Source organism: Apium graveolens, chromosome 11 (assembly GCF_009905375.1).
Source record: "Apium graveolens cultivar Ventura chromosome 11, ASM990537v1, whole genome shotgun sequence".
Lineage (NCBI taxonomy): Eukaryota > Viridiplantae > Streptophyta > Magnoliopsida > Apiales > Apiaceae > Apium > Apium graveolens.
The window spans coordinates 197,106,509-197,178,597 of NC_133657.1; the positions used below are offsets into that span (position 1 = coordinate 197,106,509).

At 35.5% G+C, this 72,089-nt stretch overlaps 1 protein-coding gene, 2 long non-coding RNA genes and 1 pseudogene across 3 annotated transcripts; 2 read left to right on the top strand and 2 right to left on the bottom strand.

Annotated features, from left to right (window-relative positions):
- Positions 1 to 10,789: 10,789 nt before the first annotated feature.
- Positions 10,790 to 21,134, top strand: LOC141698171 (oligopeptide transporter 7-like). Its single transcript, XM_074502805.1, has 7 exons — positions 10,790 to 10,903; positions 10,983 to 11,461; positions 11,561 to 11,658; positions 19,024 to 19,593; positions 19,681 to 19,936; positions 20,101 to 20,283; positions 20,391 to 21,134. The coding sequence occupies exons 1-7, from the start codon at positions 10,858 to 10,860 to the stop codon at positions 21,000 to 21,002; spliced, it is 2,244 nt and encodes a 747-aa protein (XP_074358906.1). The 5' UTR covers positions 10,790 to 10,857; the 3' UTR covers positions 21,003 to 21,134.
- Positions 21,135 to 21,781: 647 nt separating this feature from the next.
- LOC141697790 (uncharacterized) lies at positions 21,782 to 22,222 on the bottom strand. The gene is made up of 2 exons (XR_012564849.1): positions 22,051 to 22,222; positions 21,782 to 21,941 (listed from the first exon to the last, which is right to left on the bottom strand). It is a non-coding gene; the product is annotated as an uncharacterized LOC141697790 (long non-coding RNA).
- A 30,152-nt stretch (positions 22,223 to 52,374) lies between these two features.
- On the top strand, positions 52,375 to 63,194 carry LOC141698385 (oligopeptide transporter 7-like; annotated as a pseudogene).
- A 647-nt stretch (positions 63,195 to 63,841) lies between these two features.
- On the bottom strand, positions 63,842 to 64,282 carry LOC141697788 (uncharacterized). The gene is made up of 2 exons (XR_012564848.1): positions 64,111 to 64,282; positions 63,842 to 64,001 (listed from the first exon to the last, which is right to left on the bottom strand). It is a non-coding gene; the product is annotated as an uncharacterized LOC141697788 (long non-coding RNA).
- Between the last annotated feature and the right edge of the window lie 7,807 nt (positions 64,283 to 72,089).

Here is a 72,089-nt window from a genome sequence, read left to right on the forward strand (position 1 = left end):
GGATCGTTTATATATCTACACAACCCTAAAGAGGGGGTTATTATTATGGATCGTTTATATATCTACACAACCCTAAAGAGGGAAGGCGAGGGAAGGTGCATGCATTTTCGTATTAATTAATATGATTATTTTTTGCATGTAGTAAGCAATAGACAAAATCAAATTCATTATTTTAAATGAAATCATCTCTATAACCTCATACTAATTATACATCATAATCTCAGAAAACATTATTTTATAATGCTATCATACACAATCAGATTTAAATCAGAATTTTTTACCTCTTACAATAGCTTTCTGGTCACCGGAAGTCTCAACTCACCCTTGCCCTATTATCCATAACGCTCTCCAAGCTCCTTTGGATATTCTTTGGCTGGATGCAGGAGTCCTCACACGGTCTCTTCCATATCGCTATTCTTCAAGATATTATTTTTCTGAACCAATTTTGATTGTGTATGATAGCATTATAAAATAATGTTTTCTGAGATTATGATGTATAATTAGTATGAGGTTATAGAGATGATTTCATTTAAAATAATGAATTTGATTTTGTCTATTGCTTACTACATGCAAAAAATAACCATATTAATTAATACGAAAATGCATGCACCTTCCCTCGCCTTCCCTCTTTAGGGTTGTGTAGATATATAAACGATCCATAATAATAACCCCCAGAAGTTGGTATCAGAGCTAGTAATAGGCGGGAAATGAACAGTAAAACACTGTAGCAAAAGTAGCCGTGAATAGTAAACAGTGAATAGTAACTAATGAATAGTAAAAGGTACATGAATAGTAAAAAGGAAATAAAATTTGATGGTTAAATGAGACCTCCGACAAGAATAAATAGAGGAAGGAATAAAAGATATAAATCTAAAATAATAGCAACTCTATTAATTTTATTTATAGTAGAAAACAAAGTAACACAACAGATGTGTAAGAAAATTTTATACAGACAATTAATCTGACTTATGGAAGATTTAAGGATACGATCAATTCAGTATATAGCTGATAAAGAACCAACATATAATAGGCTAATAAATCAACATATTGAAAGTTGTAAGATAAGCATGCAAATAATAAATGAAAAATTAGATATTATAGCTATATTACAAACAATGTTGGAAGAAAGAGATGAAAAAATTAGGAGACTAGAGGAAGAAAAACTTTTATTAAAACGAGAAAAATTTATTAAAGAAACTAATTTAGAAATCGAAATAAAAGACTTAAAAGAAGTATTAACTGAACAATATAGATTAATAGACGATTTAAAACAAAAAATTAAAAAATGAATTGGACAGATCCAAATGCAATAACTAGAAATAATAGAAAACTAAAGCAATTAATAAAAAATCAAGAAAAATTAGAAATAAATCTAGAAAAATTACTAGAAAGAAAAAATAAAATAACATGGACAAGAGAGAATAACGAAGAAATTATGAGAATTTACCAACAACTTGAAAATATGATAATAACATTTAGAAATGATAAACTAAGAATACAAGGACTTAAAAGAATAATTTTAACAAATAATATAACTGGATAAAATATAGATGGATAAAATGTCATTAGAAGAAATAAGTGAAAAACAAGATATGTATTATCAAATGGATGAATACGAAGGAGGAACATCACAAACCCTAAGTTTTAAACCAGATATATATAATCAAATTCAAAGTGAAACAGAAGAATTAACAATAAAAAAGATATTCAAGACATCATATTTTGAAAGAAATAAGAAAGTTAGGTATATAGCCCAAAAACATGAGAATGTAATAGATATAGATACAATAAATGGAAAAACAAGAATAAATTTAATAACAGATGGATTAATAAAAAGAGAATTATCCAAATTAAAATAAAAGGAAGCAAATAAACTAAAAAACATATATTTTGGAGCAATAGAATTTACAATAAAAGCATATTTTCAGAAAAATATCGATACTCCTATACAGATATATGTATTGGATGATAGAATAATAGGAAATATACAAGATTCATTAATAGCAGTAATAAAAGGAAACTTGATATATCAGAAATTAAAATTTATAATACAACCCGATTCAGTATATCACTAAGGGATGAAAATAAAGAAAGATCTTTAACATTATACTATAAGTTAGATGGAATAAAAATGCAAAAAGGAAGTAAAGTTATTAGTATAGAAACCAAAATGGTTTATGCTATGACTGGAAACCATCACGTAAAGAAACAAACGGAATTAGGAATAATAGTACCAAAGTTATATAATGATATATTAGAAAAAATTGAACATAAAGAAGAATCTCAAATAACAATCCCAGAAGAAATTACAATAGATTTTAGTAATAGACAAATGATTCCAAGGCAAAGAATTAAACCAATATTAGAAGGATCTAGATTAAGTTTTAATAAAGAACAAAATCCTATAAGATTAATTAGATCAATGAGTATGACGAGTAGAAAGATAGATTTAATAAAAATAGATACTGATAGTTTGAAAATAAAAATAATAATATTTGACGAAACAATAACAAGAGACTGTATAGCAGAAATTAATACAGGAGCTACCAAAAGTTTTATTCATATAAGCAAGGTAAATGAAGAAAATTGTAAGTGGATAGAACCTCAGACTTACAGATATGCAGAAAATGATAGAGAAATATTTATTACTAAATGTACTAATTTAAAGTTTAAAATATTAGACTTGGAATATAATATAAATATAGGAGTAATAGAATATGATAGTTCGAGTGAATTATTATTAGGAAGCGACTTCTTAAAAATGATAAATTATAAAATTAATAATAATGGAATAAAGATAGTAGATCAAGGAAAAGAAAGATTTATAGAAAAACTATGAATATACAAGAAAAATTAAGGAATAAGAAAGAAAAGTTAAAGAAAATACAGAGTATGTTAGAAAGCGAAATAGATTCACAAATAAAATATTTAGAATATAAGGAAAGACAAACAAAGTTAGAAAATGATATTAAGAAATTAAAAGAACAGAGTAAAAATACTAGTAAATATTGGATAGATGTTGGAAATGGTTGGAAGAAGCGAATCAACAAATAATAAAATGTCAGACTCAGAATTTATAAAAAATTTATGGGAAGAAATAATAGTTAAGGAAAAACTAAATGCAATAATGAGATTGGTAGAAAAACAAGATAATCAAGAAAATTTGAGACAAATAATAAGAGAAGAGTTAACAAGCTTATGGAATAATTCTGAAATACCTACTTTAAAAATGATACTAGACAAGTTAATAAAATTAGAAGAAGGAAAACAAAAAATTATACCAGAAAAAGAAATTACAAATAAGCCAGCACTAAAAGCCATAAATGCATGGAGAAGAGTTAATGAGCCAATGATGATAGATATAAGTAAAATGAAACCTAATATATCTGAACCAATAGGAAAGGTATTAGATAATTTGGGACAACTTAGTAAAAAAGGAAAGTTCTAATGGAAACTAAAGAACAAAAAGAATATAACGTGATAACATTTTTAAAGAATCATGGAAAAGAAATTTTAGAAAGAGAAAAATATAAGTATGAACCATTAAAAAAGGAAACAACTAGTGAAAGCAAAGCTGAGTTTAAGATTGATACAACTGTGATAGAATATTTAAAGTTAAAATTAGAACAACAAAAGGAAGAAATAGAAGAAATAAGGACGGAGAATAAAAAATTACGATTAAATACTAATGAAGAATGGTTAGAAAAATATAAAAAATATAAAAATAAATATAAAGAAACTAAAAAGGAACTAAAAGATGTAAAAAGAGATTTAAGACAAACAAAAAAGGAATTAAATGAAAAAACAGAAGAAAATAAAAAAGAAATAGAAATATTGAAAAGGCAATTAAATAAGTTAAAAGGAAAAAAAAAAGATACAAGTGAAGTTTTTAGTACTGTATCTACAAATAATAATACAAGTACTAGTGAATTGGAACAAGATAATTTAGGAAAAACGGTGAATATAATAGAAGAATATAACAGTAGTTATGAGGAAAATTCTGAAATGGAAATAGAAAATAAAAATATAATAGAAGCTTTAGAAAGAATGAAAAATGTAAATGCAGTAATAAAACAAGAATCGAATAGTGACCAAGAAGATAAAAATAATTATACTGATATAGAAACTGAAGGAATAAAAAATGAGGAGATGGATAACTACCCAGAAGAAGAAGTAACCGACCATTATATGGAAGTTATAACAAGATATAGGAACACGATACCAAAACACATACCAATAGGACAACATAATGAATTTAAAGAATTTATAGGATCAATGTCACAAGGCGTAAACTTGAATGGATACTTTTTAGACTTAGATAATGTATATGAAGAACAAGAAATTAGCAGGAGAATTACTGATTGGAATTTAGGAATGTATATAGCATTAATGAATTCTACTCATACAGATGAGTTAGAATATACTTATAACTTGATCTCAAAAACGTTAATTGGAAAGGTAGCATATTTGATAGAATCCATAGAATATCAGTTAAAAACTGAAGTACTAAGGTATGCAACGGATTGGAAATCAATGTTACAAATATTTGATATGATATTAAAAAGAGAATTCTTAGGAGAACCTTGGATAGTAGCTAGAGACCAAGTTTTAATAGAAAGAAAAATAGAAATAATAATGAATCTAAATAACATGAAATGCTGTAAAATTAACAAGTTACCAGAATATACTATAAGTTTTACTAAATTCTTTTATGAAGCTAGATTCTTACCCGAAGAAGGACATATATATCAACAATTATATTATGATCATTTACCAGATACTTATAATACTGAGATAACTAAGGAATATAATAAGTTAGAACCTCGTGAGAACACTCTGGGTGAAAGAATAAGAGTACTAAGAGGATATCTAATGAGAAAATGTGAAGAATATAGGGTACAACAAAAGGTTAAAAAGGATAAAAAACTAGGATTAAGAGAAATATGTGGATTCACTGAAAGAAGATTAGTATTTGGATGTGAAGATAAAAAACCCTATAAGAACTATAAGAAGAGGTATAATAAGAAAAAATCATATGATAAGTACAGAAGCAAACAAAATAGAAATAATTATCCTTATAAATACAACAGATATAAGAGAAAAAGATTTAGGAAATTTAGAAATACACCAGAAAATAGGAGAAGATATAAAAATAAGAGAAAGTTTAGAAAAAAACCTTTTAAAAAGAAAGATATAAGTGAATGTAAATGTTGGAATTGTAATGAAAAAGGACATTATGTTAATAAATGTCCTAAACTGAAAGAAAAGAAAGTAAAATATATAAATACATCACAATTCATAATGGAAATAGAACAAATTAAAGAAGATGACAATAGATGGTATGAATATGAAGAATTTTATATTAGTGAAACTGATAATGAAATAAACTTTATAAATTATGAATCATCTAGTGAAAGCAATTGGGAGGAATGGTAGCAATATACATAGAAGCAGATGTAGAATATAAAAAATATAAATTCCTAAAACAAAAAATATTTATAGATAGTGGAGCAGATCTATGTCTAGTAAAAAAGGAAGTTTTAGCTTCATATAGATGGGAAAAATCTAATGCACATAGAACTAGGGTATCAGGATTTAATGAACAAAAGAAGGAATTAGATGTAATAGCAAAAAACATGAGAATAAAGCTAAATAAAACATTATTCAGTTTACCTATTGTATATCAGAATAAGATGAAGCAATCTATATTATTAGGAAATAACTTTTTAGATTATTTTAAAACACATATAGTAACTTCAAATACCCTATCATTACAAACTCCGTGTAATAAGTGGATAGTATTAAAAAGAATTATGACAATAAGTACTATAAATACTATAAGAATAAACAATCTAAAAATAGAAAGAAATAATAATCTACAAGAATTAACTGAAAAATATAATAATTTATTAAAATCCAACTTCGGAGAAAATCCTATGAGGTTATGGGATAAGGAAAAGATATATGCTGAAATAAAATTATTAAACCCTAATGATATAATAAGATCTAAACCTATAAGGTATAGCCCTTCAGACCAAAAAGAATTTGATAATCAAATCAATGAATTATTAAAACTAAAATTAATACAAGAAAGTAAAAGTCCACATAGTAGCCCGGCTTTCCTTGTAAGAAAACATAATGAACAGAAAAAGGGAAAAGCCTGTATGGTAATAGACTATAGAGAATTAAATAAGAAAACTATATTTGATGGATATTTCTTACCATACAAAAGAAATCTTATAAATAGACTAGGAAATAAGAAATGGTTTAGTAAATTTGATTGTAAAAGTGGATTTTGGCAAATAAAATTAACCAAAGAATCAAGGCCTTTAACAGCCTTTAGTGCTCCGCAAGGACATTATGAATGGATAGTATTACCCTTTGGATTAAAAAATGCGCCACAAATATTTCAACGAAGAATGGACCAAATCTTTAGGAAATTAAAAGATTTCTGTATAGTATATGTAGACGATATATTAATATATAGTGAAACTCTAGAAGAGCATATAAAACATTTAGAGCAATTTATAAAAACAATAGACCAGCATGGAATATTACTGTCTGAAAAGAAATCTGAAAAATTTTCTGAAGTTCAATTCTCTCTCTCTCTGAATATGTCTGGCTAAACTTCTTCACTCTCTATAAACTCTACTAGGAATATATCATAATAATAGAAACAGATTATTTTATAAGTATTATATACAATCAGAATTGGTTCAGAAAAATAATATCTTGAAGAATAGCGATATGGAAGAGACCGTGTGAGGACTCCTGCATCCAGCCAAAGAATATCCAAAGGAGCTTGGAGAGCGTTATGGATAATAGGGCAAGGGTGAGTTGAGACTTCCGGTGACCAGAAAGCTATTGTAAGAGGTAAAAATTCTGATTTAAATCTGATTGTGTATGATAGCATTATAAAATAATGTTTTCTGAGATTATGATGTATAATTAGTATGAGGTTATAGAGATGATTTCATTTAAAATAATGAATTTGATTTTGTCTATTGCTTACTACATGCAAAAAATAACCATATTAATTAATACGAAAATGCATGCACCTTCCCTCGCCTTCCCTCTTTAGGGTTGTGTAGATATATAAACGATCCATAATAATAACCCCCAGAAGTTGATATCTGAGCTTATATTTATACATTGTCCACTAAATTATGAACAGACATAAGTTGAAAGTGTAATATTAGTTTTAATTAAAAAGGAAATATTAGTTTCAATTAATCAAGAAAATGTTAAATTCAAAGGAAATTTTTTATTTTCATAACAAAATTAAGCTAAAAGACCAAACTAACCTCCCATAAAGTGTTGGTTAGGGGCTGAAATACGTGTTTACATGGACAGTTTTATCTTTTCGCTTTCAATTTGATTTGAAAACTAAAAATCAACTTTGGATTTTAACATTTTTCTTAATCAAATATATGTTAAACATCATCTATACTATACTATTATCAGCGAAACATGATTTCGTTTAGTCTTTTGGTTAACACATTTCTAAAAAAACTACTAACATCTTTTAAAATAAAGTTTAAACAAATATTATTTATTTAAAAAATTAAATCATGTATTTAACATAACTACAAATATCATAAATTATTATCCAACTTAATTTGTAATTGCACTCAACTTCTATCATTTTTTTTATAGGAACCAAACACTTCCAAAAAACAATATTAAAAAAATACCAAAGCATTGAGGGTGTTGGCTCCAAATGTGGGGTAAAATGGTCCTTAATGTCATTTTGGGAAAATATGACCCCAAATGTCAATTCAAAACGGGATCTCGGGGTCCATTTTTCTATAAACCAAAAATGTAATTTCACGTTTGGTTTTTATTATTTTTTATTTTTCAATATGCAAAATGTATATTCATGCTACGTTTTTCAATTTTTTTTTTGTTTTTTATGCTAAAACGGAGTCTGATCTTTTGTTTTTGTAGAAAAACCCAAGTTGAAGTTACGGCACCAATCCCTCGAATCCGGTACCAACGGGTTTTTACCCAAAATATTGGATAATGTCATGTTTTTTAGCTTAACACGTTATTTTAAGGGATGTTTAATTCGTGTTTTATTGATATCTATAAATATTTAATATTTTTAAAACCCATTCGAGAATTGGTGAAACTTAATATATTAAAAACAATTAATAACTACGGTTCGGTTCCTAGAGTTTAGGGCCCCGTAGATTAAATTAGGGTCTAGGGCCTAAAGACCCTAAATCCTAAACCCTAAATCGGTGTATGTTTTATTAATTTAATTTTTTAATATTTCTAAAACTCAAAAGGAGATTGGTGAAACCTAAAATGTTAAGAATGTTAAATTAGGACCCACTTTTTAATATTTTTAGTTTCACTAATTCTCAGTTTAAGATTTAAAAATATTGAAATATTTATATATATGAATAAAATATGAATAAAATACCCCTTAAAGTAGCGTTTTAAGCTTGAAAACATAACGTTATTTAGCATTTTGGGTAAAAAAACAAAAAAATATATGAAAACGTTGATCCATTTAATGTTATCCCTGAAAAGTGTTGAGTTTTGGTATAAAAACGTAAGATGAAGTTACTTTTAAGTGTTAAGAAAAGAAAAAAAATAAGAAAAATAGAAAACGAATTACCATTTTTGGATTAAAATGAAAACGTTAAACGAAATTATGTTAAAGAGTGATATTTGAGGCCAATAATTTAGAAAGTTACATTGAAGGATATTTAACGCCAAATAATGATATTTGGGGACTTTTTTTGCTATTCAAGACTCCGATTTCTACATGCTCTACAAGCGTTCAACAAAGCGATTTATAGGCCGTAGGAGGATGACTTTTAAGATTTTAACTAATTAAATTTTGAATCATTCAATAATATAATACATATATTTTAACTTTATTAATCTCAATAATATATAGTTATTGTTTTTTATAATTTATTTTTATATAATAATAAAATAATAAAAGTATAAATGTTATAATCAGTTCGTACATCACACGTAATATGATTATATATATATATATATATATATACACGAACAGGCCTTTACTTATGAGATTTATATATATGGTTCCTTCCCCAACCAACCATGGCCGGAGTTTATTTCACACCCAACAAATCAATGAATCATTGCTGAAGTACTCAAGACGAGAACTGATAAATCTTATTTTCTATAATTAATAGAGTAGTTTGTATTCGATTAAAACACAAAAATAGGTATAATCGAGACAATTTCAAGAGATTAAGGCGATAACAGAAGCAATTTCTTGTTCTTCTACTTCCACAAGTAAATTTATATTATTTTCAATTTTTATGATTTTTAAAGTAATTAAATTTAAAATTTTGAATTAAGTAATAAAAAAGGAACACACGAATTCCAAAAAAATTCCTCTCCTTCCGTATGAATCATATACAATGATTTTTTTCTTTTTTTTAAAACAATTTTTTTGTGTCACAAAAAAAATTAAAAAATTTAAAATAAATAAGCCATTTTCAAAATGGATTTCTTATGTTCACATTTATATTTTTTGAAAAGTATTTTATAAATTTAGTAAATTAAATATCATTAAATAATAAAATAATATTTTTTATTAAATATTACTCATTTAATTATTATTATTTGATTATTTCGAGAAATGGGTATCCGGGATAGTTTTGATTCATAATCTCATGGTGTCATAAGTTTAGGAATCAAAAACATTCCTGGATACATATTTCTCGAAATAATCTAATTATAATAAATATAAAATGAGTAATATTATAATTAAATTATTTAATAATACATATTTTAAAAAGGATCTCATTTGAACACTTGGCGTATATATACAAACAATAGGTGAATCATGAACGTAACAGGCAAAACAAAAGTAGACCAGCAAGAATGTTACCTAACTAATTTGTTAGGACCATATTCCGTCGTTGTATGAATTAAAGCTAGCAACTCCTTTCAATTCGGTGGTTGGAATCTTTGCAGATTCTTACTTATGCACGTCATTAATTTATTACTCCTTCAAAATGGATCTTTGCGGTATTAAATTATTTTCTTTACTTTTTTACACGTTATAAAAATTACTTTTTATATGCAAATCTCTAAAATCAAAATACATACAACTGAAAACTGAAAACTGAAAATAGAAAAATGAATATTGCTCCCTTGCCTAAATAAATAAATTAATGTTACTGCAATGAATTTACACGTTTACAAGAATCATGAGTTTTATTATTACCGGGTTTTCTAAGGGTATAAAATATGCACTAACCTCAAATCATAAATATTGATAGACCCCTATATTTACAACAATTCCACCAATAAAAATACACCAAACTTATAAATTTAGTACTTGTTGTGTGTACTGACACACATAAGAAAAACCGTATTATTTTATCCGGCATGCTATCATGATAATGGTCCTCTCTCGTTTGAAATCAAACAGGAAAATAATTTAGTACTCCTCCGTCCCAGCTATTTGTATACAAATGGTTTGGGTACGGATGACAAAAAATATAATAAAATAATATTAGTTTTGTTAAGATAGTGGGACGAGAGAAAAAGAAAAAGTGTAATTTAATGAAAAAAAGTATAAAGTTGGTTAAAGTGGTGGGACCATTTTAATGAATAAAGTGAGTGTAGTGGAAGAAAGTAGTGGATGTGATTGATTTTTAAATTATTAAAATTTTAAATTATTAAATTTTTACTATTTTTAATAAGTTTGAAATATATAGAATTGAATGGGACATCCAAAAAGGAAAGTGTATAGAAATGAATAGGTTAAGAAATAGAATAAAATAAAGAATAATTTATGAAGACAAACTAAATATATAGATAAGCTAGCTTGCTGCCTTCTAATTTTGAGAAGAAAGATCCATGGAGGAACGATCATCATTCTCACACGAAATTCAAACTCCTCTACGTAAGTACAAATTTATCCTTCAAATTCACTATTGCTTTGTAAAAATTATTGACTGACGACTGGTAACATATTTTACCAGTACCAAATCTTCCGTTGAGTTCAGCTGTGCATCAAGAAGATGAGTGTGATGATCAGTCTCCGATCAGGCAAGTTGCGCTCACCGTCCCGACAACCGACGACGAAACCCTACCGGTACTCACTTTCCGAATGTGGGTCTTAGGAACACTCTCATGCGTAGTGTTATCATTTCTCAACCAATTTTTTTGGTACCGAACCGAACCGTTGACTATCACGGCGATCTCAGCGCAGATAGCCGTGGTGCCATTAGGTCAACTAATGGCAGCTAAAATAACAGACAGAATATTTTTCCGCGGAACCAGATTCGAGTTTACGATGAATCCAGGGCCATTTAACGTGAAAGAACACGTACTTATCACGATTTTCGCAAACTCCGGTGCGGGTTCGGTGTACGCAATTCATGTTGTAACCGGTGTGAAGATTTTTTATGCGCGTCACATCACGTTCTTTGTCTCGTTGCTTGTTGTTCTAACAACTCAGGTATCGTTTTCAGTTTGAATTTGTTTTTATTTTAGATTTTTATTTGAAAATGTTGTGGTAGATAGAGAGTGAAAATGAAATGGTTGTGTTGAATGGTAGATACTGGGGTTCGGGTGGGCTGGAATATTCAGAAGATATTTAGTGGAGCCAGCTGCTATGTGGTGGCCTGCTAATCTCGTTCAAGTCTCCTTGTTCAGGTACTTTCAACAACTTAAACCTAATTAATTTGGACAGTAATTTAATTCTTTAAAATATGCATTTGAGTTTTCACTTTTTACGAATCTTTTGTGGCATGAAGATAAATATTACTCTCTCTGTTTTAATATATTTGTCGTTTGACTTATTTACACACATCTCAAGATGTTGTGACCGGCGGATAAAAATAATTATTTTTAAAATTTTATTTTTTCAATAAAAATATATAACGTATACTAAAGTTCAAAAAGAACTTTTTAAAAATAATTATTTTAACTACACGGTCAAACCACTTTAAATTACGTGCACAAAAATCAAATAACAAACATATAAAAACAGAGGGAGTATCAATTATATCCGTTTTATTGAATTGTTAATATTATTTTAATTATACGAGATATAATTTGAATAATTATTACTTTGACTTGTAGCCACAGTGACCAGTATTTGTCGACCCAACCCAAGTTATGAGTGAAATTTATAACTTATAAACTGATAAGTTGTTAGTAACGTTGTTTTTTCTCGACTTATTTTTATTTTCCACTTTTTTATTAACTTTAAAATATAATATATATATATATATAAATGTTAATCTAATTTAAATTTTACTAATTAAGATAATCAAATTTTTTTAATATAATTTAAAATTATATTCTCCTAGCTAAATTTTTTGACAGTTATCATTCTGCTGATATTTTTGGTCATCTTCTTGTCAACAAATATGAAAAAGAGAGACTTGAATTCATTAAACGGTCCAGAAAGTCATTGAATGCCATGCGTATCATAGACAATTTTAGAACTCCCGCGGTCCCGCCATTAAATTATGAAAATACTTTATTACAAAATTCAAAACATGTCTCCGAAATAATCATTAAGATCAAATAATTTTATCAATTCTTCCAAAGTTAAAGTTTCGTAGAATAAAAATACAAATAAATCGGCCAACTATTTTATTGATTCAAATTCTTACTAGCTACACTAAAAAATTAGAAATTATGTCAAACTGAAGCTTAAATTATACATCACTGTATGTATTATAAAAAAATGACATGTACAATATTAAAATTTGCAGCTAATCATTCAGAATTGTGTATTAAGACATAAATTATTACAAGTAATCACTACTTGCAACACTAATAGTATTGATTGTCGGCTAAGGACATGCATGTTGACGTGACTCAACTGGATGTATATGTAACATGTTTATTCGGTACTGATGCTGGATGTAAATGTCATGGGTTATATTGAACTGGAACGTTACAAAAATGTGATTTGGACGGTGGGAATTATTTAAATGAATGAGTAGAATGTATTGAGGATCCTATATGTCTTCATGCATTCTGTTATGTTGTCTAGTTGATGACTAAATCAGATCATTACTCTTTTTTGTCTATTCTGAGTTTATCCTCTTATTTTGTATGGCTGAGATTGAGTCTACTGCTGTGACAGTGTGTTCAGACTTTTTTTATTCTGTCTTATGTTTACTTTGTCTATTTCCTTTTTAGTGTCTGTTATATGGGATCATGCATTTAGTTTCTATCTTTTGAGTTTGGAATGATAATGAACATTACCTTCTCCCAATTTATATGAATATCTTGCATTCTCAAATACATTTATATTAATCTTTATGGTATCAGAGCAAGGTTGCTCAAAAACAAACCTACCCCTGAAAAGTCAAACCCATCTCTCATAATCCTTCTACACCTTCTTTCTTTGTTAAAAATGACTACCAGTGGATCTACAAGTTCTGCCAACTCAGGAAGGGTCACATACCAAGAAATGTTGAACCCTCTATTCCTTCACCCATCTGATAGTGCAAGTTCGATTCAAGTGGAAACACTTCAAGGGTCATCTGACTACAGATCTTGGTGCCGATCTATGGAAATAAATCTGGCTTCAAAAAGAAAGTTCGGATTTGTAACTGGAACAATAAGCAGATCAAAATATGATGATACAAAACGAGACATGTGGGACACCTGCAATAACATGGTAATTGCTTGGCTCACTCATAATCTATCTCCAACTATTAGAAAATCTGTGATGTATATGACAAATGCTAGTGATATTTGGAAAAATCTTGAAAAACGTTTTGCTTTAACAAATGGTTCAAGGAAATATAAACTGAACAAGCAAGTATATGATGTGAAACAAAATGGGTCCTCTATTAATGAGTACTATACTGCCATGAGGGGCTTGTGGGAAGAACTGGATTGTCTTAATGTCTTGCCTAATGTGTCAAGTCCGACACCAGAAACTCAAAAACTCCTTGATGCCATTGAACCGCAAAAAGAAGAAATGAGGCTGTTTCAATTCTTGAATGGCATTGATGAAGTATATGGACCACAAAGGAGTCAAATTCTGTTATCTAACCCCTTGCCATCTGTGGAGACTGCATCTGCTGCTCTGCAACAAGAAGAGGCCCAAAGAGACCTGTTAAACACTACAAAAGCTGATACAGAAAGCATGACAATGTACAGCAAAACTCAAAACCCCAGAAACTCAAATCTCCAATGCACACACTGTGGAGTGAAAGGTCATTCAACTGAGAGATGCTGGATAGTGATTGGTTATCCTCCTTGGCATCCAAAGCACAAAGGAAACAACAACACCAATAAGGGAATTCTGAATCGAAGCACTCAAAAATCTGGAAACCAATATCCACCTCAAAACAGAGGTTACAACCAGCAGTTGACACCTAGAATGGCAGTTGCAGCCCAAACTCATGTTGAAGATACTGGATTTACAGCTCAACAACTGGCACAACTGGCCAAACTAATACCACAACTTCAAGCAAATCAGATAAAAAGGTCAGACACAGAAGATGAACTTGACTGTCATTTTTCTGGGATGATTTCTTGCAATCAAGTAACTGGTCACACACATGAATGGATAATCGACTCAGGTGCATCTGATCATATGATGCCATATCTTCACAACCTATCAAAGACTGCACTTGCAGCAAAGACCACTACAATCAACCTTACAACTGGAGACACTATAACTGTGACACACACTGGAACTGTAACATTTGGTAATGGTCTCAAACTTGACTCAGTTTTATGTGTTTCTTTCTTTAAACATAATCTATTGTCTATTCAAAAACTGATTAAGGATAACAATTGTGATGTTCAATTCTTCTCTGATCATTGCAATGTTGTTGATCGTGGATCTCTAAAAACTCTTGCTGTTGGATATGCCAGAAATGGTTTGTACTACCTGTCAACTACACCAAAAACTCACACAGCCTTATCTGCTACACCCTCCAAACCTCACACACCAATCACCTCAACCAACTCTCTTGAAACGTGGCACTTGAGATTAGGACATGCCCCCATAACCAAAATCAAACAAATCCCTTACCTCTCTTACAAATCTGACACTGAACCCAAAATCTGCATAACTTGCCCAATGGCAAAGTTTACCAAAATGCCTTTCAATCATAGTGAATCTCAAGCCAAAGAAAAGTTTGAAATGATCCATCTTGATATTTGGGGCCCTTACAAAGAATGTACCAAGGGAATCTATAGATACTTTCTCACAATTGTGGATGACAAAACGAGATACACTTAGGTCTATTTGTTGTCTCTGAAATCTGAAGCATTGCAAACTATGTCAGCTTTCTGTCAGTATGTAGACACTCACTTCAAAAAATGGATTAAGTTTATCAGATCAGACAATGCTCTGGAATTCAATATTGTGGAGTGCAAATCTTTCTTCTCAAAACTTGGAATTGTGCACCAAACCTCATGTGTCTATCGACCCCAACAAAATGCTAGGGTCTAGAGAAAACATAGAAAAATTCTTGAAACAGCTCGTGCTCTCAAATTTCAAGCAAACCTACCTTTAAAATATTGGGGTGACTGCATTATGACTGCAGTTCATCTCATTAACAGGCTTCCAACTCCAGTATTACAGAACAAAACTCCCTATGAAGTCCTTTATGAAGAGCCCACACCTTATACGCATCTGAAAGTATTTGGTTGTCTGGCATTCACATACAACAATGGTTCAAAAGGTGACAAATTTTCAGCCAGAGGAATACCATGTACCTTTCTGGGATATCCAGCCACTCAAAAAGGATACAAACTGTTGAATTTGATCACACAAATTGTGTTTGTCAGTAGAGATGTGAAGTTTCATGAACAAGTATTCCCCTTTCACAACAACTCAGACTTTATGTGCATTCAACCTTCAGCTGTGTCCCTTCATCCACTGCAGAAATCAGCAACTGATGAAGATCTTTCACTATTCCTTACTGATGAGAATCCAAATCCTGAGCAATCCTCTACTCCTGTGCAAGTTCCTGATGAGCATGATACTATTGATGACACCAATATGAGTAGCCAAGGCACAAGAAAGTCCACTAGAACTCATGTTCGACCACAGTGGCAAAAAGACTACATTGTCAACCATGCTGTATCCAATATAGCAACTGCTGCCATTGATATCGAATTTTTTTGCTTTATGAGTGCCCTCACTACAACAACTGGTCCAACATTCTATAAAGAAGCAGTCCAACAAGATGATTGGGTAGCAGCAATGAATTCTGAAATTGATGTTGTGGAACTAAATAAGACCTGGGAAGTAGTGACTTTACCTCCTGGAAAAACAGCTATCGGATGTAAATGGTTGTACAAAACTAAATGTAAAGCAGATGGATCTCTTGACAAGCACAAGGCAAGGTTGGTAGCCCTAGGTTGCATTCAAGTGTATGGAGAAGACTATATTGCCACATTTGCTCCTATGGCAAAAATGAGCACAGTAAGGGCATTACTAGCTGTTGCAGCCATGATGGACTGGTACGCTGAACACATGGATGTGTCAAATACCTTTCTGCATGGTGATATTGAAGAAGTAGTGTACATGAAGTTCCCTCAAGGTTACACTGGGATAGGAAGCAGAATATTCAAGAACAAACCAGGTTCCAATTCGACTCACACCTCATTTATTTTGAAATTACTAAAATCTTTTTACGGCTTGAAACAAGCTCCTAGACAGTGGTTTAGTAAGTTATCTCAGACCTTGATCAACCTTGGTTTCTCAAAATCCAAATCAGATTATAGTCTCTTTACTAAGGTGACTAAGATGGACACGACTGTGATCCTAATTTATGTTGATGATCTCCTGATCTGTGGTTCTAACAAAGAAGCTATTGAGCACATCCAATACATGTTGTCATATGTGTTTCATATGAAGCACCTTGGTCCTCTAAAATATTTCTTAGGAATTGAAGTGAGCAGATCAAACTCTGGATTTTTCTTGTCTCAAAGGAAATACACTCTTGATTTAATTGATGCATATGGGTTGTCTGATGCAAAGCCTCTCACCTTACCTATGGATCCTAACACCAAACTCACTCCTGATATTGGGACACCCTTGGAGGATGTAACTCCCTATCAAAGATTGTTGGGAAAATTGATATATCTGACCATCACTAGGCCAGATATCGCATTTCCAGTCCACTTACTCAGTCAGTACATGCATTCACCCACATCAACTCACATGCAATCTGCCAAAAGACTCCTAAGATACTTGCTGCTTCCTCCTGCTCAAGGGATCTTATTGGCAACCTCCAATGCAGCTCATCTTCAGGCCTACTGTGGCAGTGATTGGGCCTCATGTCCAACTACAAGAAGGTCGACAACTGGTTATTGTGTTCTTCTAGGAAATTCTCCTATATCCTGGAAAGCAAAGAAACAAGGTGTGGTTTCTAGGTCCTCTACTGAAGCCGAATACAGGGCAATGACCCTTACCTCCTGTAAGATTACTTGGTTGTCTGCTCTCCTTAAAGATATTGGACTTAAAAATCTACCCTCTGCTCAACTCCACTGTGACAACCAAGCAGCCTTGGCTATAGCTGCCAACCCTGTTCTACATGAAAGAACTAAACATGTGGAGATAGACTGTCACTTCATCAGGGATCAAATCAAAGCTGGTCACATTCACACTGTTCATGTTCCTTCCTCTGAGCAAGTTGCGGATATGTTCACCAAAGTTCTACCAGTTCAACAACAACAGTATCTATTGTCCAAGCTTGGAGTTGCTGCCCATTCACCACCTCCAACTTGAGGGGGAGTATTAAGGATCCTACATGTCTTCCTGTCTTTCTGCATTTTGTTATGTTGTCTAGTTGACTAAATCAGATCATTACTCTTGTTTGTCTATTCTGAGTTTGTCCTCTTATTTTGTATGGCTGAGATTGAGTCTACTGCTGTGACAGTGTGTTCAGACTTTTTCTATTCTGTCTTATGTTTACTTTGTCTATTTCCTTCTTAGTGTCTGTTATATGGCATCATGCCTGTAGTTTCTATCTTTTGAGTTTGGAATGATAATGAACATTACCTTCTCCCAATTTCTATGAATATCTTGCATTCTCAAATACATTTATATTAATCTTTAGAATGTCCCACTATAGGCTGGCGGTTGCCTGGCTGGGGACCTTGATTCTTATACTTTTTTTTGGCAATAAGATTCATGTACTCGAATGATTGTTTTAGAGCTGTAAACTGTAATCGTGAGTGTGTTAACATTTTTACCTGAGGTCGTGTTGACGTGGACATTCGATCCAGCATACATGGAACTAGGGGAGTCGGACAGCTTTCGAGCTTGTCCGGCTCGAATTCGTTTCAGTAGGTTATTGTTGATTTATTTAATTAAATGAGCCGAATTTGAATAAAAATTCCGGTTCGCTAAAATAAAATAACCGGCTCGACTGAACTCGTGAAACTAAACGAATCGAGTTTAGATAAGAGATTAGACTCGATTAAGTGTTAAATTAAATGAGCCGAGTCGTCCGACTTGTTTTAACAAGCCGGCTCGTAAAATTAAATCAGTCAAATTCGGCCAAAGATTTAGTCTCGATTAATTAAAAGAGACAACTCAACTCGGCTCGACTCGACTTGATTAGTCTCGACTCAAATTAAGATCGATTCGAAACTCGGCTCGTCCCCAAATAACTTTGGGTGTTCACCAACCAAAAAAGCTGAAGAAAAAACACTCGCGATATAAAAACAGTCGATCCCTTGGCATTACAAGACAAATTATCACATTGACATGTCTTTTGCTTACATGCACAACTTGAACCAATATCCAGGCCTCACGGTGCTTTCATCCCGCCATGAACTGAATCCGCAGCGACCCAATCTCATGATACTAACTAATTTATTTCAAGTTCTGTAAGTTTTGAAAAATTTAATTGTTACATATTTCGATATCTTTGATATCTCTAAAATGAAGGTTAGGTTTCCAGATAAGCAGAGGCATTCATAAGATTATCAGGATAAGTAACATATTGCTAAGAAATTTAATAGTCATCATCTTGGTCCAAACTAAAAAATTGGCAATAAGTTTTCTGCATTGTTTCACAGGGCTCTGCATGAGAAAGAAGAGAGGTCGAAAGGAGGATTAACTCGAACTCAGTTCTTCGTGATCGCCTTCATTTGCAGCTTTGCATTCTACGTCTTCCCTGGCTACATCTTCCAAATGTTAACCTCCCTTTCTTGGATCTGCTGGATCTTCCCAAAATCAGTTCTAGCACAGCAACTTGGTTCTGGACTCCACGGCCTTGGAATCGGAGCTGTTGGCCTTGACTGGTCTTCAATTTCGGCCTACCTTGGAAGCCCGTTAGCTAGCCCCTGGTTTGCCACTGCCAATGTTGCTGTGGGATTTTTTTTGGTCATGTATGTTGTGACACCTATAAGCTACTGGTTCAATTTTTATAAAGCAAAAAATTTCCCCATTTTTTCTGATGAACTCTTCACCTCATCTGGCCAAATTTACAATATTACAACCATTATTGACAATAATTTCCACCTGGATTCCGCGGCTTATGAACGTGAAGGGCCTCTTTATCTTAGTACATTCTTTGCTATGACTTATGGTGTTGGATTCGCAGCGCTTGCAGCCACAGTTATGCATGTGTTTCTATTTCATGGAAGGTAACAATTTTTTTTCTCAAGCACACACACTAATGCCTGCTTGGTAGTAAAATGAATGTCAATTATTTTGTGGATTGATATCTGCAGGGAGATATGGGAGCAAAGCAAATCGAGTTTCAAAGAAAAGAAAATGGACATACACACTAGACTTATGAGCAAATATAAACAAGTTCCAGAGTGGTGGTTCTGGTCCATCCTGATTGTTAACATAACACTTACAATTTTTGCCTGTGAGTATTACAATGAGCAACTTCAGCTGCCTTGGTGGGGTGTACTACTAGCTTGCGCCATTGCCTTCTTTTTTACACTGCCTATTGGAATCATCACTGCCATTACGAACCAGGTTCCATGCATTCCCTCTATAGCGTAATTTTCACAAATTAAGTTCTGTCAGAAGTTATGTATTCATTCATGACTTCATGTTCTTCATACGAGTATATAGCATAAATTTATAATCTAAAAAAGCTTTATATACTTATCTCGTAAATCTTTTCCATATAACTATAGGCTCCAGGATTAAACATCATTACAGAATATATCATTGGATACATCTATCCAGGATATCCGGTTGCTAATATGTGCTTCAAAGTGTATGGTTACATAAGTATGACACAAGCAATTACCTTTCTTCAAGACTTTAAACTTGGTCACTACATGAAAATTCCACCTCGTACTATGTTCATGGCACAGGTTAGCCTCTGTTCTTAGATCAATAGCTAGCTACTTTCTAACATTGTGTAGCAGATCATCAGTTTTCAGTATCTAATTTTTGGAGTTGATTTTTCTCAAAATTTCAGATAGTTGGTACGCTTATAGCAAGTTTAGTGTACTTGATAACAGCCTGGTGGTTAATGGAAACTATCCCTGACATTTGTGCAACTGCGTCTTCTGGCACTGTGTGGACTTGCCCGGGAGATCATGTCTTCTACGATGCATCTGTTATCTGGGGACTGATCGGCCCTCGTAGAATTTTTGGAGATTTAGGCACTTATGCAATGGTGAATTGGTTCTTTTTGCTTGGAGCAATTGCTCCTGTCTTTGTCTGGTTAGCCCACAGGGCATTCCCTGACCAAGAGTGGATTAGGCTCATAAACATGCCAGTGCTTATAGGCGCCACAGGGCAGATGCCACCAGCTACTGCAGTTAACTACACTGCATGGATTATGGTTGGATTTTTATCTGGATTTGTAATCTACAGATATAGACCAGATTGGTGGCAACGCCATAATTATGTTCTATCTGGTGCACTTGATGCTGGACTGGCTTTTATGGGAGTGCTTCTGTATCTTTGTCTGGGGCTGGAAAATATTGGTCTTGATTGGTGGGGCAATGAACTTGATGGATGCCCTTATGCTTCCTGTCCAACAGCTCCAGGGATTGCAGTGGAGGGCTGCCCTGTGGTTATGTAGCCAAGTGTCGAAATCAAAGTCATGCATGCTTTCATTGTGGATTCACTTTGTATAAATAGTTCTGTCATTGTATTCATTTTCTTGTAATTGTTTCTGTCAAAAGAATTGTACAAATTACTATCATTCCATTCTTGAACAGTCCCTCATGATTCATCAAATAACCGATATTAAAAATCAAATCAAAAACTCTAAAGGAGAAAGGTAGCATGAATGAATGTGCCAATAGTTGCAGATACACATCCAGATGTAGCTTCTAAATACAGTGCTTGAGTTGCCATCTATGATTGAATTTAAACTGAATTTGATGTTCTAATTGCAGAAGATATGCACTGATTCGAGATCGTAGATTCGTTCCTGTACTGGAATTTTTTGTTCATTTGAAAGATTGAAGCTAGCCTTACTACATTCACTTCATACATGCTTTTTCCTCCCCTGCTAAGTACTCATATACATACTTTCATTTTAATATCTACCATAATGAACTTAAGTAAAGCGTTTAACCAAAGAGTTTTCATAAAAAATGGAACCATAAGTTCGATTTGGATTTGACAGTAGGAAATTGAGTAACTTATATTTTTCGAGTATTTGTTTGTTACGAGATTGTTGATGGAGTTCATATGTCTCTTTGCTTCCTGGCATTGCAAACTTGCAAGAACTAAGTGGTAGTCACTTCTCATTTGCATAAAAAACCACTAGGTGGTCTTCTATCAGTTGGCATAAATAGTTATATCGAAATTTATAAGAAACATTCATAGTAAAGCACTCCAGAAACAGTACACTTGTGAAACAGAAGGAGTTATATTCCTTGTTGAATTGAAAATTATGAACCATCTGAGGTACATCTACTCATTGTTTTATTTAGTGTAAAGGCACATACAATGTGACCATAGTTTTATTGTGTTTTGGTCTTTCCTCCAACTGCGGTCAGCTTAGTTTACGCTGCATAGTTGTCAAAAAAGGAAAAAATAATTAGTCATATGGATCTCGTGTCAATAAGTTAATCATTATCAAGGATAAAGGGTGATAACAGCTAGTGAAATGAACTTACGTGTTACAGTCGAATTTACGATCAGCAGAGTAAATGAAAGGAAGTCCACATTTTCCAGGGAGAGCATCGATTTTTGGAATACGACCCTCTGGACCAGGAACACCAGCTCTGTTCCTGTTAGCACGTTCCTGTACACACCGACACAGCTCCCTCCTCTCTTCTCTAGTCTTGGCCATTTCACGGAATTCTTTCAATGCGTTGCAACAGTCTGCAGATGGCTCCTGCACTTCACCTCTGTGAAATGGATCACAGAAAGCTTTGGTACGTTCTTGTTGTGATGTTCCGCATGTAAAAGCTTCCCCTTGCTCCACCATCATAAAAGCCCCTACCACCATCACAGTAAGCATCATCAAGTATGCAATCCTCGCCATTTTTTCTTAGCTAGCAGTGTATAAGTTTGTTGGAATGTGTTACGTAGACAAATTGTGTACAGGTAGTTTGGAAAATGATTATGCAGGTTGACGCATTTATAGGCAGCTCGAGAAGTACCTCAGATATCGAATTAGCAATTTAACTAAAGTTAGGACACCTAATTTGCTTGATCACATAAAAATGACTAGCAACAATGTGATGCATGCCGCTCTGTTCTTATGTCTAATTTTACGGTTACTTGTTAGGCTTTATCTGAAAAACTTTCATCACAAAAGACGTGACACCGAGATGCCGAATTGTGTACAGGTAATTTGATGATAGATTATGCTTGTGTTAGGCTGCGTCTGAAAAAAATTTCTCAAAAAATGTGACACGAGCTGAGGCGATTCTGTCGGCTATGTTTGTTTTATCAGCTTTCTGGGATCCGTCGCACTGAGATGTGCTGCTCTTGTCTAAATTTTGAACAATGTTATTTAGATAATTTATTATCTACTTGCCTAATTGTCCGTTGCTTTGCCTAAGTTGATTTCATATTAAGGCTCCATTTGGGAATACTGTTGAAAATTGTTGTTCTGTGAGTAAAAGTGCTGGTGGAAAAAGTGTTGTCAGGAAAATTAGATGACTGTTTGATAATTTTTTTTAATTTATGCATATTTTGAGATATAATATATAAAAATAATATTTTTAAGAAGGTTTGATGATCAAACTAATAGTTACTTCCTGCAAAAGCTGAAAACAACTTTTTTCAAAAGCATGGGGAACATGTTTTTGCTAACAGCAGCTTTTAGACCAAAAGCGTTATTCCAGACATCAGCTTTTAGAATTTACCAAACACCTTTCTGACAACATTTCAGCAAAAAACTGTTGTAACTGTCTGCAACAACAATACCAAACGAGGCCTAAGATGTCTTTCAAAACGTGTAAAATATCGAAGTGGTCACTCAACTGAATACCATATATCAGTTTAAGGTTTTGTTCCCTGATAATCATATGTCGAGGTACGTTTATCCAACACACTGCTTCTTGACCATTGACGGCCAGGATTTTTTTTGTCCACGTTTTTTTCCCGCGGAACGAAGGGCTTCCGCGCATAATATATGCGGAACGACTATCCTTTCCGCGGATAATAAGCGCGGAAGGACTGTACTTGCAGTTTAAAACCCTAAAACGATCAAACTTTTTTTTGTGCAATTTTTGTCAAATTGCAGAGCAAATTTGGGGGATTTATTGCTTTTGTTCATCCTTACTCACTAATTTCCATTTGGTAAGATAAATTTCTTGCATTTTTCTTGTTTTAATTATGGATAAGATATTTGCTAGGTTTGAAGGTAGAAAAGCTTTGAAAAGAATTGATAAAGTGATTTATAATGTTGTAAATAGTGAATTTGTTGATCTTAGTGGTAGTTGCTTACGTAATGATAACGTAGATTATGTGAATCTTGTTGATGATTGTGATGGAGATGTTTTTCTTAGTGAACATAAATATGAAATGAAGATTTGCATGAAAATAGTGAGTTTATGCATGATAGTAGTGAGACAAGGGATAAGAGTGTTGTTGGAAAAGAAAATATTGTAATTCCTTTCTTGAGACAAAATTTCCCTAATTTAGTAGCCACCGAAAATGTAATTAGGGCTTACGATTTGAAAAATGGGTTTGCAATTAAGATCCAAAATACACAAAGGCGTGTGGACAAATCAATATATGCCCGTAATTATATTTGTAATTTAGCGGGAGAAAACCGCGATAAAGAACCCGTAGAGGACGAAGAAGTTTTGAGAGGATGTGCCGGTAGTGCGAAGAAGAAAAGGCGTTGAGATAAACTTCCTAGAAGTTGATGTAAATTTAGGATTTATGTGATTAATAGGCGAAATACAAGACACTGAGAGATAACGTCCTTGGAGTAAAATCACAATCATGACATTGTGTCGCCGTCTAAGATGAGTTTGATTAAAAGGGAGCGACATGTAACCGCTGCCCAAAAGAATTTAATTAAGAGTTTCCATATTTCGAGTATCACACCTAGACAATAAATGAATATATCTGGAAAAATGCACGGAGGAGAGGAGCAAGTAGGGTTTTATGCCCAACATTTGTGAAATGTCGTGCGTGATTTTAGAAATGATAATTTGGGTGTGAATGATGCTCAAGTGGGATTGGATTTGTTACATCGCTTAGAAGAGGAAAGTGGAGATTTTTTTATTCAGACTCTAATTAATGAAGAAGGAGGATTGAAGTGCCTTTTATGGGTTGACCCTTGGTCGTTGTAGGCCTACAAAAATTTTGGTGATGTGGTTGCATTCAATACAACATATCGAACAAATAGGTATGTTATGTCGTTTGTGCCTTTCACCGGGGTGAATCATCATTATCAATCGGTTCTCTTTGGATTTGTACTAATACGTGATGAATTGAAGACTACATTTGAGTGGGTTTTGGGTGCTTAGTTAGAGGCTGTTGAAGGAAAATCACCCTTGGCTATTATCATCGATCAAGATTAAGCCAAGGCGGGAGCAATTCAATCTCAACTACCGAACACGACACATTTGTTGTGTTCGTGGCACATTAGTAACAAATTTTTGGGAAAGCTTTCAACCTACTATGCAAAGGAATAATTAAATGTGACTTTAACAATTGCATATATCACTCGTTGACTGAAGAAATTTTTGAGGATAGGTGGAAAACATTGATCTTAAAATACAAGTTGGAAGATAATACATGACTGCAAGGCTTGTATAATTTGAAGCATAGGTGGATTGATGCTTATACACGTAATATTTTTTCACGAGTTAAAAAATAACATCGAGAAGCGAAGGAATGAATGCCTTTTTTATGCTTATGTAGGGTCTTGCACGGGGTTGAAAGAATTTGTTGAGGGTGCACACAATTCATGCGTGAGAAAGAAGAGGATTATAATACACGTCACGAAATTCGTTGCATGTAAATGAAGACCACCTTGGAGCATCATGCCGCTTCCATTTATACCAAAGAGATGTTTAAAAGATTTCAAGACCAATTGGTTGAGGCCGCAAAGTACTTTGTGGAGAAGGATAAAGATCGTTCTTTAGAAGATGTGGAGGACATGTACTACAAATGTTATCGACCATTAATGGTTGAGACTAAGAGAACCACTTATCTTGTTACCTTCAATAAGTTGTCATTAAGGGGTTCTTGTATATGTAGAATGTTTGCACATTTGGGCATGTCATGTCATCATATTATTGCCGTGTTGACAAATACGTGTGTGGACGAATTACCGGAACATTTTGTGAAACGGAGGTGGACTAGGGATACCAATAGAGTTAATGGTGTATTGCTATATCACATGCCCAGAGATGATGCCCCATCCCATGATTTGACTCCAATGGAAAGATTTAATCACATGACTTTGCTCACTATGGGGTTTAGTCATAGTTGATTGGCATCGTATGCCGTGAGAGTTATTAATCGAGAGACCGAAATTATTGAGAAAATGCCCGTTGATGGGGTGGAAGGTATTGGAAGTGAATTTGATACAAAAATAAATCAAGAAAATGGAGAGAAGTTGCATGAAACTATTCTGGACCCTTTGTTTCGAAAATCACAGGCCGTAAAAAAGAGCATTAAATTAAAAGTCCCGTTGAGGAACTTGCAAGAAAAAAAGGAAATGCGAACATTGCAACATTGAGGGACATGATGCTAGAAAATATATAGTGAAAATGGAAGAATTGAGAAAAAGTCAAAGTGGCCAATTGTAATTCAAATTTTATATAACACTCTCTTATATATTATATATTATTTTGTCGTGCTTTACACTTATATACCTTATTTTACTAACATGCATTTCCTGTTATATGTAGGTGAAATGGGCAATACTTCGGATGACGAGTCAGTATCTCACGTTAGCAACACATTCTCGGACTCAGACTCCGAATTGGAGGATTGTATATCACCAACATTTAGCGAGTTGGATGTAATCGCTCGTGAATGGAGCGAGGAACTAGCACAGTTTAACGAAACACCTCCCCAAGTGGAGGAAGAAGACCCGGAGTTGCACCCTCCCGAAGAAGAGGCATATCGTTCAAGGGTTTGGGCTGAAGCATGCCATTGGTTAACCCTTTCTTGCAAGTTTGAAAGAGTGTGGAGCAATATGCCGCCTTAATTTCTCCCTCTTTTGAACTTGGTGAGGAGTTCCCCGATGGCCCATGGAGACTATTTGAATGGGATGGCGGTAACTTGTGGAATGTGATAGGATCGCGGATATACGTAAGTTGAAGCCTCGTGAGGGTGTCATCCGGGACCAAGTACGCATTGAACACGTCAAGGGTTGGGTGTCCCACTTACGTGGTGATGATACCACCGCATGGGCTTGGAGGCGTGCACCATGGTGCAAATTCACTCTCTACGCGGGTCGAGCACCATTCCCGTCACCATATGGAATAATCACGAAACCCATGTCGAAGTCACTGAAGGTGTGCTCCGCGAAGGTTGTGTTGTTGTGCTCTATTGGGTTACATACATTGTGAGGGCCGACGCCCCCCTCTCCGGGGGTCTCAACGCACCAACTATCGGGCGGCTTCTCTAATTTTTTAGAGATATTTAGTTCATTAGGGTAGTTCGTACGAGAATTCCCTTTGTTTAAGTATTTTTTTGTAATGTTGTCAAACTGGGCAAGTTATGCACTTATTTGGATTTGAATTGCGACGATTATGTAATTTCTAATTTATCATTGATCCATTACTTGAAAATTTATTATGTCGAAACACAAATTTATTTATGTGATATAAAGTGGAATGCACATTTATTTTATGATATTTATGCTTGTCATGCATGGGAATTTACATGCAAAGTTGGCAAAATGACCATATGTTCGTCATTATAGTAAAGTAATGCTTAAATTTTGAAAGGCCTAAGCAATGATGTTATAATCAATATTTTATTCCATAATGCAGTTCATAGAGTTGAAATACATCATTTTTAACAGATTTCAAAGAAAAAAAGGGGTAATTTTTTCAAAATCTTAATGTCCTTTTCGTGTTAAATAACTACGGAAAGCATTAATCCTTCCGTGCTTATTTTCCGCGGAAGGCAGATTCATTTTTTTTAAATTGCCATTTGTAATGGCACATTCCCACCTGTTTCACAGGATACCAACAAGAATCCAACATCATATGAACAATATAACAACAACAAGCCTGTAAAATTCAAAAAAAATCACCAAAATTAGGCACCTCTCAAAATATGGCCCAAATCGCCAAAATTTTTCAAAACCTAAAAATCTGAAGGTTCTCTAAACCGTTTAAAAATTTGCACACAAGTTGAAGGGGGCCATTATATATACAAATCAATAAAGAAAAGAAACAAAAAAGCTAAAAAAAGGACGGAAAAGGGACACGGTCAATAAACGGCCGATATAAACAAAACAAGTACCACTTGTAATTAAACCAAATAAAAGGTACGTGAGTATGTTCGAATATAAGGAAACAAGTTCAACTAAACTACACAAGATCAACTAAACTACACAAGTTCAACTTAACTACACAACTAGACAAATGACCTAACTACTACTCTTTCCGACTACCCTCTCCATCCTTTGCCTCATATGATGTATTGGTATGGGTTTAACCATCCCACTTTGAAGCTCCTTGGCAATCCTATAATGAAAGATCTCCATATCTGAGGCATCCCAATGCACTTTAGCGAGGTCATATCCCTGCAAGGTGTGGTCCATATATTTGCACACGTACACACCGCAATCTGAGTAGTTATCTTGTTTAGGCATTGCATCCCAAACATGAACTAAAGGCTCTTTATTTGGGACATTTCGATTCTTGCCAACATAACGAAGCATCTCTGCAACAACTCCAACCTAACACACAACAAAAAATAAGATCACTTCATGAAAGTAATAAGGAAAGATTTCAAAATTACGATATAAGTTATGGTCAAGGAACTATTATCACGCACTCTTCTTCTTCGGAATATTTAGCGTTGTAGTTCATAGGATTAAGTACCATCACACCCCATTCTTTCACAGAAAATATGTTAGGCAAAAAGTATGCGCTAAATAATGTCATATGGATCTCGTGTTAATAAGTTAATCATTATCAAGGATAAAGGGTGATAACAGGTAGTGAAATGAACTTACGTGTTACAGTCGAATTTACGATCAGCAGAGTAAATGAAAGGAAGTCCACATTTTCCAGGGAGAGCGTCGATTTTTGGAATACGACCCTCTGGACCGGGAACACCAGCTCTGTTCCTGTTAGCACGTTCCTGCACACATCGACACAGCTCCCTCCTCTCTTCTCTAGTCTTGGCCATTTCACGGAATGCTTTCAATGCGCTGCAACACTCGGCAGATGGATCCTGCACTTCACCTCTGTGAAATGGATCACAGAGTGCCTTGGTACGTTCTTGTTGTGATGTTCCGCATGTAAAAGCTTCCCCTTGCTCCACCATCATGAAAGCACCTACCACCATTACAGTCAACATCATCAGGTATGCAATCCTCGCCATTTTTTTCTTAGAAAGCAATGTATAAGTTGTTGGAATATGCTATGTAGACAAACTGTGTACAAGTAGTTTGACGATAGATTTTGCTGGTTGACGCATTTATAGGCAGCTCGCAGAAGTACATCAGATATCGAATTAGCAATTTAACTAAAGTTAGGACACCTAATTTGCTTGATCACATAAAAATGACTAGCAACAATGTGATGCATGCCGCTCTGTTCTTATGTCTAATTTTACGGTTACTTGTTAGGCTTTATCTGAAAAACTTTCATCACAAAAGACGTGACACCGAGATGCCGAATTGTGTACAGGTAATTTGATGATAGATTATGCTTGTGTTAGGCTGCGTCTGAAAAAAATTTCTCAAAAAATGTGACACGAGCTGAGGCGATTCTGTCGGCTATGTTTGTTTTATCAGCTTTCTGGGATCCGTCGCACTGAGATGTGCTGCTCTTGTCTAAATTTTGAACAATGTTATTTAGATAATTTATTATCTACTTGCCTAATTGTCCGTTGCTTTGCCTAAGTTAGATTTCATATTAAGGCTCCGTTTGGGAGTCTTGTTGAAAATTGCTGTGCTCCGAGAAAAAGTGTTGGTTGAAAAAGTGTTGTCAGGAAAATTGTGGAAAAAGTGTTGTCAGAAAAATTAGATGACTGTTTAACAATTTTTTTAATTTATGCATATTTTGAGATATAATATATAAAAATAATGTTTTTGAGAAGGTTTGATGATGAAACTAATAGCTAATTCCTGCAAAAGCTGAAAACGGTTTTTTCCAAAAGCATGGGGAACATGTTTTTTATAACAACAGCTTTTAGACCAAAAGCGTTATTTCAGACATCAGCTTTTAAAATTTACCAAACACCTTTCTGACAACATTTCAGCAAAAAACTGTTGTAACTGTCTGCAACAGCAATATCAAACGAGGCCTAAGATGTCTTTCAAAACGTGTAAAATATCGAAGTGGTCACTCAACTGAATACCATATATCAGTTTAAGGTTTTGTTCCCTGACAATCATATGTCGGGGAACGTTTATCCAACACACTGCTTCCAGGCCATTGACGGCCAGGATTTTTTTTTGTCCACGTTTTTTCCCGCGGAACGAAGGGCTTCCGCGCATAATATACGCGAAACGTTTTTGTGTGGTGACACTATAGCTAGTATGTAGGTGCTTATTATAGAATAAGTTCACTGAACATGACTCGCACAGCTGAACAACTGATGGAGTTCACTCACGTGTCAGCAGTTGTTCACATAGTGATAGTTGTACAAGTATCCTTAGACTTGAGGTCTGATAGTCAACTTGTGTACACTGAACTATGCTTTGGTTTAGTTCTTAGTCTCCAGGGACAATTATTAGGGCTCTTCTGGGTATAGGAATTTGTACACGAAGATAGTGTATGATCAATAAAGGATCTACCCCTTCCAGTGAAGGAAGCGAATGTTCAAGGCTGATCCACTTATGCTAGTTCAGGAATCTCTGGCCAGAGTGAATGAAATTAGAAAGGAGTTTCTAATTTGCATAGAACTACGCATAGTAAATGGTAAGCAAGTGATTGAATTAGATAGGCTTGACACGAGATCCATGCCTTGTATTTAATCGGAACATTGTAGGGTAGAAGGAGTTTACTGTACGGTAACTATTCACTGACAGGTTCTTGGTATTCTAAGCAGTGAATTCATATTATCCGGATAGTCGCGATATGTTGAGAAGCATCACTCACGATGTAGAATAAATGTGATTAATTAATTAATCATATTTAATAAATTAGAGAATTTATATAAATAATGATAAAATAGTTTTATTATTATTTATTTCTACTACCGGCTTAATATTGAACCTACAGGGTCACACCATAAAAAGAGAATGATTTAATGGTGGAGGAATTAATTAATAATGGCTAAATAATTATTTATTTATGAAATAAATAATTAATTGGCAAATTTAATAATTGATTAAATGAGATTTAATTGATTATAAATTAATTAAGAAAAGTTCTTAATATTATTAATTAAAGGATTTAATTTTTGGAAATTAAATCAAGAGAGAGAATTATTTCTAAAGTGTTTAGAAAAAGGATTAATGATTAAAAGGTGTTTTAATTATTAATGAGAATAATAAATGGGATAATAATAATAATATTTATGGGAAAATTTCAGCTGAAAATTTTGCCTATAAATACACTATTATAGACCCTATTTTATTCCAACCCACATCGAACCCGAAAACCCAAAAAGTTTGGAAAACTCAATTCTCTCCACCTCCTTCCTCCTCCTTAACATCGTTTTCTTGGTGGATACCGGTGGAGTGCTTCACACTTGAGGAGCAACTGCTAAGGATCTCTGATCGTTGTCTCCGAATTATTTTAAAGGTTAGATTCGATCCCTCGAATTTTTATTCACGATTTATATGCTTTTATTTGGATTTTGTATGTGTAAAAGTGTTTTGCCATGCCCCCGCTGCGTTAAAAATCCAACAATGGTATCAGAGCGTAGGTTGTATGCATATAGATCTGTGGTAAAAATTTCAGAATTTTATGTGCTTGTATGAATTAATTATGATTTTTACAAGTTATATTATGGATTAATTTTGTCTGATGAGAAATCGTTTCTCAGAATAATTTTGAATGTTGATCTGGGTTCTACAAGTGTTGTAGATCGTCTGGGTATTTTTTTCATAATTTTATGATGTATAGATTTTTTATTATGAATTTTTGAAGTTGTATCAATTAAATTTGTAATTAAATAATTATATATATATACGTATAAATAAATTGTTAGTATATATATATTATGTATGTAAAGCTGCTTGTACTGTGTCTGTGTTGTCTGCTGTTGATGCTGCACAAAGAAGGACAGAGAAGATCAGATGTCAGGCACGTTTTCCGAGAGGCGGCGGCTGCTGGAAAAAAAAAATAGGCGTGTAACGCATTCCGGGAATACGTTACACACTTGTAGCGCATTCATGGAATGCGTTACACCCTTGTAACGCATCACCGGAATGCGTTACAGGGCTTGTAACGCGTTCCTGTAATGCGTTACAGCCCGTCTGTTGATTTTAAAATTGATTTTCTAGGAGTTTCGTAACTCCGTTTTGGGCGTGTAATATACCGTTGGATTCGTTTTTCCGAGACGGATCTAATGGAGTGATCAATTTTAGTTTATATAAAAGTTTTGAACTGTTTATATTTCCATGAAGTGTTTTAAAGCTATTTTTAACTGTTTAAGTTGCTTTTAAATGCTCCATGTGATACATAGAGATGTATAATGCTTAGAATAATGTGCTAGATGATATAACATGCCTACCTTGATGTTTATTCATGTTGATATATGTGATATATGCTTAGTTTATCATGCGATGATAGATTTAGGTGAACTTAAATAAACATAAGGCGTTTGTTAGACAACCTAGTATAGTGAAATTGTTTCATAACCTTAATAACAATATTATGAATACAATCATGAGATTCTTGTGTTTGTGAAACACGTTATTGAATATGAATTTTCGATATGAGAGAAAGGATGATTCTGTCAACAACAGATTTCTATCTGTAAGAAAGGGTTATTAAGTGACGCCTCTTGACAATGCTCCACCCGATCTGGGAATCATCTGATTATTGATTATTGATTTGAAATATTTAATTTAAAAGGAAGAATCTCTTTATAATATGATTATGATTTTAACGTAATATAATCCCTCTAAAATTAAATAATATCAAGTAGTAATTGGCCAATGATACAACGGGTTTGTGTCGGTCATAGCCTTCCAACATGGTAGAAAGTAGTTCTTATTTTTGAATCATTATCGTTTTGTGCCACAGCCGAGGGCTTTGATTTCGAAATAAGAAATACATGTCTATTACATAGAGATGTGTACATTGAATAAGAATCTAAAGGTCGTTATGTGCCACAGCCGTGAGCTTTTGGGGACTGATTCAATTGTACGGAATGTTGGGTTAAACTTGACTTAGAATATTGAGTTTGTCGTGCCACGGCCGTGACTCAATTATTCAAGAGGCTAAAGTTTGATTAGAGAATAACATTAAATGTAATTGACAAGAGTTGTCTGCTTATTGAACATTACATGTCGTTTCGTGCCATAACCGGGGTTGTGTAATGGAATGTAGGATCCCTATTCCCACTAGCATTATGAATGCTTAATTTTTCATGTAGGGGGTTGAATAAATTAGGAAAACTAGTGGGAGCCACTTATGAATAAAGACCCGATTCATATAGTATTTTGAAATGAAATCGAATATTTGCTAAGTGTTGTTATGTGTTTATCATTTTCAGATTTACTTTGTACGTTATGTCTTCTGCACTATCACTCAGGAGCATATTAGATGCTCATAAATTGACTGGTCCTAATTATGCTGACTGGCTTCGAAACTTGAGAATTGTTCTCAGGATTGAGAAGCTGGAATACGTGATTGACTCACCTAAGCCTACTGAACCTGCTAGTGATGCACATAATGATGAACATGTTGTGTATCGTAAGTGGATAGATGATGCAAATGTTGCTCAATGCATCATGCTAGCTTCCATGAATATTGAGCTACAGAAGCAACATGAGCATATGGATGCTCACACTATCCTCATGCATCTACAAGAGTTGTATGATGTGGCGGGGAGGACAGCTCGATATGAGATATCGAAGGAGTTGTTCGGTTGTAGGATGTCTGAGGGATCATCTGTGAATGATCATGTACTTAAGATGATCAATTTGATTGAACGTCTTGGACAACTTGGTTTTGCCATGGATGGGGAGCTGAGCCAAGACTTGGTCTTGCAATCGCTTCCAAGTTCGTTCTCGCAGTTTATTGTGAACTTTCACATGAATAAGTTGGATGTCAGCCTGCCTGAACTCCACAACATGTTGAAGACTGCGGAATCGAATTTTCCCCCTAATAGAGTTCTGTTCTTCTAATTGGTGAAGGTTCCAATCCTAAGAAAAGGAAGAGGAACTCTTCCAAGAAGAAGAAAGTAGGTGAGAAAACGCCGGTTCCACCAAAAGCTGAAGACCCCAAGAGCAAAGTTGTTTGCTTTCACTGTAACAAGGTGGGGCACTGGAAGAGGAACTGCAAGGTTTACCTTACAGAATTGAAGAAGAAGAAGGGTAGTGAGACTACCGCTTCTGATTCAGGTATGTTCATGATAGAAGTGAATATGTCATTAAATCAAATTTCTACTTGGGTATTAGATACCGCCTGTGGTTCTCAAATCTGCAATTTGTTGCAGGGACCAAGGAGAAGTAGGACTCTTGAGGAAGAGGAGGTGATTCTACTGATGGAAATGGAGCAAGAGTTGCTGCTGTAGATGTAGAATCGTTTCATTTACATAGGCCTACGAGCAAGACTATTGTTTGAAATAATTGTTATTTTATTCCCTCGATTGTGAGGAATATTATTCCCATGTTAGACTTGGGTGGATTTTTCATTTATTATTGAGAATAATGAATGTTCTATTCTTAGAGATAATATTCTTTATGGACGTGATACTTTAAATAATGGTCTGTATATATGTGACATAATTTACTTCAGATTGAACAAACTAATAAAAGAAAAGGGATGATGAAAATCTCACTTTATAGGGGCACTGCAGTCTCCATTTAGTAGACATGGAGAGAGGGCTGCAAATTTGCTAGGAATGGTACACACAGATGTATGTGGACCAATGTCTAAGCAAGCCATGGGTGGATTTTCATACTTCATTACTTTCATAGATGATAGATCTGGATTCGGATATGTGTTTGATGAAACACAAGTCTGAGGCCTTTGAAAAGTTCAAAGAATATATGTATGAAGTGGAGAAATAAACCAAACATAGTATTATAACTCTTCGATCAGATCGAGGTGGTGAATACTTTAATGGAGTGTTTCTAGATTATCTTTAAGTTAATGGTATAGTCTCCCAGTGGACTCCTCCAGATTGGTATCTAAAAGGAGAAATCGAACTTTGTTAGACATAGTTCGGTCCATGATGAGCTATGCGAATCTTCCAGTATTCCTATGGGGTTATGCATTGGAAACCTCAGCATATTTACTGAATATGGTGCCTTCCAAAATCTGTTCCTCAAACTTCGTATGAGATATGGAAAGAAAGGAAACCGAGTCTTAAACACGTTAAGATTTGGGGATGTCCAGTTTATGTCAAGAAAGTTGACCCAGATAAGCTGGAATATCGATCCATAAAATGTAGTTTTGTGGGATATCCTAAAGAGACTTTAGGGTATTACTTTTGCACCGATCATCGGGTGTTTATCTCGAGACATGCTACCTTCTTGGAAAAGGAGTTTATCCTTGAAGGAAACAGTGGGAGCAAAATTGAACTTGATGAAGTTCAAGAAGCACAAACTACTACGGACGAAGTGGAAACACCTGTTCTGACTGAACAACCTTTTGTGGAACAGCCCATTCGTAGGTCAGCACAAACTACTACGGATCAACTGCTGACACTATAGCTAGTATGTAGGTGCTTATTATAGAATAAGTTCACTGAACATGACTCGCACAGCTGAACAACTAATGGAGTTCACTCACGTGTCAGCAGTTGTTCACATAGTGATAGTTGTACAAGTATCCTTAGACTTGAGGTCATCATAGTCATCTTGTGTACACTGAACTATGCTTTGGTTTAGTTCTTAGTCTCCAGGGACAATTATTAGGGCTCTTCTGGGTATAGGAATTTGTACACGAAGATAGTGTATGATCAATAAAGGATCTATCCCTTCCAGTGAAGGAAGCGAATGTTCAAGGCTGATCCACTTATGCTAGTTCAGGAATCTCTGGCCAGAGTGAATGAAATTAGAAAGGAGTTTCTAATTTGCATAGAACTACGCATAGTAAATGGTAAGCAAGTGATTGAATTAGATAGGCTTGACACGAGATCCATGCCTTGTATTTAATCAGAACATTGTAGGGTAGAAGGAGTTTATTGTACGGTAACTATTCACTGACAGGTTCTTGATATTCTAAGCAGTGAATTCATATTATCCGGATAGTCGCGATATGTTGAGAAGCATCACTCACGATGTAGAATAAATGTGATTAATTAATTAATCATATTTAATAAATTAGAGAATTTATATAAATAATGATAAAATAGTTTTATTATTATTTATTTCTACTACCGGCTTAATATTGAACCTACAGGGTCACACCATAAAAAGAGAATGATTTAATGGTGGAGGAATTAATTAATAATGGCTAAATAATTATTTATTTGTGAAATAAATAATTAATTGGCAAATTTAATAATTGATTAAATGAGATTTAATTGATTATAAATTAATTAAGAAAAGTTCTTAATATTATTAATTAAAGGATTTAATTTTTGGAAATTAAATCAAGAGAGAGAATTATTTCTAAAGTGTTTAGAAAAAGGATTAATGATTAAAAGGTGTTTTAATTATTAATGAGAATAATAAATGGGATAATAATAATAATATTTATGGGAAAATTTCATCTGAAAATTTTGCCTATAAATACACTATTATAGACCCTATTTTATTCCAACCCACATCGAACCCGAAAACCCAAAAAGTTTGGAAAACCCAATTCTCTCCACCTCCTTCCTCCTCCTTAACATCGTTTTCTTGGTGGATACCGGTGGAGTGCTTCACACTTGAGGAGCAACTGCTAAGGATCTCTGATCGTTGTCTCCGAATTATTTTAAAGGTTAGATTCGATCCCTCGAATTTTTATTCACGATTTATATGCTTTTATTTGGATTTTGTATGTGTAAAAGTGTTTTGCCATGCCCCCGCTGCGTTAAAAATCCAACAAATGATGCTCAAGTGGGATTGGATTTGTTACATCGCTTAGAAGAGGAAAGTGGAGGATTTTTTTTATTCAGACTCTAATTGATGAAGAAGGAGGATTGAAGTGCCTTTTATGGGTTGACCCTTGGTCGTTGTTGGCCTACAAAAATTTTGGTGATGTGGTTGCATTCAATACAACATATCAAACAAATAGGTATGTTATGCCGTTTTTGCCTTTCACCGAGGTGAATCATCATTATCAATCGGTTCTCTTTGGATTTGTACTAATACGTGATGAATTGAAGACTACATTTGAGTGGGTTTTGGGTACTAGGTTAGAGGCCGTTGAAGGAAAAGCACCCTTGGCTATTATCATCGATCAAGATTAAGCCAAGGCGGGAGCAATTCAATCTCAACTACCGAACATGACACATTTGTTGTGTTCATGGCACATTAGTAACAAATTTCTGGGAAAGCTCTCAACCTACTATGCAAAGGAAGAATTTAAATGTGACTTTAATAATTGCATATATCACTCGTTGACCGAAGAAATTTTTGAGGATAGGTGGAAAGCATTGATCTTAAAATATAAGTTGGAAGATAATACATGACTGCAAGGCTTGTATAATTTGAAGCATAGGTGGGTCAATGCTTATAAACGTAATATTTTTTTCACGGGTCAAAAAATAACATCAAGAAGCGAAGGAATGAATGCCTTTTATATGCTTATGTAGGGTCTTGCACGGGGTTGAAAGAATTTGTTGAGGGTGCACACAATTCATGCGTGAGAAAGAAGAGGATTATAATGCACGTCACGAAATTCGTTGCATGTAAATGAAGACCACCTTGGAGCACCATGTCGCTTCCATTTATACCAAAGAGATGTTTAAAAGATTTCAAGACCAATTGGTTAAGGCCGCAAAGTACTTTGTGGAGAAGGATAGAGATCGTTCTTAAGAAGATGTGGAGGACACGTACTATAAATGTTATCGACCATTAATGGTTGAGTCTAAGAGAACCACTTATCTTGTTACCTTCAACAAGTTATCATTAAGGGGTTCTTGTATATGTAGAATGTTTGAGCATTTGGGCATGTCGTGTCATCATATTATTGCTGTGTTGACAAATAGGTGTGTGGACGAATTACCGGAACATTTTGTGAAATGGAGGTGGACTAGGGATACCAATAGAGTTGATGGTGTATTGCCATATCACATGCCCAGAGATATGCCCCATCCCATGATTTGACTCCAATGGAAAGATTTAATCACATGACTTTGCTCAATATGGGGTTTAGTCATAGTTGCTTGGCATCGTATGCCGTGAGAGTTATTAATTGAGAGACCGAAATTATTGAAAAAATGTCCGTTGATGGGGTGGAAGGTGTTGGAAGTGAATTTGATATAAAAATAACTCAAGAAAGTGGAGAGAAGTTGCATGAAACTATTCTTGACCCTTTGTTTCGAAAACCAAAGGGCGCAAAAAAGAGCATCGAATTAAAAGTCCCGTTGAGGAACTTGCAAGGAAAAAAAGGAAATGCGAACATTGCAACATTGAGGGACATGATGCTAGAAAATATTTAGTGAAAATGGAAGAATTGAGAAAAAGTCAAAGTGGCCAATTGTAATTCAAATTTTATATAACACTCTCTTATATATTGTTTTATCGTACTTTACACTTATATACCTCATTTTACTAACATGCATTTCATGTTATATGTAGGTGAAATGGGCAATACTTCGGATGACGAGTCGGTATCTCACGTTAGCAACACATTCTCGGTCTCAGACTCCAAATTGAAGGATTGTATCACCAACATTTAGCGAGTTGGATGTAATCGCTCGTGAATGGAGCGAGGAACTAGCACGGTTTAACGAAGCACCTCCCCAAGTGGAGGAAGAAGACCCGGAGTTGCACCCTCCCGAAGAAGAGGCATATCGTTCAAGGGTTTGGGCCGAAGCATGTCATTGGTTAACCCTTTCTTGCAAGTTTGAAAGAGTGTGGAGCAATATGCCGCCTTAATTTCTCCCTCTTTTGAACTTGGTGAGGAGTTCCCCGATGGCCCATGGAGACTATCTGAATGGGATGGCGGTAAACTTATGGAATGTGATAGGATCGCGGACATACGTAAGTTGAAGCCTCGTGAGGGTCTCACCCGGGACTAAGTACACATTGAACACGTCAAGGGTTGGGTGTCCCACTTATGTGGTGATGATACCACCGCATGGGCTTGGAGGCGTGCGCCATTGTGCAAATTCACTCTCTACGCGGGTCGAGCACCATTCCCGTCACCATATGGAATGATCACGAAACCCATGCCGAAGTCACTGAAGGTGTGCTCTGCGAAGGTTGTGTTGTTGTGCTCTATTGGGTTACATGCATTGTGAGGGCCGACGCCCCCCCCTCTGGGGGTCTCAACGCACCGACTATCGGGCGGTTTCTCTAACTTTTTAGAGATATTTAGTTTATTAGGGTAGCTCGTACGAGAATTCCCTTTGTTTAAGTATTTTTTTGTAATGTTGTCAAACTGGGTAAGTTATGCACTTATTTGGATTTGAATTGCGACGATTATGTAATTTCTAATTTATCATTGATCCATTACTTGAAAACTTATTATGTCGAAACACAAATTTATTTATGTGATATAAAGTGGAATGCACATTTATATTGTGATATTTATGTTTGTCATGCATGGGAATTTACATTCAAAGTTGGCAAAATGACCATATGTTCGTCATTATAGTAAAGTAATGCTTAAATTTTGAAAGGCCTAAGCAACGATGTTATAATAAATATTTTATTCCATAATGCAGTTCATAGAGTTGAAATACATCATTTTTTAACAGATTTCAAAGAAAAAAAGGGGTAATTTTTTCAAAATCTTAATGTCATTTTCGCGTTAAATAACTACGGAAAGCATTAATCCTTCCGCGCTTATTTTTCGCGGAAGGCAGATTCATTTTTTTTGAAATTGCCATTTGTAATGGCACATTCCCACCTGTTTCACAGGATACCAACAAGAATCCAACATCATATGAACAATATAACAACAACAAGCCTGTAAAATTAAAAAAAAATCACCAAAATTAGGCACCTCTAAAAATATGGCCCAAATCGCCAAAATTTTTCAAAATCTAAAAATTTGAAGGTTCTCCAAACCGTTTAAAAATTTGCACACAAGTTGAAGGGAGCCATTATATATACAAATCAATAAAGAAAAGAAACAAAAAAGCTAAAAAAAGGACGGGAAAAGGACACGGTTGATAAACGACCGATATAAACAAAACAAGTATCACTTGTAATTAAACCAAATAAAAGGTACGTGAGTATGTTCGAATGTAAGGAAACAAGTTCAACTAAACTACACAAGATCAACTAAACTACACAAGTTCAACTTAACTACACAACTAGACGAATGACCTAACTACTACTCTTTCCGACTACCCTCTCCATCATTTGCCTCATATGATGCGTTAGTATGGGTTTAGCCATCCCACTTGGAAATCTTATAACGAAATATCTCCACATCTGAGGCATCCCAACACACTTTAGCGAGTTCATATCCCTGCAAGGTGTAGTCCATATCTTTGCACACGTACACACCGCAATCTGAATAGTTATCTTGTTTAGGCATTGCATCCCAAACATGAACTAAAGGCTCTTTATCTGGGACATTTCGATTCTTGCCAACATAACGAAGCATCCCTGCAACAACTCCAACCTAAAACACAACAAAAAATAAGATCACTTCACGAAAGTAATAAGGAAAGATTTCAAAATTACGATATAAGTTGTGATCGAGGAACTATTATCACGCACTCTTCTTCTTCGGGATATTTAGCATTGTAGTTCATAGGATCAAGTACCATCACACCCCATTCTTTCACAGAAAATATGTTAGGCAAAAATATGCGCTAAATAATTCACGCAAGTATACGCGTTCGCAAGTAATATAGAATGATTTCTAGTTCATTCCCACAAAGACTCTGATTAATTATATTTAATTAACACTTACTCACCAATGTATGATTATTCTTCAATGCCAAGACAATAACAATCAAGATTGGTTAACTAATATTAACTACGAGAATTAAACACTTGAATTAACAATATTAAACACACATGAGATCCTAACTTCATTACTACTTCATTCAGTAGTTATTGTTATTAACCTTAGCCTGTAATGGTGATGATATTAATCGAACAACACGAAACTGATAATCACCAATTTTCGTTGTACGAATACCATTCTACCAAGCATCCACAATTTAGATAGAAGTTGAATAGGTATCAATTATGTTGAGAACCTATATGCCTATAGAATTTGACAACATAACGATTTAAGCACAAGTTATTCATGATGATTACACAGGGCAAGTAAAACAGTTAGAGTTACCCATTAATCATGCATACAACACATGAACATATGCTAGCATGGCAAGTTCTAAATCTTAAGATCCACTGTCGCTTCACAAGAGATTAACAGGCTATCTTACATGTTCGCGACGCATATAAGACGAATAAGCACAACCTATACTAGATATCATACAATCACCACATACCAAGGTATTAAACATTAAACTAAAGAATTCCATAGTAAATCCGCTAGAATCCCATGATCACGATTAGCCCATAATAGAATCATCGTCACCATAGGTTCATATGAAATCATGATAATAACACAATGATATAAGGCTGAAAAATACTTAATAAATAATGAAGTATGTCACAAGAGTATTAAGGTTCAAAGCATAAAGAAAACTAGCATCCACTGTTACAATGAATTAAAAGAATCACAAGATAAACTAATGCTTCCTCTTCTTCGTTGTTGCGTGCTAAAACGGTCTTCTCAATCTTCTTGTCTTCGCTCTGGTTGAAGAAAACATCTTCCCATAAGGTTTATATAAGAATCTAGGAGTCATCGCGCCAACAGAAGCCCAAACAGAATTGAAAACAAATAAAACCAGAATCTGAAATTCCGCACGCACACGGCCGTGTGCTTCCTCCACGTGGTAGCGTGCTGGCGCGCGGTCGCGTGCTCCTAGCGCGCGGTCGCGTGCTACCCTTCTAGAAAATTCTTCATTTTTCTCATGTTTGTGCTGATTTCTTTGCTCATCACCCCTAGACTGATTCCAAGCACTTCTTTAAGCTTTATTTGATGAAAACCACATATCTAAGCAAGTTATACCCTGAAATGCAAAAAACTAGAAAACGCGTCAAATACACAAAATACTTGAGTCCAAGACACCAATTCAAGCTGTTATGAGACGCTCTAAGTGGTATAAAATGCCACTTATGAAAATACCATGAGAATCCAATGATTCTTATTCACATTCACGTGAACAAATATGTATTCCACCTGGTTAATTGGTGGACCTATCCCACAACTCCCCAAGCAAGAAAGAAATGCATGGCCTTCGCAGAATAGGGATGTGAGTAGTCCACTTTCTTCGCCAACTCCATAAAAAGTGGATCCATGAAGTAGTATGAAGGCTGTAATATCCAGGTTTGACAATATAATAAAATATGAGATATTTTATTTTATATTATTATAATAGTAGTTGAGATATGTGTGAATTAAATTTATTGATCATGTGAGATATGTTTTTATTATTTTTGTTTTCCAATTAATATTAGGGTATTAATGTGTATTGTTATTTAGATTATTGTCCCATATTGATTAGAAATAAGAAGGAGAAACTCTTCTTGCACTATATAATGTATGTAGTGTATTGTGTTTAACTTGTGTGCTAGGTACTTGGCTCACTTCCCACATTGGTGAGAATGAGAGTGAAGTAATATCCTTAAGCTATAAATGAAGGCACATACTTGTGGGATGGACTTACAAGTGTGCTAGTTTAATGTTTAATTCCAATACATTAGCTTTTGTCCCACATCGAGACAAAAGTGTGAAAGTGCTAGCCATTTGTCTATATAACTAGAAAGATGCTGAGTTTCTATGCATTTAAGGATTTACATAGATAATAACTTCCTAGTTCTAAGGTTTCTTTTCTATTTTCCCATATTGAGGAGAAGTGGGAAGTAAAACATCAAGCTAAATATTTAAACTCATTTGTTTTCATGATTTTCGAGTGAATGAGGATTTGAAGCATTTGATTTGTCCGTTATTTTCCTCTTAAGAGTAAAATAAAGCAAGTAACTGAGGTTGAGTTGTGTATATATGAAGTTGAATGTTTTTTGTGCTTAACTCTAACTTGAAATCCCACATCGAGGTGAATTAGATCTGAAAATTTTTTTACTCTATGTAAGAGTACAAGGTACTTGTAGATGCATGCAAGTACTTGTGTTTTGGGCTTTCTAAAGCACTAATACTAATATTTTGTTAAAATTTATAAATTTATAAATCCAATAAAGAAGAAAATAAAAAGCAATTAGAGTTTCCCATGTAAGAAATATTCTACCTAAAATACCATAACAATTAAAAGAATATAAACTTGCCTCTATAAAAGGGTTTGTTCGAAATCTTAATTAAAGATCAGAAACAACTAACTCGTATGTTGGGAGATGGAAAGTACACTTAACATCTTAAGTAGTGCAAGTTTTCATAAACATATTAGAGTCCCACATTGAGTTGGATACAAATAGTAGGCTGCTATTTATATAGTAGTTGCACAAATGATGTGGGCGCCGGAGACAACAAACTGTTGGAGTAAATGTCACAAGTCCACTTGGTTTTATTTCAATCAACTCAAATATCCCACATCAAATTAGTAGGTGAGTAGGGACAAACTCTCATCTATATAAGTGAGGGAAGTCATCCCCTAGTAGAGAAGTAGGAATCAAAGTTAAGCTCAACTTTGAGGTAACTTCTTATCTCACTTCTTCTAAGTTGTGTATTTTCTACTTATTTTATTGAATAATATTTCAATATTTTATTAATTTCTTAGATAGTACTTATAATATTATAAGTAGTTATTTAAAGGTTGAATCATGGTTTAATTAACTTAACCAAAGTTATAAATTATATCAGTGGCATAGAGAACGATTTATGACAAAGAAAAAAATGTATGATTTTAGGTGATTCTAAAAGACCTTGATCGAAAGTATCTTGCTTTTTAAGCTGGACTTGAAGTAAGTAAAGTACTTAACCGCAACACAAGATTACTTCTTTGAATCTGTCCTTGGTGATTGTCAATTTTGTTGTTACTTTGTGATGATTGAAATGGTTGTAGTTACGTGACTTGATGCGTGTATTTATCATGAAATTTCGATAACATATATTGTTATATATATATATATGAACTTATGCATGATCAATTGGGAATATGAATATATATTGAATTGTGTCACTATTACGAGAAGATGAGTTTTTACCAAGCCTTTTATAGGCTAGTAAGGGTAGTCCATGATGGGCAGGCCATGTTCGGTTATCGAATATGAATTGATCTTGCCTCCTCCATGTGATTAAGATCTATGTGATCTAAGATCTATGTGATCAGATACCGCAGAGCAAGGCCGCCTTAGGTCTTGAGCTCGATGGGGCAACGATGGAATAAGGTATACAACGAGCCACTTTGTTGGTAATGGCGCCAGAGGAGGTTTCCCATGGGATATTATGTTGTGAGAAAGCCCTGCAGGCAAATGTATTGAACATGGTGCACTAATTAAATGTCTCGTGATTCATAAATAATAAAGATAAGATGAAATGCACTTATACATGATGAGTTTCTTATGTGTGTTATTTATCTTTAGTTACTTTACTTACTGAGCGAAGTAGCTCATAGTTTACTTGTGTTGCAGGCAAGGGTAAAGATAAAAATAGGTAGAAGTGGGACCGAGCTGAAGCAGAACCTTGCCCGGATGATGTACATATGGCTACTTTGACCTGGGGATGGCCTATCTATATGTTTTGCTATATGTCACCTAGTAATGACATATTTTATAATACGTTTTTAAGTATGGTTTGTATTAAAGAATAAAAGTAGACTTTATATGTGTGTAATGTGGTTTTGTTGGAGTTAAAAAAATCATTGAAACACATTGAAACTGCACTTATGACCCAAAGAACAGATTTATTTTCCATTGAGTGGAGAAGAGAAAGAGAGAAGATGAAAGAGAGAAGAGAAACAGAGAAGATGAAGAGAAAGATGAAGCGTGGGAAAAAAATATATTAGACAATCGGGCCTTGTGCTGGAAGACTATAGTCTTGTGCTACAGCCTTTTGTTATAGCCTTTTAGGATGGATGTGACAATTAGAAGATTTTGCTAGATCTTGCAAAATATTTCTGACTAGCTATTAAAACTCCTGCCCAAACTGAAATTCACTAAAATAAAATATCTTATTTTATTGATTGGAAAATATGATTTTAAATATTTTATTAATTACTTGTTATAATATGATTTTGGATAATATCTTACATGCTTACATGGTATAATCTTTAACCTTCTTTCATTAATTTATGTTGTTCTTTTAATTTCATTTTGAATTTTTATATGTTACAATTGTTGTGTGATAACCTGGTTCTTGCAGTGGTCGACTGGTTGTTGCGTGATCGTGAGGAAATCATAGCTGCAGCGGGGGTGTATCAGAGGATGCCTTTGTAACACCCCAACCCGAATTACTTAACGGAAGAAAATATACTAAAATAACATTTCGATTTCATCATATAAACTTTAGCATTTTTTTTTATCTCCAACAAAACCACATTACACACATATAAAGCAAGGTAACTAAGCTTTTACTCTAGGAACGTATGTTTCTAATGTACATAAATTCACACTCTAATTATCTGAGTTCATTTTACACAATATACAATTCAACTAAGAAAAGTACTACATTGAAGTAACATATTTTCATACTAAAATTAAAAATTTGAAGTACTTGAAGACCTGAAATTTTACTTATAACATTACAATAGAAACGGGTGATCCTAATGTATATTATAATTTTACATTAGTAACAGGCGTTTCTATTGTACACCGTCCGTTACATTATAGAAACGCTCGTTTCTATTTTACCCTATTTGTTACATTATAGAAACACCCATTTCTATTGTACATATGTTCTCATATTACAGTTCAGTTCCTGATGTGTTGATGTGCTAAAAAACCAGGCGTCGAAGAATTGAAGGATGCGAGTCAACTGATCAACACGTCAAGTCAAGACTCCTAACATAATCAGCACGTCGAAAACCAGACTATTACTAGAGAGGAAGGAATAAGGATAATTAATACATTCCAAAAGTTAATCATACAACACTTAAATTAGAAGTTTGGGGATAAAAAAATTAGATAATGTCTTAACATAATCTATAAAAGTTAAACATAAATCCCAACCAAACCCACAGTTAACATCCTCAAAAGATGATCACGTTCACGCCTAGCTAAATTAATATCTCCCTCCTTACTTCGACTTGTTGCTTCCATGTACATAGACCAATGGATAAAGAGGAGGTGACCAAGTTTCATTCATCGGATAAAGCGTAGGTGACAGAGACGAGGCCTATGAATGAAAAGAAGGTGACGGAGATGAGGCCAATGAATGAAAAGAAGGTGATCGAGACAAGGCCAAAGAAGCATCACTGCAAGCACTTTGTGAATCGAAAAGGTCCTTGAGCATGACTGCAAAAACAACAAAAATTAAATAAGAAGTCAGGACCCTATATCAACCAGAGACAATTGGACACAATTATTATTTCCTGCTAGTGGAACTAATGTGTAGCAAAACTATAAGCAAACAAAACAACTGCTATTATATCAAGTATTTGAGCTAGTCACACAGTTATTTTACCACAAAAAGTCAGGACCCTATATCTGCACAGAATAATCTAAAGCCCTACTATTAGAAGTCGAAGCAGGCATTAATCCTTGTGGCATAAATGTTGTATTAATACTTTCTCTTGGCTGAAAACTCCTTAATTGTAATGCCTTGCCTTAAGAAGCAAGGAGTTCACTGATAGGTTCGAGTTTAAGTACAATTACCGTAAACTATTCTGAGCATGGTATCATGGTCGGACTCAAACTCTTGTAACACTAATATCATGGTCGGACTCTAAACAATTAGTTCTGTAGAAGGAATAGTCAAAGAACATTAATATCATGCTCATCATAGTTGAAGCAACAGCTAAAACAATATGAGCATCAAAAGTGAAACAATACCTTGAGGCTCCTCCATGATGGTATATATAGGATATCGATCAAAGAGGGAGGTTTGTAGGTGGTGGAGGTGGAGGTGGAGATTTGTAGCCCATTAGACTCCTAATGGCATGCCCACGAGAGGTGGAGATGGAGGTGGAGGTGGAGGGGGAGGTGGAGGGGGAGGTGGAGGTGGAGGTGGAGTTGGAGCGGGATATTATCCAAACCAATACCCAAAGACCTAAAGCAATAAAACACATTGAAACTGCACCTATGACTCAAAAAACAGATTTATTTTCCATTGAGTGGAGAAGAGAAAGAGAGAAGATGAAAGAGAGAAGAGAAACAGAGAAGATGAAGAGAAAGATGAAGCGCGGGAAAAAAATATATTAGATAATTGGGCCTTGTGCTAGCAGACTATAGTCTTGTGCTATAGCCTTTTGTTATAGCCTTTTGGGATGGATGTGACAATTAGAAGATTTTGCTAGATCTTGCAAAATATTTCTGACTAGCTATTAAAACTCCTGCCCAAACTGAAATTCACTAAAATAAATATCTTACTTTATTGATTGGAAAATATGATTTTAAATATTTTATGAAATCCTTTGGGTTGTAAACTCTGCATAACATATGTGTCCCGGGTCCACATAAGATCGTGTTTAATAGGAGAAGTAACGGGGAAAGCTCCCCATCCCCAATCCCTCCTAATAGCCTCCATCATCTCCCACTTTAGCCTCTTATTTATCTCCCATTTCTCTTCCACAAGGCGGCAGACATCCATCTTCTCAGCCCTCGAAGAAGACGACACTGATGCAAATACATATGCATGTGTAGGGGCCTGTGACACCTGCTGAGACGGCTGTGTCATGTCAATGACATCAGGCTCTCGAATCCCTCCAACTACAGGCCTCATCGCCTCGGGAGATAGCTGAACATGCAGGAACAATGGAGCCTTATATGTCAGACCTCTAACATCCTGCATGAATCGACAGTACGGCTCCACAAACATAGGGGCGATCCTTCCAAACTCATGCTCATACTCGGGGGGAATGTTGTTATCCATATCTTGCAGACATGCCAACCCCTTCTGTATCTACAAAGACATTTGTGGAATATAATCAGATGATACTAAAATGCAAAGGAAGAAACAATTATAAAAATATGGGAGTATAGTGGGAAACAATTATAACAAACTTTCAAGGTCAAATGCCTGTGAGTTGTTAAATAACTCCCGGGTGCTGTACTGTGGCTCTGGAATTGGGTTTGGCTTCCCAACACACATCTGTGCAATGCCTGAGTACCACTGCATATAGCCTGTGTCATCCACTAAGTCTGGCTATTGAGCCACTACAACATCGGGGTGATGACTAAAATGGTTCCACTCACCAATCTCAGCAAACCATATACCCCGTCAGTCATAGGGATTGAACGGAATCATAGGCTTCCTATACTCTGTCATGTTAACCGGTGACCGTGGGATACCCTGTCTGACCCCGAACTGTCTCATCACCCTTCAGAATGCTGATACTCAACAACATCATAACATAGCACTGGAACCCTTGCAAGACCAAAGAAATGAGCCTCCCAATCCTCAGCAGATATGTCATGATCCTCATCTGAATCCTCATCCACCTCATGAAAGTGGGCATATGGCGTCCACGCCACAATATCATCTGAAACTCTATCAAACTCGCCTCTATAATGTGGCAAACTATGATGAGGCGCCAATCTACAATCATGCCTTCCAGTAGCCCGTTTCCTCTTAACAACAGTTCCAGTCCCAAGAACATCCTCATCCATAGCATCATCAAGAACAACATCAGCCTGCACCTTACCCTTCCCCCTACCCTTACCCCTAACCTCCTTCTCCCCCGTCACCTTCTTCCCCTTAACCTTATTCCCCTTCACCTGCTTCCCTTTCACCTCATTCATCTCCTTCCCCTTTTTCCCCATCTTCCCTTTAGGCTCCTCCCCCGCCTCCTCATCCACCTCCTCCTCCTCCTCAGCAACCACCTCATCAACCGGCCTAGCCCAGAACTCAGCAACTGGATATGAATCCCTGGTAGAATCAGGAAGAGGTCTCTCAATCAAGAAGCACTCATATGCCCACAACTACAACAACCACGTATAACAAGAAATCCTCTTCGCCCCCTTCGGTGCTGCATGCTCGAGCCCCCTGTATAAATATGAAAGAACCGAAAAACCCCAAGACCATGTATGCACACCCCTAAAAAAGTGTAGATGTCTAATGTACTTCGTGTGGACCACATTCCTACTACTGGTAGGAAACATGACAGAACCAACAACCATGAACAAGTATGCCTGTGTGTGAATAATAATCCTTCTCGGATCAGGACCCGAATCAGCCCTCCCATATATCTGATACAACCATGTGTACTTTATGTCGGCTCTGGCCCATGCCACCTTCACCTCTTCTTCATCCAACGGCTTAAACCAATATCTCGCAAAGTACCCCCAAACCACTCTCAAGACCGTCGCCAACTATCGGAAGTCCAGCAACCGGTAAACTCAGGATATAGCCAACATCCTCCAGAGTCACTGTCATTTCCCCTTGTCTCATGAAAAAGGTGTTGGTCTCGGGATACCACCTCTCCACAAGTGTCGTGACAAGCCTCGCATCATTCTGCAAAACCACACCCGGATTTGCAAACACACCAAACCCAATATTATGCAACAAGTCCTTCTGAACATCAGACAAAACCCAATTACGCATATTTTTGTTCCCACAATAACACTCCAAAGGACCCCGCTCATGTCCCTCCCAAACATCCGAACTCACATGATACTCGTTATCAAAGATAACAGTATGACTAACTGGACCCGGAAATATATTATCCATCCTAAAATAATAAACATGAAAATAATTCAATAAACTAAACGTAAACCATATAATCCAAAAATTTGTATGTGCAAGCTATCCCAACGACAATAATACACAACAAATCTCAATCATATAAGAAAAACTTTGAATATTCTATTCAATAATTTAACCAGTTTCACAAATAACGTTCATCTCCCGAAAGAATAACACAATCATTCAATTATATATAAAAAGAACTGCATAATCAAACAAACTCCATTTCCATAAATCATAAAACATACGCATTCTGTATAATCAATAACACAATCATTCGATTATATATATAAAGAAGTACACAATCGTTCGCAACTATGACAAGAACAAGAACACGAAAATCACAAACTAAATTTGACAATACAGTGTATATTCTGCTGGTCTAACATCAGAAACTAAATCCTAAAGAATTTTCAAGCTTCACAACACTGTCAATTACAAATTCACCAAAACATCCATTCAAAAACCTCCCAACCTCCCAAAAATCAATTCCAATATACAAAAGCTAACAGAATACAATCACAAAACAATAAAACCGCATACATAATCCAACCATGAAACATTACACCAGGAAACATTCGATAGTACAATTTGTATGTGTATAAATACATAAATCATATACATAATCCTAATTAACCAATAGTACATGATGAAAAACATACATAATTCAAATTCAAGCACAAGCACACGGATTATCAACGACAATAACACGATCATCAACCGAATCATGTTCAAGAACTAACCTAACCCTAAAAACCCGATTGTACCCTAATAACCCGACACAACCTGACAAAACTACATAGAAATAGATAGAAATCGAACCTTTTATGGGTGTTGAATCGTGTTTACGCTTTCTCCTCTCCAATCGCACAAAAATCTCCTACAACTGCTCTGAATGTGTAAAATATACGACTCTAACTGCTATCCGAGTTAGAAATCGGGTTTAAACGACTCTCCAGGCCATCCGCGTAAAATAAGCGCGGAAACAAATTAAGGGAATTTTTGTCATTACCCGTTCCACGTATATTATGCGCGGAAGCCCTTCGTTTCGCGCAAAAAAAAAATACGGACATGAGATTTTTTTTTAAATGCTGGCCGCCAGGAAGCAGTGTGTTTGATAAATGTTCCTTGACACATGATTGTCAGGGAACAAGACCCATCATTTTATACATAAAACTTAATGGGGTAATATTAAAATCACTAAAGTCATAATAAATATCAAACAGATACCTCGAAATATGTGTTCGAAAATTAAAAATTTATATTATGGAGTACTAAATTTTTTTCTTAAATCCTATTACAACCAAATTAAAATGTATGAATTCTAGTATTTTATATTATATAGTAAGATTATACCTCGAAATATGTGTTCGAAAATTAAAAATTTATATTATGGAGTACTAAATTTTTTTCTTAAATCCTATTACAACCAAATTAAAATGTATGAATTCTAGTATTTTATATTATATAGTAAGATTTTTAAAAATTTATCTACTATTTATTTTTAATTTTGTAGTCATTTTATTTGTTTAAATAAAATTAATTAGTAGATAAAATTTTAAAAATCTCACAAAATTATCTAAAATACTATGAATTCATAACTTTTCATTTGATTGTAATAGTATTTAAGAAAAATATTTAGAACTCCATTAAAAAAATTTAATTCTCGAGTACATATTTTGAGGAATCTGTTTGATATTTATTATGATTTTAGTGATTCAAATAATATCCCGTTAAGTTTGATGATTAAACTAATATATGGTTTTCAATTGAGTGACCACTTTGATATTTAACCCTTTTCAAAACTACATCTACATAGTATTATAAGAAGGGTCTTAATCCCTATTAACATCGGGCAGTCGAGTGTTTTATCTCTTAGATCATTATTTAAAAGGCCTAAATTTAAGAAAAAAAAATCTCGGATAGAGATTTTTTTCCGCGAAAAATATCAAATATAGATCCAACATTCGTGAATTAGTGTGTTATTTAAACGATTCCTGACCAGGACCCATATAAGAATTGTTTGTTGCTTTGCCTTCTTTGATTTAAACTCGTACGTGATGCTAATTAAAACAAAGTTTGTGTTTACTTGGGGAAAATGAAATGGAGGAATGAATAGAATGAAAAATTAAGCAAAATATACGGAGAAAGAGAGTATATATAATAATATAGGGAATGAAAATGAGGGAGAAGAATTTTATATGATGAAAATTGTATAAAAAATGATGAAAAACAAGGATGGAGTATTCCCCCCAAAACACATGGATTTGAAATGTTTAAATTGTTTGGAAAGTAATTAAGTAAAGAATTAAAATTATTAAAATTTGATCCAATCTTACCTAAAAAGAGTAATTTTTCAGATTCCAACGCAAACCAAATTTTGAAAAAAAAAATAGAAGGCTCGTTTAAGGCCTGCGAGAACCAAAAATTCTTTTTTGGTTTCTTTATGTTTTCTCACGTTTTCCACAAAACCTTCTCGTAAAAGTATTTTATCGGGCCGAACCAGGTCATGTTGTATGTGCCATCGAGTTTTTCATGCTCTTTTCCGGATTAGATATGATATTAGAGTTTTTGAACCTCTCGTACACACTACCCCTGACAAAAGAAGTAAAGTTTTGAAAATGCAAGAAACAAAAAGTTAAAACTTACTGTATACATTTCTTTTCCGGAAATCCGAAATAGTAAAATACAAGTTTGTTGGGCAATTCCGAATATATACATGAACAGATGCTGCATTGAACTCACAAGTCACAAGTTTACAAGGTCATGAAAATATCTTGTCCAGTTTTTACATGAAGAGAAATTAAACAGCTGGCTGTTATCTCTTTAGAGCAAAAAAGCATGGATGAAGAATCAATCTCTCATGAAACACAAACTCCTCTATGTAAGTATGCAACCAACTTACTTCTCATGTTTCTATAAATAGTATGGGTGTCTGCTACTGTGTTACCGATTAACCTTAAATATCAAATTTTTTGACCAGTATCGAATTTTCCATCAAGTTCATCACTAGAACGTGAAAGTGAAGAGTTGCGCGATGAGTCTCCGATCAGGCAGGTGGCACTCACTGTCCCTAACACCGACGACGAGACCCTGCCAGTACTCACATTCCGAATGTGGGTTTTGGGTGCTCTCTCCTGCGTTGTCTTATCATTTCTCAACATGTTTTTTGGTACCGAACGGAACCCTTGACCATCACGGCGATCTCAGCTCAGATCGCCGTGGTTCCACTAGGTCAACTCATGGCAGCTAAAATTACTAACAGAATATTTTTCCGAGGAACGAGATTCGAGTTTACTATGAATCCAGGGCCATTTAACGTCAAAGAGCATGTTCTTATTACAATTTTCGCCAACTCTGGCGCTGGCTCTGTTTTTGCCATTTACGTGGTCACGGGCGTAAAGATTTTTTATGCGCAACCCATCACATTCTTTGTCTCTTTGCTTCTTGTCCTAACAACTCAGGTATCACCCTTAATATTACTACTCTTCCGTCCCAAAATAACCCCTTGCTCCCGAGTTTAAAATAGGAAGGAAAGCAAATGCTGAGTAAATAAAGTAGTTTCACTTGCACCCATAATTGTCCTCCCGAGTTTTTAAAAGAAGTTAAAACAAGTGGTAATGAATGTAAATTTAACAAAATTTCACTCCAAAACTTTCACTCCAAAAATGAGATGAAAATATTTTACCTCCTCATCACTTATTATCCTCTCATTAAAAAACTCGAGAGCAGGGCTTAAGAGTCGCTTGGACCTTTAGCACGTATCTTGGGGTGTAAAAAATTTATTTCGTTTGTTATGTCTCAAATTATAGCATGCGAAAGTACCACTTTTACACCTCAAGATAACATTAAAACGACTCTTAAGGACAGAGGAAGTACCATTTATTTGCTGGCCTAGTAGTGGGGATATATGAAACTTTATAATAAAGTTTAAGCAATTGTAAAAATTAAAAATGGTTGTGTTGAATGGTAGATACTGGGGTTCGGGTGGGCTGGAATATTCAGAAGATATTTAGTGGAGCCAGCTGCTATGTGGTGGCCTGCTAATCTCGTTCAAGTCTCCTTGTTCAGGTACTTTCAACAACTTAAACCTAATTAATTTGGACAGTAATTTAATTCTTTAAAATATGCATTTGAGTTTTCACTTTTTACGAATCTTTTGTGGCATGAAGATAAATATTACTCTCTCTGTTTTAATATATTTGTCGTTTGACTTATTTACACACATCTCAAGATGTTGTGACCGGCGGATAAAAATAATTATTTTTAAAATTTTATTTTTTCAATAAAAATATATAACGTATACTAAAGTTCAAAAAGAACTTTTTAAAAATAATTATTTTAACTACACGGTCAAACCACTTTAAATTACGTGCACAAAAATCAAATAACAAACATATAAAAACAGAGGGAGTATCAATTATATCCGTTTTATTGAATTGTTAATATTATTTTAATTATACGAGATATAATTTGAATAATTATTACTTTGACTTGTAGCCACAGTGACCAGTATTTGTCGACCCAACCCAAGTTATGAGTGAAATTTATAACTTATAAACTGATAAGTTGTTAGTAACGTTGTTTTTTCTCGACTTATTTTTATTTTCCACTTTTTTATTAACTTTAAAATATAATATATATATATATATAAATGTTAATCTAATTTAAATTTTACTAATTAAGATAATCAAATTTTTTTAATATAATTTAAAATTATATTCTCCTAGCTAAATTTTTTGACAGTTATCATTCTGCTGATATTTTTGGTCATCTTCTTGTCAACAAATATGAAAAAGAGAGACTTGAATTCATTAAACGGTCCAGAAAGTCATTGAATGCCATGCGTATCATAGACAATTTTAGAACTCCCGCGGTCCCGCCATTAAATTATGAAAATACTTTATTACAAAATTCAAAACATGTCTCCGAAATAATCATTAAGATCAAATAATTTTATCAATTCTTCCAAAGTTAAAGTTTCGTAGAATAAAAATACAAATAAATCGGCCAACTATTTTATTGATTCAAATTCTTACTAGCTACACTAAAAAATTAGAAATTATGTCAAACTGAAGCTTAAATTATACATCACTGTATGTATTATAAAAAAATGACATGTACAATATTAAAATTTGCAGCTAATCATTCAGAATTGTGTATTAAGACATAAATTATTACAAGTAATCACTACTTGCAACACTAATAGTATTGATTGTCGGCTAAGGACATGCATGTTGACGTGACTCAACTGGATGTATATGTAACATGTTTATTCGGTACTGATGCTGGATGTAAATGTCATGGGTTATATTGAACTGGAACGTTACAAAAATGTGATTTGGACGGTGGGAATTATTTAAATGAATGAGTAGAATGTATTGAGGATCCTATATGTCTTCATGCATTCTGTTATGTTGTCTAGTTGATGACTAAATCAGATCATTACTCTTTTTTGTCTATTCTGAGTTTATCCTCTTATTTTGTATGGCTGAGATTGAGTCTACTGCTGTGACAGTGTGTTCAGACTTTTTTTATTCTGTCTTATGTTTACTTTGTCTATTTCCTTTTTAGTGTCTGTTATATGGGATCATGCATTTAGTTTCTATCTTTTGAGTTTGGAATGATAATGAACATTACCTTCTCCCAATTTATATGAATATCTTGCATTCTCAAATACATTTATATTAATCTTTATGGTATCAGAGCAAGGTTGCTCAAAAACAAACCTACCCCTGAAAAGTCAAACCCATCTCTCATAATCCTTCTACACCTTCTTTCTTTGTTAAAAATGACTACCAGTGGATCTACAAGTTCTGCCAACTCAGGAAGGGTCACATACCAAGAAATGTTGAACCCTCTATTCCTTCACCCATCTGATAGTGCAAGTTCGATTCAAGTGGAAAAACTTCAAGGGTCATCTGACTACAGATCTTGGTGCCGATCTATGGAAATAAATCTGGCTTCAAAAAGAAAGTTCGGATTTGTAACTGGAACAATAAGCAGATCAAAATATGATGATACAAAACGAGACATGTGGGACACCTGCAATAACATGGTAATTGCTTGGCTCACTCATAATCTATCTCCAACTATTAGAAAATCTGTGATGTATATGACAAATGCTAGTGATATTTGGAAAAATCTTGAAAAACGTTTTGCTTTAACAAATGGTTCAAGGAAATATAAACTGAACAAGCAAGTATATGATGTGAAACAAAATGGGTCCTCTATTAATGAGTACTATACTGCCATGAGGGGCTTGTGGGAAGAACTGGATTGTCTTAATGTCTTGCCTAATGTGTCAAGTCCGACACCAGAAACTCAAAAACTCCTTGATGCCATTGAACCGCAAAAAGAAGAAATGAGGCTGTTTCAATTCTTGAATGGCATTGATGAAGTATATGGACCACAAAGGAGTCAAATTCTGTTATCTAACCCCTTGCCATCTGTGGAGACTGCATCTGCTGCTCTGCAACAAGAAGAGGCCCAAAGAGACCTGTTAAACACTACAAAAGCTGATACAGAAAGCATGACAATGTACAGCAAAACTCAAAACCCCAGAAACTCAAATCTCCAATGCACACACTGTGGAGTGAAAGGTCATTCAACTGAGAGATGCTGGATAGTGATTGGTTATCCTCCTTGGCATCCAAAGCACAAAGGAAACAACAACACCAATAAGGGAATTCTGAATCGAAGCACTCAAAAATCTGGAAACCAATATCCACCTCAAAACAGAGGTTACAACCAGCAGTTGACACCTAGAATGGTAGTTGCAGCCCAAACTCATGTTGAAGATACTGGATTTACAGCTCAACAACTGGCACAACTGGCCAAACTAATACCACAACTTCAAGCAAATCAGATAAAAAGGTCAGACACAGAAGATGAACTTGACTGTCATTTTTCTGGGATGATTTCTTGCAATCAAGTAACTGGTCACACACATGAATGGATAATCGACTCAGGTGCATCTGATCATATGATGCCATATCTTCACAACCTATCAAAGACTGCACTTGCAGCAAAGACCACTACAATCAACCTTACAACTGGAGACACTATAACTGTGACACACACTGGAACTGTAACATTTGGTAATGGTCTCAAACTTGACTCAGTTTTATGTGTTTCTTTCTTTAAACATAATCTATTGTCTATTCAAAAACTGATTAAGGATAACAATTGTGATGTTCAATTCTTCTCTGATCATTGCAATGTTGTTGATCGTGGATCTCTAAAAACTCTTGCTGTTGGATATGCCAGAAATGGTTTGTACTACCTGTCAACTACACCAAAAACTCACACAGCCTTATCTGCTACACCCTCCAAACCTCACACACCAATCACCTCAACCAACTCTCTTGAAATGTGGCACTTGAGATTAGGACATGCCCCCATAACCAAAATCAAACAAATCCCTTACCTCTCTTACAAATCTGACACTGAACCCAAAATCTGCATAACTTGCCCAATGGCAAAGTTTACCAAAATGCCTTTCAATCATAGTGAATCTCAAGCCAAAGAAAAGTTTGAAATGATCCATCTTGATATTTGGGGCCCTTACAAAGAATGTACCAAGGGAATCTATAGATACTTTCTCACAATTGTGGATGACAAAACGAGATACACTTAGGTCTATTTGTTGTCTCTGAAATCTGAAGCATTGCAAACTATGTCAGCTTTCTGTCAGTATGTAGACACTCACTTCAAAAAACGGATTAAGTTTATCAGATCAGACAATGCTCTGGAATTCAATATTGTGGAGTGCAAATCTTTCTTCTCAAAACTTGGAATTGTGCACCAAACCTCATGTGTCTATCGACCCCAACAAAATGCTAGGGTCTAGAGAAAACATAGAAAAATTCTTGAAACAGCTCGTGCTCTCAAATTTCAAGCAAACCTACCTTTAAAATATTGGGGTGACTGCATTATGACTGCAGTTCATCTCATTAACAGGCTTCCAACTCCAGTATTACAGAACAAAACTCCCTATGAAGTCCTTTATGAAGAGCCCACACCTTATACGCATCTGAAAGTATTTGGTTGTCTGGCATTCACATACAACAATGGTTCAAAAGGTGACAAATTTTCAGCCAGAGGAATACCATGTACCTTTCTGGGATATCCAGCCACTCATAAAGGATACAAACTGTTGAATTTGATCACACAAATTATGTTTGTCAGTAGAGATGTGAAGTTTCATGAACAAGTATTCCCCTTTCACAACAACTCAGACTTTATGTGCATTCAACCTTCAGCTGTGTCCCTTCATCCACTGCAGAAATCAGCAACTGATGAAGATCTTTCACTATTCCTTACTGATGAGAATCCAAATCCTGAGCAATCCTCTACTCCTGTGCAAGTTCCTGATGAGCATGATACTATTGATGACACCAATATGAGTAGCCAAGGCACAAGAAAGTCCACTAGAACTCATGTTCGACCACAGTGGCAAAAAGACTACATTGTCAACCATGCTGTATCCAATATAGCAACTGCTGCCATTGATATCGAATTTTTTTGCTTTATGAGTGCCCTCACTACAACAACTGGTCCAACATTCTATAAAGAAGCAGTCCAACAAGATGATTGGGTAGCAGCAATGAATTCTGAAATTGATGTTGTGGAACTAAATAAGACCTGGGAAGTAGTGACTTTACCTCCTGGAAAAACAGCTATCGGATGTAAATGGTTGTACAAAACTAAATGTAAAGCAGATGGATCTCTTGACAAGCACAAGGCAAGGTTGGTAGCCCTAGGTTGCAGTCAAGTGTATGGAGAAGACTATATTGCCACATTTGCTCCTATGGCAAAAATGAGCACAGTAAGGGCATTACTAGCTGTTGCAGCCATGATGGACTGGTACGCTGAACACATGGATGTGTCAAATACCTTTCTGCATGGTGATATTGAAGAAGTAGTGTACATGAAGTTCCCTCAAGGTTACACTGGGATAGGAAGCAGAATATTCAAGAACAAACCAGGTTCCAATTCGACTCACACCTCATTTGTTTTGAAATTACTAAAATCTCTTTACGGCTTGAAACAAGCTCCTAGACAGTGGTTTAGTAAGTTATCTCAGACCTTGATCAACCTTGGTTTCTCAAAATCCAAATCAGATTATAGTCTCTTTACTAAGGTGACTAAGATGGACACGACTGTGATCCTAATTTATGTTGATGATCTCCTGATCTGTGGTTCTAACAAAGAAGCTATTGAGCACATCCAATCCATGTTGTCATCTGTGTTTCATATGAAGCACCTTGGTCCTCTAAAATATTTCTTAGGAATTGAAGTGAGCAGATCAAACTCTGGATTTTTCTTGTCTCAAAGGAAATACACTCTTGATTTAATTGATGCATATGGGTTGTCTGATGCAAAGCCTCTCACCTTACCTATGGATCCTAACACCAAACTCACTCCTGATATTGGGACACCCTTGGAGGATGTAACTCCCTATCAAAGATTGTTGGGAAAATTGATATATCTGACCATCACTAGGCCAGATATCGCATTTCCAGTCCACTTACTCAGTCAGTACATGCATTCACCCACATCAACTCACATGCAATCTGCCAAAAGACTCCTAAGATACTTGCTGCTTCCTCCTGCTCAAGGGATCTTATTGGCAACCTCCAATGCAGCTCATCTTCAGGCCTACTGTGGCAGTGATTGGGCCTCATGTCCAACTACAAGAAGGTCGACAACTGGTTATTGTGTTCTTCTAGGAAATTCTCCTATATCCTGGAAAGCAAAGAAACAAGGTGTGGTTTCTAGGTCCTCTACTGAAGCCGAATACATGGCAATGACCCTTACCTCCTGTGAGATTACTTGGTTGTCTGCTCTCCTTAAAGATATTGGACTTAAAAATCTACCCTCTGCTCAACTCCACTGTGACAACCAAGCAGCCTTGGCTATAGCTGCCAACCCTGTTCTACATGAAAGAACTAAACATGTGGAGATAGACTGTCACTTCATCAGGGATCAAATCAAAGCTGGTCACATTCACACTGTTCATGTTCCTTCCTCTGAGCAAGTTGCGGATATGTTCACCAAAGTTCTACCAGTTCAACAACAACAGTATCTATTGTCCAAGCTTGGAGTTGCTGCCCATTCACCACCTCCAACTTGAGGGGGAGTATTAAGGATCCTACATGTCTTCCTGTCTTTCTGCATTTTGTTATGTTGTCTAGTTGACTAAATCAGATCATTACTCTTGTTTGTCTGTTCTGAGTTTGTCCTCTTATTTTGTATGGCTGAGATTGAGTCTACTGCTGTGACAGTGTGTTCAGACTTTTTCTATTCTGTCTTATGTTTACTTTGTCTATTTCCTTCTTAGTGTCTGTTATATGGCATCATGCCTGTAGTTTCTATCTTTTGAGTTTGGAATGATAATGAACATTACCTTCTCCCAATTTCTATGAATATCTTGCATTCTCAAATACATTTATATTAATCTTTAGAATGTCCCACTATAGGCTGGCGGTTGCCTGGCTGGGGACCTTGATTCTTATACTTTTTTTTGGCAATAAGATTCATGTACTCGAATGATTGTTTTAGAGCTGTAAACTGTAATCGTGAGTGTGTTAACATTTTTACCTGAGGTCGTGTTGACGTGGACATTCGATCCAGCATACATGGAACTAGGGGAGTCGGACAGCTTTCGAGCTTGTCCGGCTCGAATTCGTTTCAGTAGGTTATTGTTGATTTATTTAATTAAATGAGCCGAATTTGAATAAAAATTCCGGTTCGCTAAAATAAAATAACCGGCTCGACTGAACTCGTGAAACTAAACGAATCGAGTTTAGATAAGAGATTAGACTCGATTAAGTGTTAAATTAAATGAGCCGAGTCGTCCGACTTGTTTTAACAAGCCGGCTCGTAAAATTAAATCAGTCAAATTCGGCCAAAGATTTAGTCTCGATTAATTAAAAGAGACAACTCAACTCGGCTCGACTCGACTTGATTAGTCTCGACTCAAATTAAGATCGATTCGAAACTCGGCTCGTCCCCAAATAACTTTGGGTGTTCACCAACCAAAAAAGCTGAAGAAAAAACACTCGCGATATAAAAACAGTCGATCCCTTGGCATTACAAGACAAATTATCACATTGACATGTCTTTTGCTTACATGCACAACTTGAACCAATATCCAGGCCTCACGGTGCTTTCATCCCGCCATGAACTGAATCCGCAGCGACCCAATCTCATGATACTAACTAATTTATTTCAAGTTCTGTAAGTTTTGAAAAATTTAATTGTTACATATTTCGATATCTTTGATATCTCTAAAATGAAGGTTAGGTTTCCAGATAAGCAGAGGCATTCATAAGATTATCAGGATAAGTAACATATTGCTAAGAAATTTAATAGTCATCATCTTGGTCCAAACTAAAAAATTGGCAATAAGTTTTCTGCATTGTTTCACAGGGCTCTGCATGAGAAAGAAGAGAGGTCGAAAGGAGGATTAACTCGAACTCAGTTCTTCGTGATCGCCTTCATTTGCAGCTTTGCATTCTACGTCTTCCCTGGCTACATCTTCCAAATGTTAACCTCCCTTTCTTGGATCTGCTGGATCTTCCCAAAATCAGTTCTAGCACAGCAACTTGGTTCTGGACTCCACGGCCTTGGAATCGGAGCTGTTGGCCTTGACTGGTCTTCAATTTCGGCCTACCTTGGAAGCCCGTTAGCTAGCCCCTGGTTTGCCACTGCCAATGTTGCTGTGGGATTTTTTTTGGTCATGTATGTTGTGACACCTATAAGCTACTGGTTCAATTTTTATAAAGCAAAAAATTTCCCCATTTTTTCTGATGAACTCTTCACCTCATCTGGCCAAATTTACAATATTACAACCATTATTGACAATAATTTCCACCTGGATTCCGCGGCTTATGAACGTGAAGGGCCTCTTTATCTTAGTACATTCTTTGCTATGACTTATGGTGTTGGATTCGCAGCGCTTGCAGCCACAGTTATGCATGTGTTTCTATTTCATGGAAGGTAACAATTTTTTTTCTCAAGCACACACACTAATGCCTGCTTGGTAGTAAAATGAATGTCAATTATTTTGTGGATTGATATCTGCAGGGAGATATGGGAGCAAAGCAAATCGAGTTTCAAAGAAAAGAAAATGGACATACACACTAGACTTATGAGCAAATATAAACAAGTTCCAGAGTGGTGGTTCTGGTCCATCCTGATTGTTAACATAACACTTACAATTTTTGCCTGTGAGTATTACAATGAGCAACTTCAGCTGCCTTGGTGGGGTGTACTACTAGCTTGCGCCATTGCCTTCTTTTTTACACTGCCTATTGGAATCATCACTGCCATTACGAACCAGGTTCCATGCATTCCCTCTATAGCGTAATTTTCACAAATTAAGTTCTGTCAGAAGTTATGTATTCATTCATGACTTCATGTTCTTCATACGAGTATATAGCATAAATTTATAATCTAAAAAAGCTTTATATACTTATCTCGTAAATCTTTTCCATATAACTATAGGCTCCAGGATTAAACATCATTACAGAATATATCATTGGATACATCTATCCAGGATATCCGGTTGCTAATATGTGCTTCAAAGTGTATGGTTACATAAGTATGACACAAGCAATTACCTTTCTTCAAGACTTTAAACTTGGTCACTACATGAAAATTCCACCTCGTACTATGTTCATGGCACAGGTTAGCCTCTGTTCTTAGATCAATAGCTAGCTACTTTCTAACATTGTGTAGCAGATCATCAGTTTTCAGTATCTAATTTTTGGAGTTGATTTTTCTCAAAATTTCAGATAGTTGGTACGCTTATAGCAAGTTTAGTGTACTTGATAACAGCCTGGTGGTTAATGGAAACTATCCCTGACATTTGTGCAACTGCGTCTTCTGGCACTGTGTGGACTTGCCCGGGAGATCATGTCTTCTACGATGCATCTGTTATCTGGGGACTGATCGGCCCTCGTAGAATTTTTGGAGATTTAGGCACTTATGCAATGGTGAATTGGTTCTTTTTGCTTGGAGCAATTGCTCCTGTCTTTGTCTGGTTAGCCCACAGGGCATTCCCTGACCAAGAGTGGATTAGGCTCATAAACATGCCAGTGCTTATAGGCGCCACAGGGCAGATGCCACCAGCTACTGCAGTTAACTACACTGCATGGATTATGGTTGGATTTTTATCTGGATTTGTAATCTACAGATATAGACCAGATTGGTGGCAACGCCATAATTATGTTCTATCTGGTGCACTTGATGCTGGACTGGCTTTTATGGGAGTGCTTCTGTATCTTTGTCTGGGGCTGGAAAATATTGGTCTTGATTGGTGGGGCAATGAACTTGATGGATGCCCTTATGCTTCCTGTCCAACAGCTCCAGGGATTGCAGTGGAGGGCTGCCCTGTGGTTATGTAGCCAAGTGTCGAAATCAAAGTCATGCATGCTTTCATTGTGGATTCACTTTGTATAAATAGTTCTGTCATTGTATTCATTTTCTTGTAATTGTTTCTGTCAAAAGAATTGTACAAATTACTATCATTCCATTCTTGAACAGTCCCTCATGATTCATCAAATAACCGATATTAAAAATCAAATCAAAAACTCTAAAGGAGAAAGGTAGCATGAATGAATGTGCCAATAGTTGCAGATACACATCCAGATGTAGCTTCTAAATACAGTGCTTGAGTTGCCATCTATGATTGAATTTAAACTGAATTTGATGTTCTAATTGCAGAAGATATGCACTGATTCGAGATCGTAGATTCGTTCCTGTACTGGAATTTTTTGTTCATTTGAAAGATTGAAGCTAGCCTTACTACATTCACTTCATACATGCTTTTTCCTCCCCTGCTAAGTACTCATATACATACTTTCATTTTAATATCTACCATAATGAACTTAAGTAAAGCGTTTAACCAAAGAGTTTTCATAAAAAATGGAACCATAAGTTCGATTTGGATTTGACAGTAGGAAATTGAGTAACTTATATTTTTCGAGTATTTGTTTGTTACGAGATTGTTGATGGAGTTCATATGTCTCTTTGCTTCCTGGCATTGCAAACTTGCAAGAACTAAGTGGTAGTCACTTCTCATTTGCATAAAAAACCACTAGGTGGTCTTCTATCAGTTGGCATAAATAGTTATATCGAAATTTATAAGAAACATTCATAGTAAAGCACTCCAGAAACAGTACACTTGTGAAACAGAAGGAGTTATATTCCTTGTTGAATTGAAAATTATGAACCATCTGAGGTACATCTACTCATTGTTTTATTTAGTGTAAAGGCACATACAATGTGACCATAGTTTTATTGTGTTTTGGTCTTTCCTCCAACTGCGGTCAGCTTAGTTTACGCTGCATAGTTGTCAAAAAAGGAAAAAATAATTAGTCATATGGATCTCGTGTCAATAAGTTAATCATTATCAAGGATAAAGGGTGATAACAGCTAGTGAAATGAACTTACGTGTTACAGTCGAATTTACGATCAGCAGAGTAAATGAAAGGAAGTCCACATTTTCCAGGGAGAGCATCGATTTTTGGAATACGACCCTCTGGACCAGGAACACCAGCTCTGTTCCTGTTAGCACGTTCCTGTACACACCGACACAGCTCCCTCCTCTCTTCTCTAGTCTTGGCCATTTCACGGAATTCTTTCAATGCGTTGCAACAGTCTGCAGATGGCTCCTGCACTTCACCTCTGTGAAATGGATCACAGAAAGCTTTGGTACGTTCTTGTTGTGATGTTCCGCATGTAAAAGCTTCCCCTTGCTCCACCATCATAAAAGCCCCTACCACCATCACAGTAAGCATCATCAAGTATGCAATCCTCGCCATTTTTTCTTAGCTAGCAGTGTATAAGTTTGTTGGAATGTGTTACGTAGACAAATTGTGTACAGGTAGTTTGGAAAATGATTATGCAGGTTGACGCATTTATAGGCAGCTCGAGAAGTACCTCAGATATCGAATTAGCAATTTAACTAAAGTTAGGACACCTAATTTGCTTGATCACATAAAAATGACTAGCAACAATGTGATGCATGCCGCTCTGTTCTTATGTCTAATTTTACGGTTACTTGTTAGGCTTTATCTGAAAAACTTTCATCACAAAAGACGTGACACCGAGATGCCGAATTGTGTACAGGTAATTTGATGATAGATTATGCTTGTGTTAGGCTGCGTCTGAAAAAAATTTCTCAAAAAATGTGACACGAGCTGAGGCGATTCTGTCGGCTATGTTTGTTTTATCAGCTTTCTGGGATCCGTCGCACTGAGATGTGCTGCTCTTGTCTAAATTTTGAACAATGTTATTTAGATAATTTATTATCTACTTGCCTAATTGTCCGTTGCTTTGCCTAAGTTGATTTCATATTAAGGCTCCATTTGGGAATACTGTTGAAAATTGTTGTTCTGTGAGTAAAAGTGCTGGTGGAAAAAGTGTTGTCAGGAAAATTAGATGACTGTTTGATAATTTTTTTTAATTTATGCATATTTTGAGATATAATATATAAAAATAATATTTTTAAGAAGGTTTGATGATCAAACTAATAGTTACTTCCTGCAAAAGCTGAAAACAACTTTTTTCAAAAGCATGGGGAACATGTTTTTGCTAACAGCAGCTTTTAGACCAAAAGCGTTATTCCAGACATCAGCTTTTAGAATTTACCAAACACCTTTCTGACAACATTTCAGCAAAAAACTGTTGTAACTGTCTGCAACAACAATACCAAACGAGGCCTAAGATGTCTTTCAAAACGTGTAAAATATCGAAGTGGTCACTCAACTGAATACCATATATCAGTTTAAGGTTTTGTTCCCTGATAATCATATGTCGAGGTACGTTTATCCAACACACTGCTTCTTGACCATTGACGGCCAGGATTTTTTTTGTCCACGTTTTTTTCCCGCGGAACGAAGGGCTTCCGCGCATAATATATGCGGAACGACTATCCTTTCCGCGGATAATAAGCGCGGAAGGACTGTACTTGCAGTTTAAAACCCTAAAACGATCAAACTTTTTTTTTGTGCAATTTTTGTCAAATTGCAGAGCAAATTTGGGGGATTTATTGCTTTTGTTCATCCTTACTCACTAATTTCCATTTGGTAAGATAAATTTCTTGCATTTTTCTTGTTTTAATTATGGATAAGATATTTGCTAGGTTTGAAGGTAGAAAAGCTTTGAAAAGAATTGATAAAGTGATTTATAATGTTGTAAATAGTGAATTTGTTGATCTTAGTGGTAGTTGCTTACGTAATGATAACGTAGATTATGTGAATCTTGTTGATGATTGTGATGGAGATGTTTTTCTTAGTGAACATAAATATGAAATGAAGATTTGCATGAAAATAGTGAGTTTATGCATGATAGTAGTGAGACAAGGGATAAGAGTGTTGTTGGAAAAGAAAATATTGTAATTCCTTTCTTGAGACAAAATTTCCCTAATTTAGTAGCCACCGAAAATGTAATTAGGGCTTACGATTTGAAAAATGGGTTTGCAATTAAGATCCAAAATACACAAAGGCGTGTGGACAAATCAATATATGCCCGTAATTATATTTGTAATTTAGCGGGAGAAAACCGCGATAAAGAACCCGTAGAGGACGGAGAAGTTTTGAGAGGATGTGCCGGTAGTGCGAAGAAGAAAAGGCGTTGAGATAAACTTCCTAGAAGTTGATGTAAATTTAGGATTTATGTGATTAATAGGCGAAATACAAGACACTGAGAGATAACGTCCTTGGAGTAAAATCACAATCATGACATTGTGTCGCCGTCTAAGATGAGTTTGATTAAAAGGGAGCGACATGTAACCGCTGCCCAAAAGAATTTAATTAAGAGTTTCCATATTTCGAGTATCACACCTAGACAATAAATGAATATATCTGGAAAAATGCACGGAGGAGAGGAGCAAGTAGGGTTTTATGCCCAACATTTGTGAAATGTCGTGCGTGATTTTAGAAATGATAATTTGGGTGTGAATGATGCTCAAGTGGGATTGGATTTGTTACATCGCTTAGAAGAGGAAAGTGGAGATTTTTTTTATTCAGACTCTAATTAATGAAGAAGGAGGATTGAAGTGCCTTTTATGGGTTGACCCTTGGTCGTTGTAGGCCTACAAAAATTTTGGTGATGTGGTTGCATTCAATACAACATATCGAACAAATAGGTATGTTATGTCGTTTGTGCCTTTCACCGGGGTGAATCATCATTATCAATCGGTTCTCTTTGGATTTGTACTAATACGTGATGAATTGAAGACTACATTTGAGTGGGTTTTGGGTGCTTAGTTAGAGGCTGTTGAAGGAAAATCACCCTTGGCTATTATCATCGATCAAGATTAAGCCAAGGCGGGAGCAATTCAATCTCAACTACCGAACACGACACATTTGTTGTGTTCGTGGCACATTAGTAACAAATTTTTGGGAAAGCTTTCAACCTACTATGCAAAGGAATAATTAAATGTGACTTTAACAATTGCATATATCACTCGTTGACTGAAGAAATTTTTGAGGATAGGTGGAAAACATTGATCTTAAAATACAAGTTGGAAGATAATACATGACTGCAAGGCTTGTATAATTTGAAGCATAGGTGGATTGATGCTTATACACGTAATATTTTTTCACGAGTTAAAAAATAACATCGAGAAGCGAAGGAATGAATGCCTTTTTTATGCTTATGTAGGGTCTTGCACGGGGTTGAAAGAATTTGTTGAGGGTGCACACAATTCATGCGTGAGAAAGAAGAGGATTATAATACACGTCACGAAATTCGTTGCATGTAAATGAAGACCACCTTGGAGCATCATGCCGCTTCCATTTATACCAAAGAGATGTTTAAAAGATTTCAAGACCAATTGGTTGAGGCCGCAAAGTACTTTGTGGAGAAGGATAGAGATCGTTCTTTAGAAGATGTGGAGGACACGTACTACAAATGTTATCGACCATTAATGGTTGAGTCTAAGAGAACCACTTATCTTGGTACCTTCAACAAGTTGTCATTAAGGGGTTCTTGTATATGTAGAATGTTTGAGCATTTGGGCATGTCGTGTCATCATATTATTGTTATGTTGACAAATAGGTGTGTGGACGAATTACCGGAACATTTTATGAAACGGAGGTGGACTAGGGATACCAATAGAGTTGATGGTGTATTGCCATATCACATGCCCAGAGATGATGCCCCATCCCATGATTTGACTCCAATGGAAAGATTTAATCACATGACTTTGCTCACTATGGGGTTTAGTCATAGTTGCTTGGCATCGTAGGCCGTGAGAGTTATTAATCGAGAGACCGAAATTATTGAGAAAATGCCCGTTGATGGGGTGGAAGGTGTTGGAAGTGAATTTGATATAAAAATAACTCAAGAAAGTGGAGAGAAGTTGTATGAAACTATTCTTGACCCTTTGTTTCGAAAACCAAAGGGCGCAAAAAAGAGCATCGAATTAAAAGTCCCGTTGAGGAACTTGTAAGGAAAAAAAGGAAATGCGAACATTGCAACATTGAGGGACATGATGCTAGAAAATATTTAGTGAAAATGGAAGAATTGAGAAAAAGTCAAAGTGGCCAATTGTAATTCAAATTTTATATAACACTCTCTTATATATTGTTTTGTCGTGCTTTACACTTATATACCTCATTTTAGTAACATGCATTTCATGTTATATGTAGGTGAAATGGGCAATACTTCGGATGACGAGTCGGTATCTCACGTTAGCAACACATTCTCGGACTCAGACTCCAAATTGGAGGATTGTATATCACCAACATTTAGCGAGTTGGATGTAATCGCTCGTGAATGGAGCGAGGAACTAGCACGGTTTAACGAAGCACCTCCCCAAGTGGAGGAAGAAGACCCGGAGTTGCACCCTCCCGAAGAAGAGGCATATCGTTCAAGGGTTTGGGCCGAAGCATGCCTTGGTTAACCCTTTCTTGCAAGTTTGAAAGAGTGTGGAGCAATATGCCGCCTTAACTTCTCCCTCTTTTGAACTTGGTGAGGAGTTCCCCGATGGCCCATGGAGACTATCTAAATGGGATGGCGATAAACTTGTGGAATGTGATAGGATCGCGGACATACGTAAGTTGAATCCTCGTGAGGGTGTCACCCGAGACCAAGTACACATTGAACACGTCAAGGGTTGGGTGTCCCACTTATGTGGTGACGATATCACCGCATGGGCTTGGAGGCGTGCACCATGGTGCAAATTCACTCTCTACGCGGGTCGAGCACCATTCCCGTCACCATATGGAATGATCACGAAACCCATGCCGAAGTCACTGAAGGTGTGCTCCGCGAAGGTTGTGTTGTTGTGCTCTATTGGGTTACATGCATTGTGAGGGCCGACGCCCCCCCCCCCTCCGGGGGTCTCAACGCACCGACTATCGGGCGGCTTCTCTAAATTTTTAGAGATATTTAGTTCATTAGGGTAGCTCGTACGAGAATTCCCTTTGTTTAAGTATTTATTTGTAATGTTGTCAAACTGGGCAAGTTATGCACTTAGTTGGATTTGAATTGCGACGATTATGTAATTTCTAATTTATCATTGATCCATTACTTGAAAACTTATTATGTCGAAACACAAATTTATTTATGTGATATAAAGTGGAATGCACATTTATTTTGTGATATTTATGTTTATCATGCATGGGAATTTACATGCAAAGTTGGCAAAATGACCATATGTTCGTTATTATAGTTAGAGCTGGCCAGTTGGGCGGTCCGTGTGGGCCGGGCCGTGCTGAATGCGGGTTGAGCTCGTGAAGCATGAACACTGAACCGATACGCAAGTTGAACGAATCGGGTCGGGCCGGGTTCGAACTGACAGACACGGACTCGTAACCGATACTGGACTCGTGAGCGATGCGGGCTGAACCGGGTTGAGTGCGGGCTGTGCTGAGTGCGGGCTTTTATTTACTCGATTTTGGTCTTTTCTTTGGCCCAAAACTTGAACCCTCGAAATACAGGTTAGCTAGTTCCAAGAACCAACCGACACTAGCATATAAGTAGAGCAGATTTTTCGGCCTTTAAGCATGCGAATTTGGAACCCTCTCACAGTAACCAACTTGAAGGAAATCATCTTTTGGGTAAATATGAAGTCTCTAGAATTGTTCTTTTATTGAGCCATTATAACCCAAAACGTTACCTCTGTACCTGATTATTTTCATGTATACAAGCCTCCATTTCCAAAGGTCTTCCATCGTGTGTAGGGATATTATGATTTAACCATTACACAAAACCAAAATGTAGCTATAAAAACCTTCAAAATTTATCAGTCCTCTTGATGTTGTTATGTACAAAATTAGTATTGTGGCATAACCAATTAATTCTGGTGTAAACATCTCATCAAACAACTCATGGGCGTGAACTTTTCTTCTATATGGACATATTACTCAAGCATCTAACGATTATATCATCTCAATAGGCTTGGTTTTCTTCTATATGGACAGAAACACAGTTCACAGATATGGCAGAAAGGAGGAAGACGTTGGCGCGTGAGGCACACCCGCGGGCGGGCTGTGCGGGCTCGTGCGGGCTGTGCGATTGCCTGGTCCGTGCGGCTCGTGCGGGCTTGGCTCGTGCGGGCTCGTGCGGGCTTGGCTCGTGCGGGCTCGTGCGGTTCCGGGTTCTGAAATTAGTATTCATATTCGGTTCACCTAATTTAGCGAATTGGGCGGGTTTAAACCGGTCTGGTTCGGTCCGAATTTTTTACGGTTTCCGTACGAACCGGTCCCGAATGAGCGGTTCAAACCCGCACATTTGGCCAGCTCTAATTATAGTAAAGTAATGCTTAAATTTTGAAAGGCCTAAGCAACGATGTTATAATCAATATTTTATTCCATAATGCAGTTCATAGAGTTGAAATGCATCATTTTTTAACAGATTTCAAAGAAAAAAAAAGGGGTAATTTTTTCAAAATCTCAATGTCCTTTTCGCGTTAAATAACTACGGAAAGCATTAATCCTTCCGCGCTTATTTTCCGCGGAAGGCAGATTCATTTTTTTTAAAATTGCCATTTGTAATGGCACATTCCCACTAGTTTCACAGGATACCAACAAGAATCCAACATCATATGAACAATATAACAACAACAAGCCTGTAAAATTCGAAAAAAATCACCAAAATTAGGCACCTCTCAAAATATGGCCCAAATCGCCAAAATTTTTCAAAACCTAAAAATTTGAAGGTTCTCCAAACCGTTTAAAAATTTGCACACAATTTGAAGGGGGCCATTATATATACAAATCAATAAAGAAAAGAAACAAAAAAGCTAAAAAAAGGACGGGAAAGGGACATGGTCGATAAACGACCGATATAAACAAAACAAATATCACTTGTAATTAAACCAAATAAAAGATACGTGAGTATGTTCGAATGTAAGGAAACAAGTTCAACTAAACTACACAAGATCAACTAAACTACACAAGTTCAACTTAACTACACAACTAGACGAATGACCTAACTACTACTCTTTCCGACTACCCTCTCCATCCTTTGCCTCATATGATGCGTTGGTATGGGTTTAGCCATCCCACTTTGAAGCTCCTTGGAAATCCTATAACGGAAGATCTCCACATTTGAGGCATCCCAACGCACTTTAGCGAGGTCATATCCCTGCAAGGTGTAGTCCATATATTTGCACACGTACACACCGCAATCTGAGTAGTTATCTTGTTTAAGCATTGCATCCCAAACATGAACTAAAGGATCTTTATCTGGGACATTTCGATTCTTGCCAACATAACGAAGCATCCCTGCAACAACTCCAACCTAACACACAACAAAAAACAAGATCACTTCACGAAAGTAATAAGGAAAGATTTCAAAATTACGATATAAGTTGTGGTCGAGGAACTATTATCATGCACTCTTCTTCTTCGGGATATTTAGCGTTGTTCATAGGATCAAGTACCATCACACCCCATTCTTTGACAGAAAATATGTTAGGCAAAAAGTATGCGCTAAATAATTCACGCAAGTATACGCGTTCCCAAGTAATATAGAATGATTTCTAGTTCGTTCCCACAGAGACTCTGATGAATTATATTTAATTAACACTTACTCACCAATGTATGATTATTCTTCAATACCAAGACAATAACAATCAAGATTGGTTAACTAATATTAACTACGAGAATTAAACACTTGAATTAACAATATTAAACACACATGAGATCCTAACTTCATTACTACTTCATTCAATAATTATTGTTATTAACCTTAGCATGTAATGGTGATGATATTAATCGAACAACACGAAACTGATAATCACCAATTTTCATTGTACGAATACCATTCTACCAAGCATCCATAATTTAGATAGAAGTTTAATAGGCATCAATTATGTTGAGACCCTATATGCCTATAGAATTTGACAACATAACGATTTAAGCACAAGTTATTCATGATGATTACACAGGTCAAGTAAAACAGTTAGAGTTACCCAC

Excerpts from the sequence above, each read along its gene's own strand:
- LOC141698171 (XM_074502805.1), top strand. The coding sequence starts at position 10,858 with ATGGAGGAACGATCATCATTCTCACACGAAATTCAAACTCCTCTAC. Across the intron at positions 11,659-19,023 it reads GTTCAAGTCTCCTTGTTCAG|GGCTCTGCATGAGAAAGAAG; the intron begins GTACTTTCAACA and ends ATTGTTTCACAG. Across the intron at positions 20,284-20,390 it reads GTACTATGTTCATGGCACAG|ATAGTTGGTACGCTTATAGC; the intron begins GTTAGCCTCTGT and ends TCAAAATTTCAG.